Genomic DNA, 50,532 nt, shown 5'->3' with positions numbered 1-50,532 from the left:
ATGTATCTGAATCTGCATGATATGTTTGTCATTCAGCCACTGATTTCTGGCATCAGCCTTGAAGTTAAGACATTTTGGCTTTGGCCGGCAAGGGAATGTCCAATGTCTGGTTTTGCCTGTAGTATTGAATACATGTGCAGAAGAGTATTGTGTCAGTGCTTATTCTTGAATCTAAATTTACATTCTAACAGATAACTTTAGTTATTGTGATATGTCTTTATAAATATATATATTTTTTTTACTAAAACCAAGTTTGTTTTTGTCTGTCTGACAAAAATGAGAAATTGCAATGTGATTGTATTTGTTAACATAGTTATTGCATTAGCTAATATAACTAATACATTTTTTAAATCAAGTTATTTGTTAAGATAAGTTAATGCATCATTTGAAACATGAACAATTGTTTAGCCATAGTCTCACATTACAAAGATAAAAAAATGCTGAAGAACTACGTGCTTATTTTTATTAAATGCTTAACACAACCTTAAAGTGTTAACAATATGTCTTCGCCTTGCTCTTATGGGGGAAATGCATTGTATTAATGTTTCTGTTTGTGTCACTTTGGACCCTTACACCCGAAGTTGCATGGAAAATTTTGGAAAAATCTTATGCTGAGTAAATCAATAATGCTTTAGTAATTTTTCAAATGGTATTCAGGGTCAAGCAGGCTTTATGCATATATAGAAAGTATATGCTTTTTACTAGCATCACTTTTGTGCCGTAGACCTCCTCCATCTCTCATACTGCAGATTGCAATATGTACCTTTGGAGCAAGCTTGGGAACACAGAACGGAAAAATCTTACATTGATTTACATGCATGTTGCCAGTCAACTTTACACATCATAATGACTGACTGTTAACTACATTTACTATATAATGGCTCGTACATGTTACCCGAACATTCATTTAGATGATTTGTTAGCCCTTTTCAACATCTAAAAACTTCTAGATTCCACGAAGAACCCAAACTGTGTTCCCTGTTGGATGTTAATTATTTTGTTCCATTATGTAAATGCCATGGTACTTCTTACTTCCTGTAGTGCAATACCTTATTTCTCTTTATCTATTTCTCCTTGAGAAATGTACAAAATGTACTATATTTTTGTATATAGTAGGATAACATGCCAAAGCTGATGTTAACATATTGATATTCAGTATTTCCAGTTTAGGCTTCCGATTGAGATTTATTTCAATGTGTACCAGACACTAGGGTGGAACAAAGACAAGCCCAGGCCTTCACATATCATCCAGCCTTTATGCAAAATTAATGCATGCACCCCTGCATGACAGCATGATTTAATTTCCTCCTTTCATTTTCTGACACCCGTTGCCATGGACACTGGCGAAGAGCTGTTGTGATATTAGCTTCTACAAATATGGACAAGTGCAGCTCTCTCCATGTAGCAAACAGCTACTAAATCACACGACCTCATCAAATGTCTATTCTGCTTGCAGACTGCCTGGCACTGTGCCATGATCAAGGGATGTAATAACACAAACATTTTTAGGATATAAAAAATGATTTATGTGAGCTTTACAGCTTGACTCGCAAACTAAATATCAGTGGTTTTTGTATTGAAATGTTTTTGAGAGAAGCAAAAAGAAAACACAATAAACGAGATATTAAGCATTTCAGAGGATAGCGGGATGCTATTGGTTTGAGTTCCTTATTGCGACAAAAAGGGGAGTGCCCAAGATATATATGCCGTCATAGGACCCGCACTGTTGACTGTTGCCACCCAGATCATGTTGACTCCAATGGCCAAGTGTGTTTATGCATATGTGTAGAAGCGTATTAGTCCGCTTTGTCTCCAAAGTGCGGAATATGTATGCCTGCGAATTCAAGTGTGGAGATGAAATGTCTCAGGCTGGCATTGGTACCCCTTCCCCCACCAGCTCCACCCCTTATTATGCACACCAATTATGGCCCATGCTTGCCATTGGTCTCTGTTTAAATTGTATCCCATTCTTGTTCACAACCTCAATGAATGAGAATAACTTAAATTTAAAGGTTTCTAAATCTGTTGATTATACCATTTCAGCATCTGCACTTGTTAGTTGATGAATTCACTCTTAATTTTTAGGGTTTCATAAATATGAACAATATGAATCCAAATAATATTCATAATTCATATAAAAATGATGTAAGTAAAAAATCCAGGGAGTAAATATTGAAATATAATATAAGTGAACACTTTACCAAATCTGAACTCTGCCCACTTTCATTCTGATACACTTCTCGGACCAATGTGCCCTGTCAATATAGCTCGAGGTGAGCAATCAGAAATTGAGATCTGCCACTCGAATGCTATCTCAGTGTGGACGAGGAAGAGGATGGCCAGTCTGAGAGTGCAAGCATTCATGTGAAAATCCAATCCTTCACAGTACACAGCCCCCGCAAAGCCTGCAGAATGACCCTTTTATCAGTGTGCCATGTCCGTGGCTCTCCAAATAGCCACGGCGCTCTCAAGGAATAGATGCATGTACAAACCTGGCTGAGTAATGTATGACCTGTCTTGAAAATGTTCTGGGGCGCTGACCCTGCCGTACATTTGTGTGTGTGTTGTGTGTGCATCTGTGTGGTATGTTTTGAAATTACTTTAAAAAATAGATGGGTACATAGCACAATAAATTCCTTATAGCCTATGTAGCCTCATGTGAAAATGTTATTTTCAAGATAGCCCTAATAGTATCCATATAGTGTTTCAAAACACACTGCCTGCACTATCAATTAAAAATGTGATGTGGGTCTTCATGACATGCATTGAAAGACTGAATTTTGAGGACAATACGTTAACTCTCTCGCTCCCTCTCTCTCTATCAATTTTCAATTTCAAGGAACTTTATCGGCATGATTGCGTGTTCTTACAATATTGCCAAAGCATTGAACATATAACAAAAGACATACAATAAGAACAAACATTGGAGTAAAATTAAAATTAGGTACTAAGTAAGGGATAAATGTAGAATGAAATATAAAATATGGAGAATGGAATAAAAGTAGTTTTCGTTCCTGTTGCTCAGTGGTAAGAGCATGGCACTGTCAATGCCAAGGTCATGGGTTCGATCCCAGGGGATTGCAAATACTTAGAAAACAAATGTATAGTATAATGCAATGTAAGTCGCTTTGGATAAAAGCGTCTGCCAAATGCCTAAATGTAAATGTAGTTTGTTTCCGAGGGTGTGCAGCTGATAGATGAATGAAGCAGCAGCCGATGTGTGTCTCTTCTCCCCCAGTAACATCTGCATTTGCTCTGTTTCTGAAGACCTATGATACTCAAGCATGAGCTTTGACATTTGTGAAAATTGATCACGATGAAGGAGAAAGTCTCGACGTCTCAACATCACCAGTGTCACAGTGGGCAAAGACTCGTTCTTCCCTTGGAAGCCATGTTTGTCTGTGTCTGCCTTTCTCTATGGTCAGACTGTGATCACTAGTCTGTATTTGGTCAGGATCCGTCTCTTTACATCTCCAACAGTGTAGCGATAATCTGCCAAATTGTATTTTCTGTTTAGGGTCCCATAACAATTTAGTTTACTTTCCTTTTCCCAATGGTCTAAATGTGACCTTTTTCTTTCTTTGATAATTAGATTTATTCTGGTTTGGTTTTGTTATGTTGTGCTGGTCTGAAGTTTCAGAGCCAGCTGGCAGATGGGACTGGCCTTAGGTCTCAGCTATTGTGTTTTGAGTGCTTTATATTGAAGTGTGTCAGGAGGACTTGAGTTAAAGTGTGTCCAAAATTTGAGGGGATGTTTTGGGATATGTATTATCAGGGGGTATCCACCTACAGTTATTCAGCCCTGCATGCATTTGGTGTTCTTCTCTGAATGATTATGATGTTTCTTCAGAATTCAGCATGCAGGGGATTCTATGGGTAGTTTATACCATTTGGAGAAGACACTCTGGACCCCAAACCTCACAGCCATATAGAGTGGGCATAACAACACTATCAAAGATTTTACACCAGACTGTGACTCTCTCTCTCTCTCTCTCTCTCTCTCTCTCTCTCTCTCTCTCTCTCTCTCCGTTTTGGATTATTTAGACTGTTCCATTATTAAATATAAGAGGCCCCCTTGTGGACATTAGGTCCAAAATTATTTAAAAATACACTTGCATTATATTCATAGCAGTAATCTCGGAAATCTCAGTTTTCTGTAAGATTTAAATCACATCCCCCATTGAATCTGTTGGTTTAGTTAAAGTATTCGGAGCACAAAATTAATAAAAAAAAATAAAAAAGATTATATAGAAATAGAAATCTTAATATTTCATAATGCATGAAATTGCATTTGATATTTATGCAGGAATGAAGCGCAGACTGCAGAATCACACTCACTTTCTCCTCAAGATGGCGCAATGGCTTCATTGTTTGATTGTGAACAGCATAAACCGCACAGATCTGATTATATTTCTTAATTTTCTCGTTACTTACAAAAACTTGTGGTAAACATACTTAGCAAAAAAACGAACAGAAATATAGATTTTTATTCTGTATTCTCAAACTGTATCTGATAGTACTGATGTAAACCAGTACACTGTGGTGATTACAAGTGGCTGATGATTAAGCTATTGGCCTATATGGGCTACTTGTCTGTGTCTTTATTCATTGCATTCACCCCTTTTTCTTTTTGAAAGAGACCAAATGGATCCCAGCAGGTGAAAGTAAAGAAACACGAAAAGACGCCCCTTTTTGGCTCTGCTTTCACACTGACACAATACCCCGTCCCACCTCTCTCTGTACACGGTTTCCTACCTGATTAAACCTCTTCCAATGAACCTTTTGATAGATGGTGCAAAACCTAAATCAACAAAAGCTGTATGAGCCTCTCTTAAAATGTCAAACCCTTTTAACTGCAGGCTTTCGGTTAGCTTTTGTTTCAAGTGTAAAGTGAGAGTGTGAGAGAGGCAGAATGCAAAAGAAAAGACGTATTTTATGCTTTAATGTCTACTTACTGATTAATTCAAAGATTTTAAAGATAACTGGGCTGGGATTAAAAAACGTCTTTCTTTCCACATGGTGTGGTTTGGAACTTTTAGATTTTTTGTTAAGAGTTTAACTTCGAAAAATAACCTTTTTCTATTCCAATGAATCTTTGGTGTTTGTTGAGTGACAACAGAATCGGTAATTGTAAAACAAGGCAATGAAGGAAGAGGGTATGCCAACATTTGTCTGGCGGGTCTCTTTTCTTTACTCATGAATTCCTTCATTCGTTGGAAATGGTTTTATTCATGCAGTCTTTAACCAATTGGTGTTACACCTAAACCAGATTATTTCAGATTACACAGATTAGCCTCAGTGATATCTCTCAACAATTATTACAATTACATTGTATAAAATGGAAGCAATTTCACATTCATTTGATTTCATTTTTGCTAATCCCTTTATTTTTAATGTGATAATTCAAAGTGTTATGATTACAAATGTAGTATTTACACAAATACTAATTTGAATGAGGTCCTCCTGTAAACCAATGCGATCCCACATTCCACTGTACTTAAGTTTGTAGACTTTATAAGCTTAGTTTTATCCATTAAATATAAAAAAATTGAATCAATAAATAACGCCTGATCCAAAGGCTGAACTTTAAATATGTTAAGCAATGACATCCAACATGCGCCCCACTCTTTGATATATGCTCATCTGCGCTTTCGCAGCCCAGTGTGTAAAACAAAACAATCTGATATGTTTTATAGATGGCAGTGATATGTAATTTACCTCTCTTGCTATACAGGTCATGGCAGGCACTACGGGAAGCATGTGGGGTAAAGCTGGCACACCCACAACCCTGTGGTAACCTCTAGGCATGCTTTCACACACTGACAGGCAGGCATGATGCCACGGCACTTCACACAAACATAGCCACAATGACAGCCGACTGACCCTGGCTGACAGCACCAGGAAAGTGGGGGGAGTGCTGAGGTTCTCTGTGTGTCCATCACGGCGTGAGCGTGTCTAGGTGTCATCGACTTCTTTCCTCCAGTACCCTCCAAACCCTCCACATCAGAACATATTCTCTAACCCGAACCTGCCTGACCTTACCGGACACGGATCACTGTACCTTAGCACATGAGATGGCTGCAGTTGGTTAGAAAAATAGAATATGTTCATGTCACTGATGAATAGTATGGGCTGAATTAGAATACTTCTAGACAGGAGATAGAATATGACTTGATATAGTGAAATTTATCTGGCTAGAGCAGTCTAGAATTAATGTGGCTTGGTGGCCCAATAATGTGGTCCACCCGAGCGTTGTGAATGCATTGCCAGGTTGTCAAAGGTTTACTCACAAAAGCTTGGGCTGAACATATAGCGTCTTCATTATTGTGAGTGAGCTTTGATGTTAGCAGGCAATTCATAAATTGACCAGTCAATAAAAGACTTAAAATTATTTTGAGACAGCGTAGAGCTCTGCATTTCCTATACATTAGCTCTTATGTGAAATAAATATTTTGAAGTCACCCTTTATAGAAAGACAGCAAAGGTAAAAGGTAATGTGCGTTGAAAGCCAAATATGTACAAAAATGTTACCACACATGACCAACAACTGCAATGAAAGGACGAACCTGATCACGAGGAGGATTGTATTTCAATTTGAGACATCTGTTGTTATCCTGTGTTTATATGAGAGGGTAGAAACAGCATTGTCTTTATGTTTACCATTGAGAGGTGTGCTCTGTGATTCCCCTTGAAGTTCCAGAGGCACACTGGGTGAAGATGCAGGTCTATGAAGTTGAAAGCGCCAACATCATGTGACAAGCATATGAAAATGACTGAGGCGTTAGGAGCACCGCTGGAATCGCTCCTCATTAAAGAGCGACCTTGCAGCTCTCCTGTTAAGAATCCTGAGGAAAGTTGACCTCCACAGCTGAAATAGAATGGGTGGGAGTACAGGAGAGGTGAAAAACAAACAACATGATGTAGGATTCCTCTCTTTAAAAGGCCAAATAGCCTTTGTTTTCGCAGCCGGTGTTTATTTAAAGAACCATGGAAAAAGAAAGACAGACTGTGACACACAGTCGATTGAAGGGGAACAAAAAAAACTAATTTGAAATTGTTCTCTACATTGGTGTCTTTTAGATCCATTCTCCACAGCCTGGTCTAAAGCACTATGTGTCTATGTCTTTGTGGTAAGAATTGTCAAAGAAGGACCCAGAGGTCACCCACAATGACAAGTGCTGACCCTGTGCTAGAATAAAAAAGAACCCGGTAGAGCTTTATCTTCTGTAGGCACCAGTTCTCTACGGGTCCTCAAGCCCCTTACATCTGCGGTCTGTCTGTAGGTGCTGAGAGGTTACTGAGGGCATGGAGCCTTGCTGACAGACATAAAGGGGCCAAGGATCACCTGTCATCCACCCTGTGACATCAAAGTCCTATGAAGCTCCTTGTAAGTGAGATCAGCTCATGAATACACTAGGCAATCTGATCCCACCTATTAGTGAGTTGTGATTTTAGCCTGGACGGCAGATGATAAAGCTATAAGCGATCTTTAAATGTGTGTGCTTTCACCTGTAATATTTTTAGGTCTTTTTAATGGTATCATCATCTTTTGATTAGTGGTAAGACCCCTGAGCGTTGAAGTAAAAAGGATTTGTGGTGTCCCCCTCGAGCCCTTGCTTTTACCCCTTAATCCTCTGGCTAATAAGTTCATAGCCAGTCCATATGCTCTGGTGCTGTTCAGGAGGGGGAAGTGTTGCCCCATGCTACTTACACCGAGCGGACCCATTTCTCAGGTAGCTCTCCTGCTGTTCGACCTTTTGTTTGTCGGATCAGTCCACTCCATGGCCAGAATGGTCTGAATTGATTAGCCCTGCACCGTATAATTGCCAGCAAATCCCACTGAATCGTTTCCCATCCATTTGAAAAGGACAATGTTCCTTCTTTTTCTCGCCAGCTTTTCTCTGTGCCCCTCCCCCACTCCCCTCCTTTTCATGCCACTTGGTTTGTCCTCAGCCCTACACCCCAAGCCACCTCCTTGAGGTAAGAAGAGAAGGGGGAGGGGCCCGAGGAGAAAGCGCTCCTTTTTCCGGACGAGCCCCCTGCTCGAGAACTGGCAAAGGATGAAAGCAGGCGGCGGGTGGACGTGTTCTAATCCGTCACCCTGGAGTGTGAGTGGCGGGCTGATCGGAGTCCTTACCTGCCGGCGCACAGTCAGGGTCTGGGTGGACGGGGGGAGGGGGTACCAGGGAAGGGGGAAGAGCTGAGGTAAAGAGTGAAAAAGAACTGTGGGGATATGTGCGGCACTATTCAGAGACCAGGCGCCGGCATCAACTGCCCCTGTAGCTCTACTCATTCAGTCGAGAGGCCCAAAATCTCAGGTCAGGGCAAAAGTCCATCATTCTTACTGAGAATATTGTTATGTTGGAGTAGACCTGAAGGGCTGATCAAGATGGTTTAGTCTTTAAAGAATTGGACTATTTAAATGTACATTTTAATTTGTCTCATACAGATAACAATAATGTTTGTGACTGTTCCACAATTCTTTTTTATTATACATCATAAGTTCTGCCTCAGCCCAGAAATAAATGTGACCTACCTTCACATAATTAAGAACACATAAGTATTACTATTATCCTTGGGACGAGCCAAATAAAATTCAAAAGCTTATCATTAAATTTAAATGTCTATTTAAAACAATTTCTTCATGCATCATGCAGCCTCACCTTCAGAAACGCCTTGCCCTTCGAGGAAATGATATAAACCATAATCTCTAATGCTTGGCATCGTTTTAGGCAAACAAAGGGCTTTAGAAAACAATTTGCAAATAATTACTGAAAATAGTTTTGAATATTTTCAGTGATCATGGCATGATATCTGAAATACTAATGCCATGCTCGCACTTCATCATATTCTATGTCTCAATCAATCTTCATTGACCTTCATTGAGTCTTTTAGCCATTGGGACAGGTCCCCTGGGAGAAGGTCAAAGGTTAAGGGTTGTAAGGGCTTTGAGCCCTTCCAGTGTCTGACCAGGCCTGTGTTGACACTCGAACAAGCACTATGATAGCAGCCCTCGTGGGGTTTTGAGAAACACATGGTCTATTGTCTACTCTAAGTACTGACCACAAACAAATGTTGTGTCTACTAACAACGTGACCATGGACTTGAGTGAGTGGCCACGTGCAGGGGATGTCTGACTGGAAAGATGATGACTGAATCATGTTGTTTTGAGATGTAAGACAAAATGTTTACAGCAATGTTTCACTTTGCTCTTTATATTTGTTGTATGGTGTAGAAACTATGGGCCCCACATCAAGCGTTTTTGTAGATTGTGTCTGGCATCTGTTCACATGAAAACCAAACTAGAAGCTTGGAAATGGCTGTACATTCAAAATGAGAAACTACACCATAATGTCCGTCACCGTAACGTCCTTCACAAAGGAAATCTGTGACATTGACAAGATTCTAAGCAAAAGGTCACAGTGGTAGTGACCTTTAAAGTGGGTGATGATGAACTGGTCAAATGCCCAATACTCAGAGACTACCCCCCTTTAACCCAGAATGAGCCCTTTTACTATTTATCTATTGACCCAGATCCCTATGGGCAGGGCATGTCATATTGATGACATCCCATTGGTCAAAGGTTAAATGACCAGAAATGTTTACATTTCTCATTACCCAATAAGGTAAACAAACATTAACCTTTTACATTAATATTAACCATCTTATGTTTAACTTAAAGGGATAGTTCACCCAAAAATGAAAATTCGGTCATCATTTACTCATCTCCAGGATCCAGACCTGTATAATTTACTTTGTTCTGCTGAACACAAAGGAAGATATTTGTTAGCAAATTTCAGTTCTGGGACATCAGGAAAAATAACAAGGTAGTAAAATTTTCTGGGTTCATATTTCTGTCTCTGCTTCATATCAGGCAGCCTTCGGTCATTTTTCTCATGTTCTTCATTGTGCCTCAAAAAGAGACTCTTCTAGTGTTTGACCCAGTGAGGGTTGCTGCTGGGTGGATGACAGACTTGAGGTGTCAACCCGCATTGGAATTAAAGTTCTTGAATGGCTCCATGGGAAACTGCATAACTGTGAGTGGTAGAGTTGCACCGGGACAACGTGGGGTTATTTTCCAGCTTGCTGCCCCTTTTAAGGCCTTCAGCGCAAAGGGTCTGTAATCATTACATTTAAAAGGGGTGTCCCTTTGACTGAGTTTGTCTTAGAGCTCTCCAGATATAACATTTTCACTACACAACATTTTCACTACAAAAGAATTGGCAAAAACTATATTACTATAGTATCTATTGAAATGTTTTTATTTGAAAAATGCTGTCAGTCAAATTCACCATCTGTTTTGTGTGTTTTCGCTTTCCGGTCAATGAATCACACTAAAATATGAGTGTAAGTAGGTAAAGAGAGAGAGAGAGAGAGAGAGAGAGAGAGAGAGTTTGTAACCTTTGGGGCTCTTAAGTCAAAACTTTAAACAGGCGCTGAAATATATTTTATATGATTTAAAGTATGAGTTCAAAATCTAAAAGTATTTTTACAGTATAGGCCTATAAAAGTCACGCGATAAAACATGCTATTGCAAAACCAAAAAAACTGAAAAGATATTAAATCTGCATAAAATCTGCTTGTATAGGGTTGGTCCATATGTCAAAAGTAAGATAACATAGGCAATCACATGAAAGTATTGAAAACGTTAACCCCATAAATGCTAAATCTGGATCTATATGATAACCCTCATTAATATTTATCTATAAATGATAAATGTCTTTTCACCTCTGTTATTTACAGCGCACATGCCCAAAGTGTATATTAAACATAGCGAGGCAGTCAGTCTACTTCTAGAGAAACAGCATGATTATGTTTTGATGATTGATTTGCTTTTCTCTCAGTTAAACCAATTTAACACTTAAGTTGTTTTTTGAAGCACATATTACGGCAAAGATAATTCGTTGAAATCTTAACTTCGTAGAAGCATACCGATGCCCCGTAGCAATTCATAGTCTTCTGCATTTGTTTGCTCGTCCGTCTGAGTTCACAGTGTGCATCGCAGCTGTCTCTGTCCAGTAATTGATTCCTTCACTGTCAGCCATTTTCTATCTCGCGTCATCCTCCCCTTCTCATTCTTCTTTTCTTCTTTAGCATGGGCAGCCAAAGGAGGCAGATTTATCTGCATCCCCCTGCCATGATGACAGAGTAAATATTCATCCAGACGTCCAAGGTTCCCACACCATTACCGGGGTGTTCACTGTCGGCCATGCTGTTACAATCCTTAAAGGGACTGTTTGGAAGAATAAATTAAGACCGGGTACTGAAGGGCATGGAGTTCTCCAGACAAAAATCTAAACGTTATTAGCCAAATGTGAATTGAGTCTTGTATGAGATAAGCGGGAAGAAAAATATAGGACCTTGCCGATAGTGACAAATGCAATGCAAATGCAATGTGGTGTGCTACAATGATATTTCCTTTAACACAACGGTTGACTGACATGATACTGAATGGCTGTGGAACACTGTGTTTCTAAACATTCCTCACCACAAAAACTTAACAGTCAAGATCATATCGGTCTCTATAAATAACTTTAAACATAAATGATGCTGGTATATTAGTGGTGGCGACCTCTGAGATATGTTTGTTTAGATATCTTTAGTGGTAATCTACATGGTATTTGTGAGATGTTTGAATCTGTGTGTTTCTCGATTGCTTTATGTCATGCAGGGAGCCCCTCCTGAGAGGCACTGCACAACCCCGGGGATGGATGCAGCTCCAATGGCTTTCATCTCCTCAGGCACTCGGCAGGGATCACAGTATTTATGAGAGCAAGGGGTAAACATGCAGTGTCAATCATTTGAAGATAATTAAGTCTATATATCTGTCTGCCTATCTAGGACTACGTCTTGTTAAATATATCACTATTGATTTCGTAAAGTCTCCTTGGGTGTATTTACATTTGTTAGGTAAGGTAAGGTCAGATGTCTTGCACACTAAGGTTGTTTATGAAGAAACCATTGAGGAAAAGTAAGACTTCCTTAGAGAGGGACTCACTTAAGAGAGACATTTTTGTAGCATGTGTGTTAGCCTTTCCTTTTAGTGTGTGTGGGTCGATCATTCACAGCAACCCCCTTCTTGCGCTATGTGTGGGGGACAACACCAGTGCGAAAGAGGCCGCACACAAATCTCAGAGGCAGCCTGCGGCTACAGTGCGGGCAGCCAATCCGCAGTACACCTTTCGCTTGCTCAGATGCTACTTATGGTTGGGCAAAACATTTTAGCCCCTGTGGTGTGCCGCAAGGCAGTAAAGAATACCCGCGGTGGAAAGCTTCACCTCTAGGTCTATGCACCTACTATCTTTCTGCTATGATTTTGCTTACCCCTACTCCGATAACCGGGCACTAATGCCTTAACCTAGCTTTACATATGACTTACATGGGGCAGCTCTGTAAAAGTATAGATCGTAGTAGTGTCAGATGAAGATAGTGTGGTCTTAAATATGTCTTGGTTTTGGATTTGTTAGATAAAGTTTGTCAGGAGATATCGGATTTGTCCAAAGTGGCCTCCTTTATAAAACGCTGCGTAGATACTGTCCCAAAATGATTTTACGATCATTTGTGCATATGTGTGATTTAAAGAACTAACGTACGCACAAAAAATGTGCATACGCCTCTCTTTCAGATGTGAAATCTATAAACCGCAAATGATCTTGAAATTTGAGCAGCTGAACAGTTTCAGATCTACGCCTTGTAAACAATGTCTAATTCATATAATTGAAATATGAAAGAGCCCCTGTAATTTCTTTACGAGCGGCAAAAATGCCTTATATTTCCTCGGACAAGCAAAAGTTTGCACGCCAGTTCAAACCCCAATGTGGCGCTTCGCCCGTTTCCATGCTAAAGACGTTTTTATAAATATTAATTTGGCTGTCGTTTTTTGCGCATTGTACGCTCTACGATCAAATTAGTTTGTGCGCACATTTTATAAATGAGGCCTGAGATGTATCAATGCCAAAACAAACGTAGCATGAAAAGACAAATTTAGGTAAAATGAATGTTTATAAATGTATAGGAGGGAAAAATAAATAAATGATATGGGGTACATACAGATGCATGTTTTGGTCACGAGTACACAGGTAGCTTTAAAGAAACACATGTCCTTAGATTTGTTGACTTACAATGGGAAAAATGAATCAAAAGGACGCTAACTGAGATGTTTTTTTCTGTATTTTCTATTTCTGTTCTGAACCTGAGCGGATGACCCATCCTATGAGGTCCGTTTAAAACCTCTTGCATTCAGGCTATCACAGTTAAGCATACTTTAATCTGAGTTTAACTTATAGACTGGGAAATAAAGAATCTCTTCTACTCTCTTGCTCTCTTTAGACTTTGTTGTTTTATTTGGTTCTGATTGCCTTTGTCAGCTTTATACAGGGGGAGTCCTTATTAGAAATGGCACCACTCCACCTCCCCATTCAGAGATGTGAGGGGCTTGATCATTAGTCACTGTGGTCGCATCAAAGTCCAGCTTTGTGCTCTGGTGCATCAAGGCCTGGTGTCTCATATGTGGATACGAACATCCAATCGACCTGCATATGGCAAAATCATTAGTTTTTTGAGAATATAGTGACAATCAAAAGGTGAAACACTTTGACAAAGTCAGCTTTTGCACTATATTTGTACTTTACTGATAAATAAATCTCTTTGGTGGTTGTAGGTCATAGCATGTTATATAACATTTATAAGCAGATATAATTTTGCTGTAGGCCAACAAGATTTTATACTATACTAATATAGTTGACTATATTAGACGTTGATGTTGACCCAATACCGACAGTGAATGCTTTTACAGTAAATATCACTTTCTTGGAAAGTTGTTACATAGCACCAAAACTAACAGTTGTATTACAACTATATAAATGTAATTCTACTATTTCTAACACGATTCTATTAATAATAATAAAAGATACAATTAGTGTAAAATGAATCTGAATAATAAATGTATCAATGCACTCCAGTACGTTTTAGTACGATTTGCTTTTACGCCGGTGATGTTAGGTTTTGGGGAGGACCTTCCTTTTTGAGTATGTTTTCTAAGAATCTTTACATTTTTGTATGATTCACATCGTACGAATTTATACGAAATAGCCACCTCGTAAAATAGTTACGAATTCCTGTGAGATCAGGCTGGATCATTAAGCGTGCCTTTTTTCTTTCTCCAGCATACTACAAATACACAAACCTGAAGACGCTTTCTACTTTCCTTTTTCTAGAAAGCTTTTATCCTCAAGTAAGGCATAAATGACATTCAAATGTGTCTGTGGCACAAGGCAGTAATGATTGCATGAAATTACAGAGGCCTCGGTAGGCTCACCCCTCTCTCTCTCTCTCTCTCTCTCTCTCTCTCTCTCTCAGGTAGCTGGATCAGCTCTCACCCCTGCCTTCCTTTCTTTCCCTTCCTGCTTCACACAAGCTTTTCAAAGAGAATGTATTACTGAATATGAGATGGAGCGGGCGTCTTTCAAGGGCCCAAGCTAATGAGACGTTTTACCTTGAAATCAGAGCAAGACAGGAGGAGACCCTGTTGAGCTGAACTTGCACAGGGGTATCACAATTGGGTCTGGATCCTTCAGAGAGACAGGGGGAGGTATAGAAAGGGTGTGATCCATTCCAGACAGGAATAATGCTCTCGACTAGAGTGGATTATGGCTGGGGAACGTTTTCGTGACCTCACAAAAGACGCCAGCTTCTTCGAGGTTAACACTGACCCATTTTAGTTGTTTCTTTCATCCTGGGTGATACCCGTACGTCAGAATTTAATCTGTTTGGCCTGGGTATCAGGTGAAAGCAATAATTATTCTGACTTGGAGGGGCACCAGCTGCAGTGAGGTTGGACTGAGGTGATGAGAAGGTGATGAACAGGTACTCTTGACAGTTAGCGGTGCCGGCATGGATTAGAGAAGCAAGTTATATGAGGTATGGGATGAAAGGGGACAGAAGATTTGGGTTCTCTTTTTAATCAGGGGCCCAAAGAGATTGGAGAAGAGGAGGCCAATACGTGGCAGCCGCTAAGCTGTGTCATGCTAATAAAAGCGCATGGAGTGTGAATGGAGGGTGCTAGTTATCCACACGCTAATTAACGTGGTACTAGGTTCGAGATGGTTATTTGCGTAGTATTGAGAAGAGACACTGGAATATGGGGGGTGGGTAGCCTAAGAGGGGCAGCCTAAGGCCTTCCATCTTTTGTCCAATTGTGTACCTGCGTACAAAGCCATTGAACCAATCTACATTTCGCTCATGCTAATCACAGCATTCAATAATGAAAGTCATTTTGGGCCACAGCACCTTTTTTCAAAAGATGATAAGAGAAGTTATTTATTTTCCTTAATGCAACAGTGTTTCATACATTCTGACTTATTTACAATGTTTACATGCTAGCTTCTCATCCTTAACATGGTCAACATGGTCACTAGTTGGACATATGACGTAGTATTTCTGTGCTTGATACACTCCCCCAGTATTCGTATAGGTTTCGGAAAGTTTTTTACGAACAAGAAAAATCTTTCTTAGTTCCTTATTGGACAATTGTCCAGGAAAAGCATGCGGCATGCCCGCGAGTCATCCAAGGAGAGCGGGAGAAAGAACATTCATGCGCACAAGTCACTTTCACTTGTATGCAGGAGAGAGAGAGAGAGCACTGCGTTCGCGAAGTTCAGCTGTGTTTGTTCACTGCATTTGGGTTATGAATGTTATATAAACGCTGGATATAGTGCTGGATTTGGAGATCGTTTGAAACTGATAGCTGGAGCGATCCCAACGCTAAAAGATGCCGGACATGACCCGCACGCGGCAATGGGTGCGCACATGCTTTAGTTCCGCCTACCCTGCACGCGTCGTATGTTTTCGGAAATAATCGTACAGCTGTTTCTGTCTTTTATACATGCGATCAAACGAAACACACTACTGATATTTGAAGGTTACGATACTATTCTGTAAGTACTCAAGATTAACATGAGATATGCAGAAACTGTCTGAGTTACGGCCACTTTAACATTGCATATCGAGTAATAATGGATGCTAACTATAAGCAGCCATGTTGCCACGGTGATGTCACAACGTTGTAGAAGCCTGCATATTTAGGATTCAAAACATTTCTACAGTTCACATTGACGTGATTATTAAGGCTTAACTTGTAATTTAAAATATGATAGCAGTGGTCAGGCACCTAAAATTCCTTCTATTGTCTTTGTCAGACAGTTTTGTTGTCAGGAGCTCAACCACGTTGCCTGGTTTTAGGAGACCTTTGTGACCCTTGCTGTCTGGCACAGCCCTTGTCCTCTCTTTCCCAGAGAAAGTCCTGCAAACGCTCAGCATATGGCCCCAGGCCTGTCCTATTGTCTGGAGTGGTGGGGCAGGTTGGGCCGCCATCATTGTCACCATTGTAAGATGGGTAGTGTGTCTGGAAAAGCAGACACACTGCAGGATGAACTGATCCCAACAACTGCTCATGCCCTTTCACACCAACCCACCAATCTTATTCCAGATATAGGCTTCGTACATTTTTTTTCTTTGCAGGTAATTTATGATGTCTAGGAACAAATTTGTGGGCAGAATTCCTAATATCATAATTTCCACAGAGGAGTTAGTTCAGTACCGTATCAGACATGACCAAGTATATCACCTCAAGTAGTTTAAATGGTTTGCTGCCACAACCAATCTGCATTGCCTAAAACACACATCTATACCTCTATATGCATCTTATATGTGATATTGTATGGATATCATTTTGGCAGGTACATCTGCCAGGCATCAGCTGTTAAGTAATAAAACATATTTGTTTAGCGGTACCGTGGAACAGATAGTATCCACAATTGTTGGACCACCTGTAAGTGCCAGTCAATAAACCAACTGAAACCACTCTTTGTGTTTCCCTAAACTTTAATTTGACAGAAAAATGGATCACACACCACCGGCAGATGATGAGGTATCTAAAGCACTTTGTTAAAACGAGTTTCTGTCATTCTCGGAGCCTGATCTAAAATTCTCATTCATCACCTTTTAAGGCAGGAATTGCCGTTGGCAGAATAAATTCTATTTTGATGTGTTGAAACTGACACTCTTTGAGTAATTTTTAGCACAAAGACATTACAATTATGAAATCAATTTATTTTCCACATCGAAATTATCTCTGCAACCCTCCCCCAATATGCCACTGCATGAAAAACTGTTAAGTGAATCAATTGTTGTAATATTACAGGGTATGTCAGTGAAATGTTTTTTTTTTGTAAATGTTATGTTTTGTTTTATAGCTTTTTTGCTTATAGCCATATTGTTTATTTTCTATTTTTTAAGCTTTGACAATGTCTATACATCATACATCATATACTTTTCGTATATGATATGTACAGTGATATTGCATATGCACAGAAAAAGACTGTTCGCACCTTTGGAAATATCTTTCATTCATGTGATTTTAGTTAACAAATATAATAGTCATTTGATAAATATGCATATCCCAAAACCAAGAATCAATTGAAGGATGCATTGAAGGATGTAATAGAAGGTGTAAAATATTTTGTATGTGTAGGCTTTTATGTCTTTGTTTATTACCTTTATTTAATGTGTTTAGAATTTTACAGCCTAACAAAACACAATGCACATAATTATATTTAATAATATAAAAACTAAAATGTTGTGTTGTATTTGTTAAATAGTAAATGCATTAACTACCAACAAGCAATATAGTTTTTCAGTAGTAACCCTTGGTAATGTAAGTTATTGTCAATGCAATTATTCATGTTAGTTCATGGTGCACTAACTAATGTTAACAGTTATGTTTGATTAAATGCATTAGTAAATGCTGAAATTAAACTCTTGCATTAAAACAAATCTGAGGGAAAACTTAATTAAATCGTTGCTAGGTACCATTGACAATCTGTTGCAAAATGAGGAGGGTTTAGCAAAGTGAGGGACCATACACGGTGAACCCACCACATCCATTCTAAACTTGAAATATGTCCTTTGCAGACGAATACAGACTAACCTTTATTTGTCCCTGCCTTTCAGGTTAGCAAATAGACGACAAGTTTCTCACCTCCACTGGTGACTTATGGGCAGTCAGCTCCTGTGGACTACGGAGATACCAACGTGCCTTCAGCTACTGCACCCTGGCAACCTGTCTCCAGCGGCAACTATTCCCTATTGACTTCTGTATAGAAATATTGGACGAACATAAACCTAAAGCAGCTGAAAGTGTGTAATCACACTCTTATAGCCTATGCATATGTCCATGTGAAAGTGGTGCAAAAATAATGTTTGCTATTCATTGCAATTCAACTCCCTTGATACAAATGAAGAACAAATAAAACGATTCTACCAAAAGACAAAGACAGTCTTGTGTTGTGTAAACTATTACGTTATACTATTTTTGTCCGACTTTAGTCACTTTAAAATCAAAGTCATTTATTTGTCACATGCCAGTGTATAAATGGTGCCGGAAATGAAAATGTGTATCAAACTCTTGTAACAATGCACCTTTTTGGAAAATTATTTTATTTTTTATCAACACTAACGCTAAAGTGATGAAACATACTTGCAGGTATATGCTGACTCCTAAATATGCTGTGAACCAAATAGTATGCTGGAATCTAAATGCCATTGTCCCATTGGGGATTCAGTTGACCTGCTACTGACCCTTGTTGCCCCTGAACTAATAGCCACAGTTCAAACTAAAATCACAAGGGACACATTAAGGGCAACTGCGGGCTCAAGATGTTTAGGCTATATCGTTGTGGACACAGATAATTTCAGCATATTATAATGATATTCTATAAATGCTTGTTATGACTATTTCACCTGATCCCTATATGCTAATGACTATATTCTAGAAGCAATTATGATTATTGCACAAAAATGTATAAAATTATATATTTCATTCTTGCTGTGGGCAGGTTATTTAGCCATTTATGAATTACTTTTACAATTTCAAACTGTGGGTCGGGACCTACTTGTGGATCAAACATTTGAATTAGGTGGGTCGTGGAAAGTGACAAAAAAGCAGTCCACCATATTACCAGTTAAACATATTTTGGTGGTTCTCAAAACTATTATACCCGTGTAGGTGGGTCATAGAATGAAAAGGTTGAAAATTGTAGACTCCACCTCACCTAACCCACAAATCCTTAGTTTAACATTCAAGGTTTAAAAAGAACATTGTGTTCTTCATCTTCTTTGCATTTCTGAAACTAAACACCACAATTACCTCAGTATGAGTACATTTCATTTAGGACCAATGTAACAAATATGAACTACACTGTTTATTTAAGACATATGCTTACAATAAAAAGTCTTTTGATGCCTATTCAGCAGACTATTTCGTGAAGATGAAAGCTTGTCAGTACCCACAGATGTCACAAGGGGGCGGTCGATTCTGTTTAATGTCCTGTTGTGAGCCTCTTCCCCCAGTTTTTCTGTAACTTAAAGGGATAGTTGACCCAAAAATGAAAATTCTGTTATGAAAAACACATCCTTGTCTGTATACATTTCTTTGTTTTGTATGAACACAAAGAAATATATTTGGAAGAATGTTAGCAACTGAGATTTCTGGGGCACCATTAACTGCCACAGTAGAAACGTTTTTTGTTCTGTTAAACACAAAAAGTATAATTTGAAGAATTAAGGAAAACAAACAGTTCTGTGGCACATTTGACCACCATTTTTACTACCCCAGAAATCCCAGTTGCTAACATTCTCCTAAATATCTTTTATTGTGTTGCTGACACATTTTTGGGGGGGTAGAGTACCCCTTTAATAACATCACAGACACAATCTGGCTTCAATAAATAAATGATAATACTGCATAATCCTGTATTGCAAATGCATGTAAACGGTGCTAAAAATATTTATTTGCTATATCAAAGCGTCTTTACCTTTGTAAAGTGCAAAAGCTCGCAATATACTCTTTAGTGGACAGAATGGATTAGGTTAGGTCACTCATTATTACTAGTTCTCATTGTTTATTTTGGACGCTCTTAACTTGAGCAAACGTATCACGGATCTAGAACAGACACTGGTTCAGTCATTAAACAGATACCTTTGGAAAAGATTCCCAATTCGTGCACTAGGTACGACAAGGCTCAATAGAGCTGTTTGGTGGGCCTCAGATAAAATGGGCCGAGTGAATGGAGTCTAGGGAAAAGAAAAGACCCTCTTTGGCTGTTTGTTTTGGAATTTGTCTCATTGATCCAAGAGTGGCAACTAAAGGAGAAAGCCCGGGGTTTCATTCCGTATGAACAATAGCACTCAGATCAACATTACTACAGCATCACATGGTCTAGGTCTATTAAGTGTTGGAGATCTGGACAGTTCATTTACTCCGCTAGCACGTACTGCGCAAGTCACTTCTATTCACCACTTCAGTCGACTTCATTCTAAACTGTATTCGAGTTCAAGAAATAAATGAAAAAGAAATAGAAGAAAACCCACAAGTCCCGCAATGAACAAGAAAAAGTAAAACATGGTTTTCTTGACAATCATTTATTAAACAAACTGTGAAATAATAAATAGAGATCATAAGTATGTAAAATACATTAAAATAAGACAAACAAACAGGATCACTGATTTTAAAACAACATCCCAGTTACTTCCCTACAGGAATACTGACAATTTAGAAAAAACTAAGAAAATGATTCGTCGAATGTCTCAACAGTTTAATACAACTCAGTTCTGAGCCTAATATACTGTTATTTGGCATTAGGGTTACACATGTTTAAATACATGTTTAATGAAAATACCTTATAACTGGGGCATATATTTAGTAAGATTAACAAAGTTATTGGTCACTCATTTCGATTTTTAGTAAGAGGGAAAAAAATCAATATAAAAAAGAGAAAACCATATGTAAAACTAAAATGCCACAGTTGACAATTATTAAAGGTTGGAAATGTTTACAGCTATCATACAGGTATCATAGACTGAAAATCAATGGGAGAGGCTGAAAAACTGAAATCTTACTGCCAAGTTATATTAACAAGAACGGATTGCAAGATGTGCAATAATAACTGACAATATAAATGTCCACATTACCAAAAAAAAATATATACTGTAGTTTAACGGTTATCTTCCGAAAGCAAAGGTTATGTCATATTTGGCTTTTTTGTGGCCCCAAGTATAGTAAATGTGACTTGCAAATCAGGCAGGATCAATACATTCATTGTCTGCACATCCTTCAAAATTTCAGGATACGAACAGCGAGAATAAGACTTTTACAGCAGGACTTGATAAAGACTAACAAATAAAACCAACAGCAAAAAAAAACCCTTCAGATATTACTCTGCTGTTTGTAACTATAGTGCCGAAATATGACAATATTAAACTGGACCTTATTTAAACACGCAAATCGTTCTTTTTTTTATCAAAGCCCCTTGTTCTGTTTTGCATACTCAGTGCCTCTGCGCCTCCGATTTCCAGCGGGAAGTATTACATATATTCATCGGGGAATACAAGCTTCCCTGCCACCTTCACATGAAACAATCCTGTTCCTCAATCTATAGCGAAAATCAATACACTCCACACAGAAACATGGAGGGTGCTTACAGGATCTGTCTGAGGAACCCAAATTTCAAAGTGAAATATTTGACCTGGTTAAATGACAGGGAAGAGTATCAAAAGATCATAGGCTACTGCTTTTGTCATTTTTTTGAGTGTGCTTTTATGCTTGATCAAAATGCCCTTTTAGATTTATACCCACAAGCAGCAGGGGTCACTTGGAGCCCGCAGGCACTGATGCTGACACATGAACGAACCGTCACTCACTCATACACGCACGCGCACACACACACTTAAACTCGCAGTCTTTCATAGTCAAACTCCTCGTGAAAAGGCTGGCTTTCAGTCTGTCTGAAATGGACAAATAAATACATCTTTAAAACATCTCTCCTTTCATGCTTGATTGAAATACTGTTTCCTATTCACATATCAGCAGTGAGATCCCCCCTACAGCAGAGCCAAGTTATTACTTTGTTAAAGTTAAAACAACGTAATAAAAACCTATTAAATCCCTTCTGAAAGTCATCAATTTAAAACAAAAAAAACTAAAATACTATATATCCAGATCAAGAGTCAACATCCAGGGCTCTCTAAGAAACCTTTCAAACTTGTTCAAGGCCACCACCCTCAATAAAATCACTTCATTATTCCTACTGTCCAATTTGTGTTTGTCAGGTTGAACTTATTTGTCCTCAAAAAAGTGAAAGTTCACAGAGGAAGCCCATCAGAGAACTCTGATGATATGGTTACACAAAAGGGGAATGTTCCAGGGGCTTGTGCAGCACAGTTCAGCAGGAGGAGCCTGGGCCCACGGGTGTTCCACACCATCCCAATGCTACGCTGCCATCAGATACTGGTGGTAGAAGAGGCCAAAGAGTGAGGTCGAGAACAGGCAGGCGGCAATCCACCAAGTGAAAAACGACAGGATCCCTCTAAAAAGCATGGGGGTGAACACAGTCCTCAGCCCCCCTAGAGCAACCGATAACTGGGCCACAGCTTGAGAGGCCTGCGTCTCTCCCTGCCCCACCTCGGCGGGGTTAAAGTCTTCATTTGGTAGACAGGGCAAACTTTCTTCAGGGTAAATCACCCACGAATATCCACCTAGTGGTTACAACAACTGTTCAAGAAAAATTCAAGCACCTACAGGGACGATTGTAGTTATTTTAGCGTGAATGTGTCGAGAAGACTTAAATACACTCACCCAATGTCTTTAGCAGCAAGGTAGTATGTAAAAGCATCACCAGAGGTGCAATGTACTGTAGCGCTATCACACACAGGTAGTAAAAGACTCGGGCGACCTGTGTGGCAAAACAAATTTGCAGTTAAAACATTTAGGCAAATTTACTTCAAAACAAGCAGCTTCGCAAGGGAAGAGCTCATCAAACGGACTTTCTGAAACTCTCACTGGGAGCTTAAGTACAGAGGGAGGCAGTGAGCATATGATTCTGCAGCAGATGTAAGACCAGACACCCCTGTGACTCTACGGCCATTTGCGAGTCTCACTTATGGTTTGGAACATCAAACAGGCTCTTTTCCTCAGCTCCGGCTGTGGAGTGCTTTGGGTTTTGATCCTTGCGCTCCACTAAACTCAAATAGCCTCCTCATTTTGGAGCTTTGAGGGCAACAATAGTATGCTGTCCTTTTTCGTACCGACATATTTCCACCTTTGAGGAATGTCGACAGTAATGTAGGCCCCTGGAGTATACACCACAAGAGTGCATTTTTAACCAGCATCATTGGAGACATCACAAGAGCGACATTGCCATCATATTAAGGCGGAATACTTAACATGCTAATCATCATATCAGGAAAATAAGATGACGAAGCATAGCAATAAGTCAAATGTATATCATTAGCATTGGCAAAGTCTTAAATCAATCTTTTAATGTAATGTAATGACCGGTCTAAATACAAGACGGTTTCCGAATATTGCGTCTAAATTGCAGGACAGTGAAAGGTCTAAACACACCATCTTTTGGAGGTCAACTGTACTAATCCGTCCTGCTTCCTTCTTCATTTGCAGGACGGCCTTCTGGGCCAGGTTGAGGTAGGCCTGGAGATGGTGCCGCATCATGGCTAGTCTAAGCACACACAGAAGTAAGATCACCCAGAGTCGTAGCGTGTCATACGTCTTCTCAGACATTCTGAAAACGCAAGAATAAGAGAAACACTTAGTAAAAGGAAAAAACACTACCAACATAGTGCAACATATTTGTAGCGACCCATGATATAGGAGCGGTTTCTCTGACTAAGGATTAGCTTAAACTAGGACTAGGCCTTAGTTCAATTTGGATATTTAAAGCAGACATAACACACGCAGTTTCTGCCAATCTCATATTAATCTTATTAATATAAATAGTAGTATTGCATTATTCGTACCTTCGAAGATACTTTAGTTTGATCACATTTATAAAAGACAGATACAACTGTACAATTTTTTCCCAAAAAAACAAGCGAGCCCTGAACACGTGCAGGGAGGGCGGGAGTACAGCACGAGCACACAAGAATACATCATCACATTATCCCTGAATAGCTATTGATTCGCTGCAAGTTCGTGTTGTGTGACTTGTGCATTGGCGGCAATTACCAACAAAACACAGACATATGACTCAGTTTCCCTTACCACGTGCGGTTCATGACCGGCATCTTTTAGCGCTGGGACAGCTCTATCTATCTCATTCAAATCCAGCGTTATATCCACAGTTTACATAACATTCCTCACCCAAATGCAGTGAACAAACAAACACAGCTGAACTTTGTGAACGCAGTGCTCTCTCTCTCTCTCTTGCTCCAGCTGGTTGACGTGTATGCACGCTCCTTCTCCCATTCTCCCTGGTTGTCGCGTGAGCATGCTCTTTCATCTCGTTTTTCCGAGACCAATTGTCCAATAAGGGACAAAGAAAAGTTGAACGCAAGAGAATTTCATGTTCGAACAAAACTTTCCGAAACCTATTCGAATGCTGGGGGAGGGTATTGAGCACAGAAACACTACATCAAACTCGTTTTTGAAGAAGCCAGCACGCTTAACATTGTAAAGAAGTCAGAATGCACGAAACACTGTGGCACCTTCCCTTTAAGTTATTTTTAAAAACATTACGAATGTGCATCTTGAGATAAAACAATTGCACTGATATATCTTAAGATGTCAGTGCAAGTTGTTTTTCGATCAAGACAACTCTAACATCTAAGTTATAGGACTAGGCTTGTGCCCTGTCCGGGAAACCGCCCAATAGTGTCTAAATCTGAAAATAAACCAACACCTTATTGCACTTTAATATCTTGTATGTGTTATGGAATGGCATTCATGTATTTTTAAGCATGACCTAAAAAGTCAAAATACTAAAGATAACTATGGTCATATAAAATGGCATTTACTACCATAGTAATACAGTAATACCATGATACATGATTTAAACCGCATTCTAGAACTAGCTTTTAATTGGTTACAACAATTCAAAGTAAATGTAGTAGTAATGAATAATGAGATACTCACAAAGGGACACTATCTTTCCCAAATGTGGGATTCGTTATGTAATCCTTGGTTATGGGCTTCACCCACAACAGTACCATTATTAAGGGAGCCAGGAAATTGATATGCAGCAAAGTCCTAAAAGATAAACAGATACAAAACGTATCATCAGCATATTGAAAAACATGAACTAATATGATATGCCACTGCACTACACCCACCACAAGCTTGATCAAATGTAATCCAGTGCTAAGAATGATCTAACTCTAAGCCCCATGGTGTATTTGGAGCAAGTATGCAGAGTTGGCCACGCTGAAGTGGATTAGCTAGGTGAGATGTGTGGTGCCTAACCCCTCTTTTGTGGCACAGCACCCTAGAGCCCAACGCACACTGAAAATGAAGACCAGCTCCATCTGCTATAATACTTATCTGCGAACCTGCAGAGGTTACATTTACACACCAGTACTCTATATAGATTTATAACAAACTGTCATTGGTTGTATTTTAATGAAACACCTAGAGCCGATATTTAGATCATTAATATCAAACAAAGTTCTGTACTATTAGTAACAAAAGATCAGATAAATGTTTTTTTTTGTCATTTACTGTGTGAATTTGCAGTTGTTGAGCGTGAGGGCATCAAGATGCATCTGGGCCAATCGCAGGCCAGGGAAGGTGAGAAAGGCTCCAATGAGAGAGCAGAGCAGTGCCAGGATCAGCTTAAAGGTCAGTTTGGATATGGGGCCCCTGTGGTGATGGAGGAAGAGAGCAAGGACTTTTTACAACTGGGAAATACAAACCATCACATACATGGCTTAATCTGAAGGCACAGAGACACGGTATACTGTACGCACACACACAAACACACACGCACACAAAGTGGTGGTAAAACTCACTGGGACTCAAGGCCCTGGTTCTCCAGAAACTGCACAGCACTTTCGGAAAAATTTGCAAAACCTATCAATAAAGAAAAGGGTAGATTAAAGAATTTACAAGCATATAAATCAGTACAGGAATGAACAGAATAAAAGTTACATCCAGAATAAATAAAAAAAACCATACTGAGTTACAGAACTATTTTAGGATTTATAGGAATTTCTCATAGATTAGTCAACACAATCTCCATTATTCGAACATGACATAAATTTGGGCTACAAGGGGAAATTATATCAAAACACAATTATGTTTTAAAATTAGAATTCACTGAGAATACAGTAGAAATGCTATCACATTGTCAGATACGCAAGGAAACAAAGCTGAACAATTCTTTTGTTATATGGTACACAGATTGTGAATGAAATAAAAAATTCATGTTATGTAAAAAGACATCAGCATGTTAAATTTGGACCCTGTCAACGTTTTCCCATAGTGTGAATGTCTGCATAACTTTCAAACGTAAAAGAGAAATCCTCATGTTTATGAACCAACTTGATACTGTACCTGTCTCAAGGCCAAATTCCAGGTAGTTCTCTGTGACTATAAGAATAGCCATGGCTTTAACAAAGAAAAAGAAGGCAAACGTGACGCACAGGGAACGCTCACCACCCTCCTCTAGTCGGAAGTAGTGAGCCGTGAGGGAGAAAAGGATCTTCCTGAGAGAAGCAGAAGCTAAGGAAAACCTTTACCAAAAACATTGTTGATCAAAAAGTTGGGTTGTACAATTTACAGTAGATTAAATGTATGGCGTTAAAAGGCTTGTTTGTGCCATCCACCCACTTAGACTTGCGTAGAGACGCATTTATAAAATCGACCCTTCAAATAGTACCCAATCTAGTTACTTATGTAAAACAACAAATTACAAAACAAAAACAACCAATGAAAGAATTCCCATCTGTGCCTCTGTTACGAGGGCTCGCCTACAGGTATGTGTGCCAGCGTTGTTTATGCTGGTCTAAGGTCAATCATTCAACTTGCAGCTACATTGCGCAAATTCGCCTAGCAAGCGGGTGCCCATCTGAGGAAATGTTTCAGTGACCATCGCTTTGACAAGGCCATTTTCCCTGTCGCACCCTCCACTGAGATCAGGAAAAATGGCTCCTTCCCATCCACATCCAGCCATTTGCACACATATAGACCTATCATCATCGTCATCATCTTCATCACCAACCAGCCTTCCCTTCCTTCTCCTTTTCCCAGGCAAATCAGTCTAGTGGGCCCTGAAAATTGGGTGTCCAATCTTCGGTGGCAGGCTGAGGTAGGTGAAGGGCAGTGACGAGCGCACGGAGATTGATCTTTGTGGACTGTACCGGGGTTAATGTGTGTGATTTGGTGAGGCACTAGAAGGCGAAAGTAGCAGGTAGAAGGCAACAGGTGCAGCTTTCATCACTCACGGCTAGACAGTCCCTGCTGAGACTGTGAAAATGGAGCTTCTTGACAAGGGCTGTCTTTTACAAAAGCTGTTTTAACATATTGTGACTATGGAACCGTTCTGAAATAACCTTCTTGCACAATGGTCAACATTTTGGTCTATATGGTGCTCTTAGAAGTCAAAGCCCTTCTTAATTAATAACACCCCAACCAAATATTAAACCATGCGGGTAACTCGCATTGTTGGGAGACAAATGAAACCTCAAAACACAGAACTTCACAATCCCTATTGCTTGTAAATGAATGAAAGCCACCCACAACATGAAAGGAAGAGAGAACCAACTCGGTCGCTCAAGCTCAAGAAGGATACATGACAAAGGCCAAGACCAGCAAGCTCCACACCACACTGATGTTCATCTCCTCACTAGGCCCAGCCACACAGAAGTACAGCTCAGTGATAAGATACACAACTGTGCCTGCCACCGTGAAGTCCACCAACCACTGGAACTCAGGGAAGTAGTGCAGCGCTGGACATAAAAGAGACGAACACAGAACCTTTACAAAGCAGCCTGATAATAGAAAAATACTGAAGGTTAAATGGTAGATTAAGCTTGGTATTATAAGACAGCTGAGTTACCGAGAGTATCCACTTCAGCAATGCACTTGGTCTCCAGCTGAAGGTCGATGTCTTTAGGGATAGTCAACGGCCTGTTCTCTAAGTGCCCATTGTACTTCCTGAGAAGCAAGAGATAAGTGAAGCATTTGTTTTCGAAAATGAAAGAATATGTTAAAAAACGATGCTCTAACAAGATTGGCCTAATAGAAGTACATTGCTAGGTCCTACTACATATCAGCAGATATCCTACTTTTCCTATCAACTGCTTCATGGGACGCTGAGGCTTCCGTGGGATTTAAAGGAATAGTTCAACCCAAAATAAAAGTTTAAAAATGGAGAAATGTATTAGTGGTTTTGTGTTGATACCATAGAAGTTTGGCACCAAAACTCTTCCAAATTCCATCTATTGTGCTCTGCAGAAGAAAACAAGTTATACATATTCGGAATGACATGAAATTGAGTAAATGATGAAAGAATTAGATTTTTTTCTAGGGGGTTAAATCATGTTTAAAATGTAAACAAGAAAAAAAATTACCAAAAATATTAACTCTGTCATTATTTACTCATTTACAAACCTGTATGAGTTTCTTCTGCAGAACAGAAAAAAATATATTTTGAAGAATGTTGGTAGCCAAACAAAGCTGGTACCCATGTGTTCATACAATAGAGGTGAATGTTGTTCAGTTACCAACACTCTTTAAAATATCTTTTTTTGTGTTCTACAGAAGTCATACCGCTTTGAAATGACAAAAGGGTGAGTAAATGACTACAGAACTTGTAACCAACAGAGAGTTGCCTTAACGTGATAACATAGGAATTATTAACTACTTTGCATGACTATTGTATCATTTAATTTTAAGAGAACATAATTAGTCATCCATTCAAACTTTAATATGTGACCCTGGACAACAAAACCAGTCCTTTGGGTCAATTTTTCGAAATTGAGATTTTTTACATCAACTGAAAGCTGAATAGTTAAGCTTTTTATTGATATATGGGTTGTTAAGATGGGACAATATCTGGTGGAGATACAAGAGTGTAAAACTCTGGAAGTAAAGGGTGCAAAACATCTAAATATTGAGAAAATCGCCTTTGAAGTTGTTAATCCGAGGCACTGTAACAGGCCATCCACTCACAAAAATAAAGTTTTTATATATTTTGGGTTGAAACTTTACAAAATATCTTTATGGAACATGATCTTTACTTAATATCCTAATGATTTTTGGCATAAAAGAAAAATCTATAATGTTCCTGTGCTACTTAAGACTGGTTTTGTGATCCAGGGTCACATATGACAAAAAAAGAATGTTATGCTCCCTTCTGCTAAATCCTTTCGCTGGCCACTAATTATAAACACACAACGTTCTTTATGCAAAGTTAACTATTTATTTAAATTCTTAGAAATGACAAGCGTATATCAATGTGTGCGATCTTCAACTATGTTCTAATGAAATGGAGATTTTTTTTGTTCAGACAGAGACCAGCCCCAGCTGTCGGATCGGTTTCTATTGGAAACCAAGCACTGGAGTTTGCACATTTTACTGAGGATTAAAGGAGCCTACTTTGCTCTTGAAAAAGAGCTAAATCCACCCAATGTTCAAATCAAACATATTTCCAGCCATCTCTAATGCCGTCTGCATGACAAAGAATGCAGAAATGAATGTCAGGGTCTGCTGAGAGCTGTGTGATATTGGAAAGGGGCACAGGTCTCGGAGTGAACTGGTCTAGTCTGCAAGCTTTCTGCCCCGTGGCTCCGAGCCAGCTGAAGCCGAGATTCTTGGACCTCTCCCCTGGGCCCGCTGTTGTTTACACAGGTCAGTGTGCACAATAGTATTCAGCATAAAAGCACTGTGGGCATCGTAGTTTCTGCACTGGATCTCCGCATACCTGCCTGACAAAATGGCTCAAGAGCTCCCTGCAGAGCAAAAATGGGCTTTTGTCTGCGAACAGGAGGTAGGTATAATAGAGCTGACGATCAAAACTAAGCTGCTAGACACAGGCTGGCCTACCTTTTCAGAGAGAATTAGCATTGTATGCACAGCTTTCATCCACAGCGGCGTATGAGCAACAAAGCTGCTTGATCTTTGTTGTAGCCCCAAATGTTCTTCAAATGTAAGTCAAATCTAAAGAAATGCCACAATTATGTCATATTGTACCTGTCTTTTTTGTTCTTGCCACCTTTCTGCTGTTTTCCAGCCAGACTTCTCAACTCATCATCTGTGGGGTGCTGGTACCAATGCAGACTAACAACGACAAAGAGAAGCATGTTACACCTTTACAATACAAATGTATCTTACTGACAAATATAACATGCTTAAAAATAACAAAAATATATAAACTTTTCAGATTGAATTTGATTCCGATTAAAACATTTATAACTAACTTCGGACCCTGGTTAGCATTGTTGATTTAAACTTTTGGGGGCAAACGTGTACCCCGTCAACTTTATAGAAAAGTCCTCATCATAAAACCCTGTGAGGGCTGTGCTGCTTCAAGTTCTTCTGCTTCCTGTCTAAGTACTAATGAAAACTTAATAATAAAAGTCTCCTGGGCAACACTTCTTCAAGCTCTGCACTCAAGCTCGAGTTTTCCCAAACTATTTTTTACAGCCAAAACAAGCACAGATGAATTATTGAGCACACTTGGAAGAGCTGTTTACTCAAAACACACACGGCGCTAATTAAAAGAAAAATAAGCGTGGCTTATAGTGTCCTAAGTGGCTCTCTTGGGACGGAGCGCTTTTTGATGATACCCTTTGGTCTCACTGATGCTCCATAATGATGCATTTTTGATGGGCTCTTTATATAAACAATAAAACACGGAATGCATTTGCAAAGTGGAGCAGATTTAGTGGTCTGTGCGCTGTTAAGGCTGCCTTTAAAAATGTAGTTTGAACATTGAGAGGGACGTCAGAATGGCACAGTGGGCTGTTCTTCCTCATTACCTGCCACTGCAGAGGAGCCATCGTGCAAAGGAATAGTGGGGTATGATCTTCTGAATCACGCTGGCCATTACCATGGTAACCACCAGCTGCACACTGATCACACCCTGAAAAGAACAGTGAAATATTATAACACTTTCTGATCATACCGATAAGAATAAAGAACATTCAGAATAGTACAAACTATAATTCGTAGACATAAATGTTGCGTATACATCACTGGACAGGCAAAATTTGGAACTGCAAACTTCCCCGCATCTCAAGTCGACAATGTTGCAAAATGATCATGAACTGCATCCTTTTTTTTAAATGATCGGAACAAAACATAATTTTTCTTGCAAATATATATTTAAAACTGCAGTACATAACTTCTGCCTCTATATCCTTATCTTTGTTCGAAAATGTTTACTTTTTAGTTTTTTGATTAAATGTGAAACTGTAAAAGAAATGATTATCCCTCATTAAAAACGTACCCTTGTAAATCATGTATGGTAGTTTGGTTTACTTTTAATTGAATTATAACATTATTTAATCCATTTCAAAACAAGCTGGAAATGGTTAAGATCATAAATTAATTTGAACTGGAAAACGCACTGCATTTGGTTCTTCAATAGAAATAACCTCTACAAATGATCTTTGCTTCCTCAGTCAAGCCCTATTCTGCTTTAAACACCGGAGCATCAAACTATCCCAGCGAGCGTGGGAGGTCTGCTGGCATCAATGGACATTCTCACTATCCACGCTTATAAGGCACAGTGTCCTGCCCCTAAGCTGAGGAGATGTTGAGATGCATTCAAAAGACAGCTGATCCGCACAAATTGCTACATTCTAAGGTAGCCATTTCAAAACACACATTTCTTTATAAAACATCCATTTCTTTATTCGTTGGTACATGCAAGGTTGAAGTTGTACACCAATCAAAAGATACGTTATAAAGATACAGTATAACAAAGCACGTAACAACATAAGGGTAAGCAAATAACATCCGGTATACAATGTTCCCAGTGTGCACAGTCTTGTTTCTAAAGATTATCCTTCACAGTTTTATTTTAAACCTAATAGCACTATGAACACCTGCAACATAACCTGATAGTTTTGTAAAGTGAACGTTAATAACACAGCATTACGATGATGACCATTTTAAACATTTCCTTACTGGATTAAAAATGATCCAATCTGCACATTGATGTTTCTCTATGCTTTCAACAGGATTTTTTTTCAACATATTTTATTTATAAGGGACAGTACTCATTAATCGACAGTACAATACTGTAAATAAGTCAGAGTTAGCCGGTGGGCTAATTTTCATATGTTGCCCCTTGCCAGATTTTACAGGGCACCCTAGAATTTAAATACAATATCTTAGACAAACAATCCACATGCCATAGATAAAGCAATATATTCAGCTGGTGCCAAGGTAATGTGACCTTTAAAAAAAACATTTTTACAAATATTTATACAAACACATTGACTTTTCCCTCCATTGACTTCCATTCATAAGCCTGCACCAGTCCGGAAAAGCAAGCCCGTCGATATTTCGCATTTCGCTGCGTAGCACAGTTCAAGTTTGGTGAACTCTGACCTGCTAATTCACATCATGTGAGTGTGACCTCTCGGTACAGAAATGTGAAAAATTGAGGAATCGCGCCCTGCCCATTTTGAACCACCGTCCGAACAACATCCGGTCAACCACATCTCTCACAACCTTAAAAAAACTACTTAACACACCTTTTCTGTGAATACTTGACAGACAAATGAAAAAAAAGGTACACTAACCCTCTTCTCTCAACAGGTAGTGCTCTAGCTTTTATTGAAACTAGTAACTTTGTATTAGCACTAGGGATGCACCGATACCAGTTTTTCTCTGCCGATCCAATTCCGATACTGAACTTTCAAATATCGGCCGATACCGATCCAAATCCGATATCAGTTATTGTTGACCTTTTAAGGTTTAGAATGTCTGTAACTCACACAGTCATTAAATTTATCTGCTTAAAGTCAAGCTTTGCATATTCATGAAATACATCAAAACTAAGATAAATAATATACACAGTATGACGAACATCTTTATCAAGAACACTGTGCTAAACTTATAATTGAAATAAATTACATTTTATCAAGCTATGGAGTCATCCAAATGACAATCTGTATTTTCCAACCATCCAGCATTTCTTTGATTGTAGCTGAAATCACGCTGTTGTGTGTGATCCTCGCAACTTTTTAGCATGTAGCACAGCACTCTGCAATGCGTAACCAGAAAACTCAAAAGGGAATGGGACACACGTCGGAGCTCCAAATTTTAGCAGTAAAGCTCAAAGATTTTACATCTTTTAACTGATCCGCAACATGCGACGACACTATAAAATAACTCGGGCAAAGCTGTTTCAGAAATGTATTTACGCGATGGTAAACTAACGCGGTTCAGGCGACGGAAGCCTGCATTTTCCACAACAGAGAGAGGCTGATTATCTAGTACAATAAATTCCACAACTTTTTCTGTGATTTTTACAGATTTTTTGTCGTCTTTGTGAAGTTTTTCTTGCCTTTGAAATAATTCCTGCAAGGTTTGGTGCTTTAATTCGTCCTTTTTGCGTTTCGCTTGAACAAACTCTTCGTGATCTTTTCCGTGATGCTTCTGAAGATGTTTGATTAAATGTGTCGTGTTGTAACGCGCAACAGTACTTACACACTGGCAGCTGTGCTGCTTTCTGTTGTTTCAAGCGTGAAATATTTCCACATCTGCGACATCTTCAACGCGCTGAAATTTCCATATAGGCATAAAGTTGGGTCCTGAAAGGTCTCCCCACTAAACTCGCCTGTCGAAAAAGGTATTCAAAAAGGTATGGATCGGAGCCAAATCCGATCCAGAGTATCGGATCGGTACATCCCTAATTAGCAGCTATTGTACTATTGCTCTTTTATGACACATCGCTTATTGCTCCCTGAACTCCTTGTTAGTCGCTTTAGATAAAAGTGTCTGCTAAATGACTAAATGTAAATGTCCCGGACCCTCAGTATTAACTACTGTACGTTTAACTGCATCTAGAGTCTGGATAGAATCTACTTTATATACATACATATTTATGCCTACCTTTTTAAGACTACTGTATGTGCTATAACTGAGTGCTTGTTACCTCTATAGCAGTGCAACCTTATTATAACTTTAATGCACAACAAAAAACATAATCATGTTTTGAAAGCCTAATCACCTGTGACCCTGCCTCGGTCTCTCCACATGGGCTACAGCTTGGCAAGGCTGCTTCTGCCACCTGATAAAATGACACAATTGGTTGTGCATGGCATCAGAATAATTCAAAGCTCTCTATGTAGATTCAAGCTAACATTTGTCACAGTACTGAATGTCAGGAGGAGACTCTGGGTCGTCACACAACTAACTACTATGTCATTGTTTGACCTCATCTGTGACCCTGACTCTCCATAACATGACAGGCCATGCTTCTGTAATCTGACCTGACAAAATAACGCATTAATGCATTCCATATGAACACATTTATGGCTTCTATAGATATCTATAGCTTACTAGTCATTAAAAATGTCATAAACATTTTCTTAATTGCTTTTGTAAGTGGCTTACTTTGGTTTTCTTTACATTTATATCATGTTCATGATATACAGTGCATCCAGAAAGTATTCACAGCGCTTCACTTTTTCCACATTTTGTAATGTTATAGCCTTATTCCAAAATTGATTCAATTCTTTATTTTCCTCAATATTCTACAAACAATACCCCATAATGACAACGTGAAAGAAGTTTGTTTGAAATCTTCGCAAATTTATTAAAAATAAAAACGAAAAAAGCACATCCACATTGTATAGTATTCACAGTCTTTGCCATAGTGCATAGTGTTTCCACGGATCTTCCTTGAGATGTTTCTACAGGAGTCCACCTGTGGTAAATTCAGTTTATTGGACATGATTTGGAAAGGCACACACCGGTCTAAATAAGGTCCCACAGTAACAGTGCATGTCAGAGCACAAACTGTAGACAGGATTGTATCGAGGCATAGATCTGGGGAAGGGTACAGAAAACTTTCTGCAGCATTGAAGGTCCCAATGAGCACAGTGGCCTCCATCATCCCTAAATGGAAGAAGTTTGGAACCATCAGGACTCTTCCTAGAGCTGGCCGACCAGCCAAACTGAGCGATCAGGGGAGAAGGGCATTAGTCAGGGAGGTGACCAAGACCCGATGGTCACTCTGACAGAGATCCACCATGTCTCTGTGGAGAGAGGAGAACCTTCCAGAAGAACAACCATCTCTGCAGCCCTCCACCAAACAGGCCTGTATGGCAGATGACAGCCGGCCTGGAGTTTGCCAAAAGGCACCTAAAGAACTCTCAGACCATTAGAAACAAAATTCTCTTGTCTGATGAATCATAGATTGAACTCTTTGGCCTGAATGGCAAGCGTCATGTCTGGGGGAAACCAGGCAAAGTTCATCACCTGGCCAATACCATCCCTGCAGTGAAGCATGGGGATGTTTTTCAGCCGCAGGAACTGGGAGCTAGTCAGGATCAAGATGAATGCAGCAATGTACAGAGACATCCTCGATGAAAACCTGCTCCAGAGCGCTCTGGACCTCAGACTGGGGCGACGGTTCATCTTCCAACAGGACAATGACCCCAAGCAGACAGCCAAGATGACACAGGAGTGGTTACAGGACAACTCTATGAATGTCCTTGAGTGGCCCAGCCAGAGCCCAGACTTGAAACCAATTTAACATCTCTGGAGAGATCTGAAAATGGCTGTGCAATGTGCATCGGTGCTCCTCATTCAACCTGATGGAGCTTGAGAGATCTTGCAAAGACGAATGGGAGAAACTGCCCAAAAATAGGTGTGACAAGCTTGAAGCATCATACTCAGAAAGTCTTGAGGCTGTAATTGGTGTCCAAGGTGCTTCAACAAAGTATTGAGCAAAGACTCTGAATACTTATGTACATGTGCTTTTGTCTTCTATTTTTTTAAAAATTGCAAAGATTTCAAACAAACTTCTTTCATTATGGGGAATGCCATTTGTTTGAAGAACTTTGAGTAAAATAATGAATTGAATCCATTTTGGAATAAGGCTGTAACATGACAAAATGTGGAAAAAGTGAAGCGCTGTGAATACTTTCCAGATGCACTGTACATTTTATATTGCCCAAAACATAATCTTCACACAGCAGAACTAATCATTAACAGTTAGACAGAAACTAATTGTGATCATAAATGAAGAATATTTCTTATGAAAATTAACCATGGTTTTACTACACTTAAAACAAAAAACATTATATTTTACCAGGAAATAACCATGGTTTCGTTCGAGGATGAACCTCTCGTTGTCCATTTATGGTCTTATGTTTTTGATAAGATGTGAAATACGAAAGTAAATCTGCATAGGAACTTTTATTTTATCATAAAAAACAGTGCAGAATTGAAATGTCTGTAGCGAGGCGGCATGGAGAGCCACTTCAGGGAAGCTTCGGTAACGTGCTGCTTCGTGGGTGGTATAAACAAAAGCATTGACTAGAGTAGACCCGATCAGCTCCGCTCAGCTACACTACAGAGCTGTAACGCGCCAAACACGTGTGCGGTGTAAATGAGGGGTAACTGAATCAGCTGCATCCTACATTACACGCTAGCGACAGAAGGCAAAGCCAATCATAAAGCGACCTGGGTTGGAGAGGCGGGACTTAAGAAAGGCAAAGCCAATGCTTTTAGCGACGTGAGCTACAGAGGCGGGACTCGTTTGCAAAGAAGGAAACCATTTGAAACCAAAAACTGCAATATTTTTCCATAACGCTGTTGTAATTTCTTTTTTAAATTCAATAAAAGGATTCCTGGATAAATGAATGTTGACTTAAATGAGCAATAAGTAAAAAATCACAAGAAATAGACGGACATAAGTGGTTATATATATATTTGTAGATTAATTAAATTGTCCCTACAAATAATTTCGACAAAACAACTTCAATTGCATTTGAAGGTAATGACTTAAAGCCACTAACAAAAATACCAATATAAAGCTCAATAGCATTTAAAGGAATTGATTTACAGCCACAAAAGAACGTGTACAGTGTTCATGTGTGTCAAAATTGGAAACATGCATTTGTATTTAACTTTTGAGACGGTCCCTAGATTCACAAATATCGTACGTCCAACCTCAAACCAACTTAATGTCAATAGCTCTGTCACACCGCGCAGGCAAGATGAAAAGACCCCCGTTACCTAAAATGAAACATATTTAATACATTATCTGTCAAGACATCAGAACCGGCGACAAGTTACAGGAGCTTCCTGATATTACTGTTCTCAGCGGGTCGTGACTCGTGACCACTGATCTCCTGAAACTTGCTCTTGTTTTAAACAGTCGCACATTTATAATTCTACATCATATTGTAAATTTAAACAACCACATTGTTTGAACACACAACTTTTAAAACTACATTTTGCGATACAAAAACAGATGAATTACAACAGTTTGCCATGGCTCGAATCAAACTAAATGGAAGTGTGGGTGCAGCTTCATTTTCCAATGAAATGACCTCTCATCAACTACACAGAAATCTTCATCAACTACACCTGAAATATGTGGCCTCAACAGTGCACTAGTGTTTATAAGAGGCATTTAACATGCATTTGAATTAATTACAGTAATAGATATGAATGAATTTCACTAAGTTTGATCAATCATTTTATTTCACTAGTGTTTGTAAGAGATGTATTATAGTGAAATTCATTAATATGTGTTACTGTAATACATCTCTTACAAACACTAGTGAAATAAAATTATTGATCAAACTTATAGTGAAATTCATTCATATGTGTTACTGTAATACATCTCTTACAAACACTAGTGAAATAAAATCATTGATCAAACTTATAGTGAAATTCATTAGTATGTGTTACTGTAATACCTCTTACAAACACTAGTGAAATAAAATCATTGATCAAACTTACAGTAACACATACTAATGAATTTCACTATAAGTTTGATCAATAATTTTATTTCACTAGTGTTTGTAAGACCTATTACAGTAACACATATGAATGAATTTCACTATAAGTTTGATCAATGATTTTATTTCACTAGTGTTTTTTTAAGAGGTATTACAGTAACACATGAATGAATTTCACTATAAGTTTGATCAATGCTTTTATTTCACTAGTGTTTGTAAGAGGTATTACAGTAACACATATGAATGAATTTCACTATAAGTTTGATCAATGATTTTATCTCACTAGTGTTTGTAAGAGGTATTACAGTAACACATATGAATGAATTTCACTATAAGTTTGATCAATGATTTTATTTCACTAGTGTTTGTAAGAGGCATTACAGTAACACATATGAATGAATTTCACTATAAGTTTGATCAATGATTTTATTTCACTAGTGTTTGTAAGAGGTATTACAGTAACAGATATGAATGAATTTCACTATAAGTTTGATCAATGATTTTATTTCACTAGTGTTTTTTTAAGAGGTATTACAGTAACAGATATGAATGAATTTCACTATAAGTTTGATCAATAATTTTATTTCACTAGTGTTTGTAAGAGGTATTACAGTAACAGATATGAATGAATTTCACTATAAGTTTGATCAATAATTTTATTTCACTAGTGTTTGTAAGAGGTATTACAGTAACACATATGAATGAATTTCACTATAAGTTTGATCAATGATTTTATTTCACTAGTGTTTGTAAGAGGTATTACAGTAACACATATGAATGAATTTCACTATAAGTTTGATCTATGATTTTATTTCACTAGTGTTTGTAAGAGGTATTACAGTAACACATACTAATGAATTTCACTATAAGTTTGATCAATGATTTTATTTCACTAGTGTTTGTAAGAGGTATTACAGTAACACATATGAATGAATTTCACTATAAGTTTGATCAATGATTTTATTTCACTAGTGTTTGTAAGAGGTATTACAGTAATAGATATGAATGAATTTCACTATAAGTTTGATCAATAATTTTATTTCACTAGTGTTTGTAAGAGGTATTACAGTAACAGATATGAATGAATTTCACTATAAGTTTGATCAATGATTTTATTTCACTAGTGTTTGTAAGAGGTATTACAGTAACAGATATGAATGAATTTCACTAAGTTTGATCAATAATTTTATTTCACTAGTGTTTGTAAGAGGTATTACAGTAACACATACTAATGAATTTCACTATAAGTTTGATCAATGATTTTATTTCACTAGTGTTTGTAAGAGGTATTACAGTAACAGATATGAATGAATTTCACTATAAATTTGATCAATAATTTTATCTCACTAGTGTTTGTAAGAGGTATTACAGTAACAGATATGAATGAATTTCACTATAAGTTTGATCAATAATTTTATTTCACTAGTGTTTGTAAGAGCTATTACAGTAACACATATGAATAAATTTCACTATAAGTTTGATCAATGATTTTATTTCACTAGTGTTTGTAAGAGGTATTACAGTAACACATACTAATGAATTTCACTATAAGTTTGATCAATGATTTTATTTCACTAGTGTTTGTAAGAGCTATTACAGTAACACATATGAATAAATTTCACTATAAGTTTGATCAATGATTTTATTTCACTAGTGTTTGTAAGAGCTATTACAGTAACACATACTAATGAATTTCACTATAAGTTTGATCAATAATTTTATTTCACTAGTGTTTGTAAGAGATATTACAGTAACACATATGAATGAATTTCACTATAAGTTTGATCAATGATTTTATTTCACTAGTGTTTGTAAGAGGTATTACAGTAACACATATGAATGAATTTCTCTAATTCCGATCTATGATTTTATTTCACTAGTGTTTGTAAGAGAGGTATTACAGTAACACATATGAATGAATTTCACTATAAGTTTGATCAATGATTTTATCTCACTAGTGTTTGTAAGACCTATTACAGTAACACATATGAATGAATTTCACTATAAGTTTGATCAATGATTTTATTTCACTAGTGTTTGTAAGAGGTATTACAGTAACACATATGAATGAATTTCACTATAAGTTTGATCAATGATTTTATTTCACTAGTGTTTGTAAGAGCTATTACAGTAACACATATGAATGAATTTCACTATAAGTTTGATCAATGATTTTATTTCACTAGTGTTTGTAAGAGATGTATTACAGTAACACATATGAATGAATTTCACTATAAGTTTGATCAATGATTTTATTTCACTAGTGTTTGTAAGAGGTATTACAGTAACACATATGAATGAATTTCACTATAAGTTTGATCAATAATTTTATCTCACTAGTGTTTGTAAGAGGTATTACAGTAACACATATGAATGAATTTCACTATAAGTTTGATCAATGATTTTATTTCACTAGTGTTTGTAAGAGGTATTACAGTAACACATGAATGAATTTCACTATAAGTTTGATCAATAATTTTATCTCACTAGTGTTTGTAAGAGGTATTACAGTAACACATATGAATGAATTTCACTATAAGTTTGATCAATGATTTTATTTCACTAGTGTTTGTAAGAGGTATTACAGTAACACATATGAATGAATTTCACTATAAGTTTGATCAATGATTTTATCTCACTAGTGTTTGTAAGAGATGTATTACAGTAACACATATGAATGAATTTCACTATAAGTTTGATCAATGATTTTATTTCACTAGTGTTTGTAAGACCTATTACAGTAACACATATGAATGAATTTCACTATAAGTTTGATCAATATTTTTTTTCACTAGTGTTTGTAAGAGGTATTACAGTAACACATATGAATGAATTTCTCTAATTCCGATCTATGATTTTATCTCACTAGTGTCTGTAAGAGAGGTATTACAGTAACAGATATGAATGAATTTCACTATAAGTTTGATCAATAATTTTATTTCACTAGTGTTTGTAAGACCTATTACAGTAACACATATGAATGAATTTCACTATAAGTTTGATCAATATTTTATTTCACTAGTGTTTGTAAGAGGTATTACAGTAACACATATGAATGAATTTCACTATAAGTTTGATCAATAATTTTATCTCACTAGTGTTTGTAAGAGGTATTACAGTAACACATATGAATGAATTTCACTATAAGTTTGATCAATGATTTTATTTCACTAGTGTTTGTAAGAGCTATTACAGTAACACATATGAATGAATTTCACTATAAGTTTGATCAATATTTTTTTTCACTAGTGTTTGTAAGAGGTATTACAGTAACACATATGAATGAATTTCACTATAAGTTTGATCAATGATTTTATCTCACTAGTGTTTGTAAGAGAGGTATTACAGTAACAAATATGAATGAATTTCACTATAAGTTTGATCAATGATTTTATTTCACTAGTGTTTGTAAGAGGTATTACAGTAACACATATGAATGAATTTCACTATAAGTTTGATCAATATTTTTTTTCACTAGTGTTTGTAAGAGGTATTACAGTAACACATATGAATGAATTTCACTAAGTTTGATCAATAATTTTATCTCACTAGTGTTTGTAAGAGGTATTACAGTAACACATATGAATGAATTTCACTATAAGTTTGATCAATAATTTTATCTCACTAGTGTTTGTAAGAGGTATTACAGTAACAGATATGAATGAATTTCACTATAAATTTGATCAATGCTTTTATTTCACTAGTGTTTGTAAGAGGTATTACAGTAACACATATGAATGAATTTCACTATAAGTTTGATCAATAATTTTATTTCACTAGTGTTTGTAAGAGGTATTACAGTAACACATATGAATGAATTTCACTATAAGTTTGATCAATGATTTTATCTCACTAGTGTTTGTAAGAGAGGTATTACAGTAACAAATATGAATGAATTTCACTATAAGTTTGATCAATGATTTTATTTCACTAGTGTTTGTAAGACCTATTACAGTAACACATATGAATGAATTTCACTATAAGTTTGATCAATATTTTTTTTCACTAGTGTTTGTAAGAGGTATTACAGTAACACATATGAATGAATTTCTCTAATTCCGATCTATGATTTTATCTCACTAGTGTTTGTAAGAGAGGTATTACAGTAACACATATGAATGAATTTCACTAAGTTTGATCAATAATTTTATTTCACTAGTGTTTGTAAGAGGTATTACAGTAACACATGAATGAATTTCACTATAAGTTTGATCAATAATTTTATCTCACTAGTGTTTGTAAGAGGTATTACAGTAACACATATGAATGAATTTCACTAAGTTTGATCAATAATTTTATTTCACTAGTGTTTGTAAGAAGTATTTCAGTAACACATATGAATGAATTTCATTAAGTTTGATCAATAATTTTATTTCACTAGTGTTTGTAAGAAGTATTTCAGTAACACATATGAATGAATTTCACGAAGTTTGATCAATAATTTTATTTCACTAGTGTTTGTAAGAAGTATTTCAGTAACACATATGAATGAATTTCACGAAGTTTGATCAATAATTTTATTTCACTAGTGTTTGTAAGAGGTATTACAGTAACACATATGAATGAATTTCACTATAAGTTTGATCAATGATTTTATTTCACTAGTGTTTGTAAGAGCTATTACAGTAACACATATGAATAAATTTCACTATAAGTTTGATCAATGATTTTATTTCACTAGTGTTTGTAAGAGCTATTACAGTAACACATACTAATGAATTTCACTATAAGTTTGATCAATAATTTTATTTCACTAGTGTTTGTAAGAGATATTACAGTAACACATATGAATGAATTTCTCTAATTCCGATCAATGATTTTATTTCACTAGTGTTTGTAAGAGGTATTACAGTAACAGATATGAATGAATTTCACTATAAGTTTGATCAATATTTTTTTTCACTAGTGTTTGTAAGAGGTATTACAGTAACACATATGAATGAATTTCACTAAGTTTGATCAATGATTTTATTTCACTAGTGTTTGTAAGAGGTATTACAGTAACACATATGAATGAATTTCACTATAAGTTTGATCAATGATTTTATCTCACTAGTGTTTGTAAGAGATGTATTACAGTAACACATATGAATGAATTTCACTATAAGTTTGATCAATGATTTTATTTCACTAGTGTTTGTAAGACCTATTACAGTAACACATATGAATGAATTTCACTATAAGTTTGATCAATATTTATTTTCACTAGTGTTTGTAAGAGGTATTACAGTAACACATATGAATGAATTTCACTAAGTTTGATCAAGAATTTTATTTCACTAGTGTTTGTAAGAGGTATTACAGTAACACATATGAATGAATTTCACTATAAGTTTGATCAATAATTTTATCTCACTAGTGTTTGTAAGAGGTATTACAGTAACACATATGAATGAATTTCACTATAAGTTTGATCAATAATTTTATTTCACTAGTGTTTGTAAGATATGTATTACAGTAACACATATGAATGAATTTCACGAAGTTTGATCAATAATTTTATTTCACTAGTGTTTGTAAGAAGTATTTCAGTAACACATATGAATGAATTTCACGAAGTTTGATCAATAATTTTATTTCACTAGTGTTTGTAAGAAGTATTTCAGTAATGCGTATGAATGAATTTCACTAAGTTTGATCAATGTTTTCAATTATTTCAATAATTACCGCCTAAACGCCCCCTCATAAAAACTGTGTTTATTTATTAATTGTATTCAATTGCCCTTTCATGCACCTGAATAAACACATGAAAGCAGCAAGGTGCTTCTGTAAACCAAATGGTTGATTCAATTCCTGATACAGTTTTTTTATGTGCTTCTGAAGCAATTCTGTCTCTGTACCATTTGAGCTACAGAAACACTACATCACTACAAATGGCAATATATGCCAAACCATAAAACTCTCTCTTACTTTTTCTCAAACCATTATCATGGGAATTACGGAAAAACATAAGACTATCCAAAACTTACCCTGATAAAGCTTATGACTGATCTGGTGTTGCGTCAACGTTTTAACCGATATTCGTTTTAAATCGTTTACTTTTATTTGTGAACTTTTGTGTAATGTCTCTGTAGTTTTGTGTCCATACAATGGAAGTCAAGAGGAGCCAGTGCTCATGAGTTTCAAGAAAACAGACAAAAGGTGTTACACACGGGTTTTTAGAAATCCACAGTATAGGAATGTACCACCTCCTCTACAAACTAGGAACAGCAAGTAACAAACTCAAACCCCATTCACACAGACCACTGATCCCAGAAAAGAGTGCCTTCCATGTGAACGCAAACGCATCCCGGGTTGATCCTAAAAGCAATTCCGGAAAGGGGACATAGTAACATTAACAGGATCTGTCGTGGAAAGCACCCTGTGTGAAAAAACTGCAGAAACAATGCCGTAAAAGCTGTGTAGTGATGATGACACACATCTATAATAAATCGTAAATAATTTGGCTATGAAAACAAATATAGTAATTTTTGTTCATTAGTTAAAAAAAGTAGGCCTATTATTTGTCTTTAGCTGAATCATGGATGAATGCAAGTCCTAATTCTAAACGCAGTTTAAACTTGAAATTAATTTTAATCAAAACTATTAACACAAAAATACACAGCGCTTCAATAAACTTGATCGTTTACCATAACAGGTTACTTCTTGAAGCAGCATGAGGCACTTATCTGTCTCACACGGGCCAAACAAGCTATCATGAGGGCACTGAAGATTACCAGCCAGGTCCAAAAGCAAATCTATTTTCAAAGGATTGCCCCTAAATGGTGTTGTTGTGTAAACAACTAAAGCTTTTAAGTTGAAAACGTTGATGTATAAATGGCCCCTTAGTCCCAAAACATGACGACTAACTAAATTTATTATTATCTACTTATTTATTTGTTTTAAACGCCATATCAGCACTAAAGGCCATTTATGGCAAACTTAGTCATAATACAATCAAATTTGACATGCAAAGGTAATTATTATATACAACGATCACTGAAAGACAATGACTTAGTAATGGATGCTTGTAATTTCACTACCCTGTGTGGCACTGCTGTCGTATATTTAAATTTGACAAAAAATGAATACTAGTGTGTTAACAGAAACACACATCCATCACCCTAACAATGCTATTTTAGCTAAAATATTAAATATATCACCACACAGCAGATAAATACAAAAAGATGATGGAGGTATAAATATTGATTGAACTGACTGATGGAACAAGTTTACTGGATGTTACCTTAATAGAGTTAATCATAGCTCATGTTTTATATTCATCACTGTTAGAAATTGAGGCTAGCAAAAGGCCAAAGCTATTTTTTAATAATTTTCTTATCAAAACTTGTGTTTATAGTGTTTGTGCCGTTAAGATAAGCAAATGGTATTTGGTGCCCTTCATATGGAGGGCATTCTGAGGTCAACGGAACTCAGGTGGAGGTTACCTGCGCCAGGTGAGGCACAACCCCCCTCCATCATCTTTTCAGATTTTACTATGAAAAGCCCAACACGTGGCATGAAGTGCAACACTCTTTGTTTCCTTTAGAAATGGTCATAAATGAATATGCAACCCTGGGAGGTAATGTCAACAAATTTCTGAAAGGTAAAGCAGGGACACAGATCAGCACAGCAATCAGAATGGCTGAAATCGTATGCCATCATAATGAGCAAAATTTAAAAAACTGTTCTGATATAGCTGGTTTCCACCGATGAACATGATACAGTATTAAAGTAAAAGATCATCTAAGCAGTGCATTAACGTTACCCACCATACTGATGCTGCAGTGCAGTGATAGATCTCAACGCCGGCTGACACTCTGAGCACCCCTAGTCGGAAATCCAGCGGCACGGAGCACATAAGCCTGTCTTACGTTGCAGTTTTTTGAGAGCACTGTGTTGACAAATCAAATGAAAACCCCGTGCAAGACTAACTTATATCCACTGATAGTGAAACGATTCACCCGCAGCTCCACTGTCTGTGTTTTCAACTGCAGTAGAGGTCACGTTAAGATTCTTGGTACTTAGCTGCCAGTGACAGCCTGTACATTTAGATTGCGGCAAAAAGGTTTTCACAATGACAAATAGTTGATAATAGGTTATATATAGCACTGCAATCTATGTACATTTATATATGTACACATTATCAACTACACCTAAAAGCAAACAATTGACTTCTATCGGTCTTTCGATAAGGCACTATTCAGGGATGCTTAATGATCTTGTAGGACCCCTTCACCGGAAGTAGTGAATGGAACACATGTGACGTTTTTCTACCGGTGTTTTGTTAACCCCTGCACTGCATTGGGGACTGTGTTGATTCAACGTTTTATTTCTTCATGTTTCAACGCTAAAATAACAACTGCGCTCTGTGTGTAGATCACATCACGTTTTAAAAGCCGCGCAAACTGTAACGTAACGTCTTAGATGAACTTGATTCACTTTTATAGCCGATGTGTGTGACAATTATGACAGTGTGTGTATAAACAGAGTTTGAGGATTGAGAAAACCGTTGTATGGCATCTTACCCAGTTTTGTGGAACCGCTTTGATCTATTTAAACACATATAGCCAAAGATAAATAGCTTATTTTAATTGCTTGTTTGGTTGGTTGGATCAAATAGTTTAGGGAAAGCGTTCAGCCTACAGTACCTTACTACCTGGTGGAGAGAAAGCCCAGACTGTGCAGAGGTCTAATGAAGACAAAGGGTGGGTGTTTTGAAGAAGAAACGTATTGAACTGTAATGACATTTTTTTAACATTTTGAACAACGTTTTGTTTTGTTAATGTTACTCTAAAAAGAAAGTAAATAAAAATGATGTACAATGAGCATGTGTGTCTAGAATTTTGACAGATTTTGTAAATAGCTTCTGTTTCCTGTGTCCCTATTATTGTTTACAGTAAACAAGATCTTCCCCTCCCGTGTTTACAAAAGCGTATGGATGTTTGTGAAAAGGGTCTCGGTCTAACTACTGTCTGTAACTGCGAAACACGAATGACTAGATTGAATGTTAGGTATCATATTCTTGCCTTTATTCATTTTGTTGGTATAAATGTTGCTCTACTGGCTGAACTGTGAAATGTTTGTTTCCTTTCACTTATTGTATATTGCATTGTGCATCATCAGTATATGCGTTCTAAACTCATATCTAATGTAGTTACAATTTATTTATACATTTATGATTCATGTCACATATTCTTCTACATTTGTAGGGTACCTACCTACATACCTCAACATCTACACCTAATCAAGTTAACATTTTTAATGTCCTATTAGCAAACCCAGCCTGTGAATTTCAAAGAAGATTTAAAAGTTGGGTAATGCTTTAGTATGGGGCAGTTCTCGCTATTAACTAGTTGCTATTATTGACATATTGGTTTATTAGTACTTATAAAGCACATATTCTGCATGACCATACTCTACATCCTTAATCCTACCCAATACCTTAACCTAACAACTACCTTAATAACTATTAATACGTAATATATTATGAGTTTATTGGGGAAAAAGTCATAGTTAATGGTTTGTTAATAAGAAGGATTGCCCACTATACTGAAGTGTGACCAAGAGTTATACTGAGGGGTACATTTCAGACTGCTAACTAACAGTAAACTGATTGTTGAATTATGTAGATTTATTTGCATTAAAAGGTTTTGTCAAACGAAGCATTAATTTTTCCATAATAAATAAGTCTATTTTAATAATATTTTTATATTATAAATATTTTAAATTTGCACCATACCTCTCGGGAACCTTATGTGCCTCACTGTTTATGTTTTATGTTTAAATACATAGTGAATATAAGTCATCGTTTATGTAAGGAAGTGTGTTATTTGTATTTATATATGTATTTTTAAAAAAGGAGTCGAGGACCCACCCAATGGTGATAGATTTGCCTTTAAAAATGTATTTCCATCTTTTTAACCTACTGTGAACTAGTGACAACATTTCTCCCAAATTCTGTGTTTTAGGATCAGTTTAAAATGAATATGTGGCTGTGTGCAACGTGCGTGTGTGTGTGTAAAAATCACTATTATTTTCCCTTAAAAACAATAGGCCGGGTTTCACAGACAAGTTTTATCTTAAACCAGGGCTATGCCTATATGTTTGGGCAAGTTATTTTCAGTTAAGACGTCTCCAACATTCCTTTTAGTCTGGCAATCTGTTAGTCTGTATGGCAATACCTTCCTTACAAATAAGGATGCGCCAGTATGTAAATTTTGTCAGATAACGATAACTGATAATTCTTTAACATTGGAAGCAGGTAACCGATATACAAAGTGACATTTGGTTATCTTCCCAAAAGCGTAAAAAGCCTAAAATGTCTTTAACTTTTAAACATTTCAGGTATTAGATATTAAGGTTTAACGATTGAATGTTTAATAAACAAATTACTTTACACATTCATAAATATCTACAGAATGTACTTACATAACTATGTTTTGCTAATAGCAGTAAGATAATGATCAAGGTAGAAGGACAGAAGCCTACTGTACTGGAATTTGACTGTTTGAATCACTTCTCGTACACACTGCACACAGAGAAAATTATGTATTAATGATCGACTCATTATAATGTCTAGACGATAACATATAAAAGACCATTTATCGGCCATAAATCAGTCATATGTTAATCGCTACTTACAAACATATCTGGAATTTACAGAAATATTTTCATGGATACTTAACAAGCAGGGCAAAACAGCATTTGATTGTAGAAAACAGATTATTTGACTAAATGTTTGTAATCTTAATTAAAAAGTGAAGTGAATAAATGAACATTTCCCTGTTCTTTATTGTTTGTTCAGTGTGGTGGCAAATTGCCTTCATTACTATCCCTGCTGCGTGTTTTATTTTTGGATGATATAGCATATCTGGGTCACAGGAGATCACAGTCAACTTTCACAGGCATTTCAGCTTTTCATCCCGGCTTTCTCCTTGGTGTCTGTTCCCTTAGTTCTAACTCCCTTGCTCTGCAATTTATATACAGTGAAAATACTACAGCCCAGCTTTAGTATATTCAATCAAACACTTGTTTCTGAATGGCACTCATTATTTCATATGGTGATTTTAAAATAAAAATTTGGAAACATTACTATTATATCCGCTTTCTGTAAAATTATGTGTGCCAGGGCCCCCAGCTGCTCAGCCTAGGTTACAGAGAAGTCCAGATACATTTTACATCACATTTTTGGTCTAATTTTTTATATTCAAACACAGCATATTAGAATTATTAATATTAGCTATAATATAAAAACAACCGGTTTGTTGTACCATACTATTATATGATTATAATCTATGCTCATTTGTTCAATGTTTAAAACACACCATGTTTTAGGTGTGTGTAGGAGTTGCATTATAATTATTCATATTTTACTCTGAAAATGCAGGCAGTAAATGTGCTCTTATATACAACGTTCATTTTTTCTGTATTGAGAAAATGTGGCATTTATATTATGATATCCAGTCTACCTAGATGTATTACACACTTCCTATCAAATGTCATGCAATTTTTCTAGAGACAATGTTATTTAAAGGAATTACACTGGTGGACCTATTCTTTGCATCTATACACTTCTCTCAATGTAAATGTCACCTCAGTACATTATTGACATTAGACTAGTTGCGTGGCCCAAACACCATTTACACAGGGAAAGACACATAGAATAGTGAACATTTATACAGTATATTATACAGATACATTTTTTGTAAAACCACAGAAAATTTGTGAATATTGTGTCTTTGGGCAGGTTCTCGGAACAAACACATTAAATTATAAACAAATCTTACTGTTATGCGGCATGTATTTCTGGCAACTCACATCAAATGGTGCAACAGAATTCATGATTGTAGAAAATCACGTCTTTCTTTACCTTTAGTGTTTTCTAAACGAGTCTATTCTTTAAAGGTCTTTCAAAGAGAGATGGCCCATTGGGTCAGATAGATCCCCAGCTGTGAACGTCCACACCCTACAATTCACCTCACCCTACTGGTGCCCACTCTGTTGTCTCAGCGAGAAGCCTATGTGAAGCCCAGTGCTGCTTGGCTGAAACAGGTCATTTTAAGCATTAACTATGAAATAAGAGGGTGGATGTTCTGGGAAAATCTGAAATGACCCACAAAAGCCATTCTTGGAAATCAAGCCCAGCTAATACATGAAGACATCCTTAGCAAAATGAAATGCTGTGGGTATATGAGGCATTGGTTTGAATAGGATCTGCCACACCTCTGCGTGGCAAGTGGAATCCAGAGATGTGATAATTAAAAGAGAGGGGAGGGCGGGCTCTCCAGGAGAGAGGGAGAGGGAGAGAGAGAGAGAGAGAGAGAGAGAGAGAGAATTCTCTTCATCAAGTAATTAGGCTTTCATGTGGAGCCGGTCATCAGACTTATTATTTGCATTGGGTTGATGATGGACATAAAAGGAATCACGGACGCGCGCAAATGACTGGCACACGATCACATCATAAAAAAAGTAAGATCACGGGGATGAAAGCTGTCGGAACGCAATATAGCCTATATTCATTTGCTGTTATTTGCATGTCCTTACGGTTCCGCCCTTCTGTCTCGCTTGCATTATGTATCTGCTAGAGCAGACATGTTGGATCAATCGGCAATTATTTCACGGCACTGTTTTCATGGCACCATAGTATAATAAGCGCTGAAATTCACAATAAATCGTTACGTGTAGCGTCTATTTATTTTGTTGTTATGGTGGTTGTTGCGTCTGCGTCAATGAATGCGACCTGTCTGTAAAGGCCTATAGCGTTTGTCTGGT

General features: G+C 37.3%; 1 protein-coding gene across 1 annotated transcript; it reads right to left on the bottom strand.

Annotated features, from left to right (window-relative positions):
• Positions 1-20,466: 20,466 nt before the first annotated feature.
• Positions 20,467-45,959, bottom strand: tmem161b (transmembrane protein 161B). The gene is made up of 12 exons (XM_079449620.1): positions 45,531-45,959; positions 30,826-30,929; positions 30,038-30,124; positions 27,903-28,000; positions 27,636-27,792; positions 26,399-26,550; positions 25,855-25,915; positions 25,565-25,705; positions 24,983-25,096; positions 23,459-23,633; positions 22,691-22,787; positions 20,467-22,590 (listed from the first exon to the last, which is right to left on the bottom strand). Exons 1-12 carry the CDS (start codon positions 45,531-45,533, stop codon positions 22,325-22,327), a joined length of 1,455 nt encoding a protein of 484 aa, XP_079305746.1. The 5' UTR covers positions 45,534-45,959; the 3' UTR covers positions 20,467-22,324.
• Positions 45,960-50,532: the final 4,573 nt, after the last annotated feature.

This window comes from Barbatula barbatula, assembly GCF_947034865.1.
Source record: "Barbatula barbatula genome assembly, chromosome: 2".
In the NCBI taxonomy this organism is placed as follows: Eukaryota; Metazoa; Chordata; class Actinopteri; order Cypriniformes; family Nemacheilidae; genus Barbatula; species Barbatula barbatula.
The sequence above is the reverse complement of the archived record's forward strand: the minus strand, read 5'-3'. Positions and strand labels throughout refer to the sequence as shown.

What these genes read in the sequence shown, in the direction of transcription:
- tmem161b (XM_079449620.1), bottom strand. An exon ending in AACAACTGCAAATTCACACA is followed by an intron (nt 25,097 to 25,564) that starts GTAAATGACAAA and finishes TTTATCTTTTAG; the next exon opens with GACTTTGCTGCATATCAATT. An exon ending in CAGTTGACCTCCAAAAGATG is followed by an intron (nt 22,788 to 23,458) that starts GTGTGTTTAGAC and finishes TTTGCCACACAG; the next exon opens with GTCGCCCGAGTCTTTTACTA.